General features: G+C 37.8%; 1 protein-coding gene and 1 non-coding gene across 4 annotated transcripts; one reads left to right on the forward strand and one right to left on the reverse strand.

Annotated features, from left to right (window-relative positions):
• The first annotated feature begins 6760 nt into the window (after positions 1–6760).
• Positions 6761–6867, forward strand: LOC115898838. The gene has a single exon (XR_004058503.1). It is a non-coding gene; the product is annotated as a U6 spliceosomal RNA (small nuclear RNA).
• A 26123-nt stretch (positions 6868–32990) lies between these two features.
• TBX22 (T-box transcription factor 22) lies at positions 32991–50131 on the reverse strand. 3 transcript variants are annotated; one of them, XM_010352662.2, is made up of 9 exons: positions 49997–50131; positions 42398–42574; positions 41595–41771; positions 40672–40773; positions 39058–39232; positions 37946–38110; positions 37495–37559; positions 36719–36804; positions 32991–34259 (listed from the first exon to the last, which is right to left on the reverse strand). In XM_010352662.2, the coding sequence occupies exons 4-9, from the start codon at positions 40767–40769 to the stop codon at positions 33649–33651; spliced, it is 1200 nt and encodes a 399-aa protein (XP_010350964.2). In that variant the 5' UTR covers positions 40770–40773; positions 41595–41771; positions 42398–42574; positions 49997–50131; the 3' UTR covers positions 32991–33648. The 3 variants fall into 3 exon arrangements, with proteins under 3 accessions (XP_010350964.2, XP_010350963.2, XP_010350965.2); XM_010352661.2 differs by having other exon boundaries at positions 41591–41771; XM_010352663.2 differs by lacking the exons at positions 42398–42574; positions 49997–50131 and having other exon boundaries at positions 41528–41771.
• Between the last annotated feature and the right edge of the window lie 21958 nt (positions 50132–72089).

The raw sequence follows: 72089 nt of genomic DNA on the forward strand, positions 1-72089 counted from the left end.
TGGGGAGCATGGTAAATTATCAGATTCTGAAGTTCCATGGATTTGTATTTTGAGTTCTCCAAGTTTCTTTGAACAAATTTCTGATCCAAACTGGGTTTGGAAGTCATGACATAAACTGGACTGAGTCCAGGATTCGATTGGATCTGGTAATTAACTGTCTTTGGTCCAGTTAGAAGCCTCTTACATCTGACTGGGTCAGAAAGAAATTAGTAGTACATGAAAATATTGCAGGGAGTGTACATTTTGGCTTTTAGACATTTGCAGGAATTTTTGTGTTCTACCCTTTTAGTTCATTTTTCTTGTGCATTTAGGTAGGAAAATGTCATTGGCTTAGTTGATCAAGGGAACCTGAGAGCAAAGCCAATACTCGAGGTAAAAATGAAATCCTTAATTTTTGGAGAACAGAGTTCCTTCTGGCTTCTACATGCATAAGTATTGGGCCGTGAAAGCAGTAGTCTTACAGAAATGATAAAATCTTGTCAATCTTACTAAAGATAACTTACAGTGGAATGTTCCAAATGAACAACACTGCACTAAAGTGTATTTGAAAATGAGAGCTCCCAAATTAGTCTCATCTAGGGATGCCTACTGATATGCAGAAAATGAATTTTCAATATTTTTATTTAAAGGCTTTATGAAAGGGGGAAAAAAAAGCTTAAGTGATTGATTAAAAAGTTAAATCTGCTAACTTTTTGACTTAGTTATGATTGTGACCCAAAGAAATAAACTGCCGACTTTGAGTTGTAGTGGTGTACATTTTACCTGGATAAAGGATGGGATTGGGTTAGAGGCCATCTCCACAGTAAAGTTCCTCTTAGTAAAAAATGGATTTGTCACTATGAGATATTGACCGCTATTCTCTTTAAATTAATTGGCTTTCATTCTTTGGGTGGCTGTGGGTGACAGAATTAGGCATGTACACTATAACTGGACATGGGGAGCTTCTTTTTCCCTAAGGGGAGAAACTTGAGAGCTGATGAGACTGCTGGAATTATAATGACTGACAAGTAGCCACTTGAACCTTTAATTTTGAGTTGCTGCAATGGGTGGGTCTTTCTCTGGCCTCCCTGAGCTCCTCACCTTTCCTACCCTGTTGCAAGCAATGCTTTTCTCCCTTCCATTTTCTCTCTCTTTCTGTGAAAACTGGTTGTAGGAATGATAAAAATTACTATCTCTTGCAAAGTTTAACTTAATGAGAAAAGTAATTTGTGAAGATAGTCTTAAGCTATAGCACAACTTTGTGCTATAAATTTGTTTTTATTGTATCATTCTGTCATAAAGAGAGGTATCTTAGGATAGAATGTGGGCCTAGGAGCTCCATAAGCTTCCTGTAAAGCCAGCACACCAAACTGATCAGCTACAAACTTTGCTGCAGGTGCCTGAAATGAAAAATCTGGATGAATTTTTTTCTTCATCTTTTTTTACGTCCTTGGGAGCTTGATCTTGTAACCACATAGCAGTACTTTTTCTTGGTTTCTGCCATCCAGGGAACAGAATCTTGGTAGTTCATGTCATAGTTAGCTCAAAAAATTATTTTGAGCAATTAAAAACTATTGCAAGCTCAAAATTGGCTGCTCTAGATTCCTTATTTTAAGAGCATTGGAAACCTCCCAATGCAATAGCTTTGTAGCTAAGGCTTTGTCATTTCACAATGGTGACCTGGGTTCAAGGTTCAGTTCCAGGCTTAAGAAATGAGCCCTTTAATGGCATAACATATATGTGACTTTTGCTATGTATTGATTCTCTTCCCCTCCATGAAAAACTTCTGAATTCACTTCTTGAATTTTACTTTCTCTGAGCACCTGAGAGGATACGTTTAGTGAAGTTCAAAAGCCAGACATATTTGCTGTTTGTTAAGGCTAGCATTTAGCAATAAATATTTGGTTAAAAGTCAGCTTAATTAAAAGCAGGCATTCAAGCTATAGGTATATTTAAAAAGTATTTATGGATTTTTCTCTTCTTGAATCTTGTGTTTTTTAAGTGTTTTTTTTCTTTTCAGTCAACTGAATTGTTTTTCTTTATTTTTTCTTCTTGTCGCTCTTGATGCACACATAAGAGAACCTTAAGTAACCTCTAACAGCTTGGGACTCCTTGGCAAAAACACAGGAGGTGCCACTGACCCTGTTTTGGGAAAAACCTCTATTTTAGTCATGAAACGCCAGGAACTGAAAACAGATAGATCGCTCTTAAAATCTAAGGCTAAATATACTTTTGGGGATGGCAAATGGCAGTTGTGGAGGATACATGACTCTTTGCACATTTAAATAAGAGAAGCATACTCTTGGCCACCTAAAAAGAATGGAAATGTCCTCACCCCTCATTGAGATTAGACTCCCTTGGGGGATGGGCTAATCACAGAATCAACTAATCAACTTTGGAATGCTTTGCAATGCAAAGCAATGTTTTTACCATGAAATGCACAAAATCATTGCACTGTCTTGTTCTATAACACTTCTCTTTTGGGGATGCAGGATACAGCATAAAAATGGGACCCTGAATTTTTAGGGATCTGTTTTGTCTTCCAGCTGTACCTGCGTATTAGGCCTTAAAAACTGCATGCTTTAAAAAGAAATGCAAAAACTGGCAAATGAAAAAATCATACAACTATTAGATCTTCTTCTGCCTTTCTGTGTATTTATATGTGTTCTGTATGTGATGTTTATATATGAACGAGCTCTGATTAATTGGCTTAAAAATAATAAGTGCTGGAATCACATATTTTGCTATGAAAATAGAAACTAATGCCTTTTATTTAACATAACTTTAGTAAGCTTCAGGAAATTGAAGAGTTGTTAAGATTGTTGGTAAAATAAAGACATTTGGTCTATATTAGGAAGGTCAAATATTAGGTTTGTCAAATGCTTTAAGGTAATAGACTGCCTCTTTGACTTTTAAAAGTTGTTCAACTTTTGTTTCAAAAACTACTGCAGGGACATACCAGGAAAACCTAAATAATTCACAGACTCTTTGAAAGAAGTGGTTTGCTGCTGCAAACTCCGTGAGACAACCAAAAAACTGTGAGTGCCCAAAGTGTGATAGGGGAAAAGTCTATTTCTGAACACACATCCTCTGTTGAGAACCTAAAAATCCAAATCAGAAGAGAAGGATTTAACCTTACCTAGAGCTGAAACAAATTTAGAGAGCTGAGTGAAACATAAAAGTAGAAGAAGCAGCAAAAGAAGCCCTGTAGGCACTCCTGGCCCCCAGGGAAGCCATTTTTTACTTCATGTCACAGAAGTCTTTGGGAAGGGCTGCCAGTGGAATTAGAGAAGGACCACAGGAAGAAGGAAAATTCCAGCTGAATTTTGTAATAATTTTGTGAGTGATTTTTCCTGGGCGGAATCTGGGAGGCGGGGAGGTGAATGGGATGTTCAGATATGAGCACAGGAGCTGTAACAGTCTTCTAGCCTGGGGTAAGATCTCAGTCTTGCTCTCTGGCTGAATACATATAAACTCGGGGCTGTTGGTGGGGCACAGTTGGAGTGAGACTGGCTTTGCTGTCTGCATGGGAGCTGGGTGAGGCCTGTCACTGCCAACATTCACCACTTTCCTGGTAACTTGTATGATAAAGCAGAGGCAGACAAAATCCCCTTGGGAACACAACACCATTAGCCTGAGAATCAAACCCCTATTCTCACAGTGGCTACAGCAATCCCTGACCAAAAAGAATCTGAGTTCAGACATAGAGAACCTTCCTCCTATGTGACAGTCTTTCTCTATTCACCCTGGTAGCTGAAGATAAAAGACATAATCTCTTGGAAGCTCTGTGGCACCTGAGAAACCCAAACACTTATCCAGGTAACATTAGGGCAAGATTGTATCCCCCCTAAACTACCATATCTGATGCTGTCTTGAAAGTGCCACCTCCTGGCTGGAGGCCAAACAGCTAAGACCACTACAGCAACTCAGGAATGAACAACTCTACTTCAACAAATGAGAAAACAAGAGCTAACTTTATTTCCTGTAACATTCTGGCTAACAAGAGGTCCTGAGTCTCTTCATGTGACAACTTAACTGCATTTGAGAAAACCAGTGCACTAAACAAAACTACAACCAAGGACCCTCACAGTGTCAACATCACTCCCCTGCTACCTGTATTGGAGCAGGTGTTGGTATCTATGGCTGGCAGACCTGAAGACAAATCACATCACAGGACTCTTTGTGGACACTCCCCAGGACCTGCCTGGAGTCCAGTAGCTCCACTGCATGCCTAGACCTAGAAGAGGAATAGCAAAAAGTGCAGTCCAGCTCTTGAAAGTCCCATCCCTAGGGGAAGAGGGAGAGTACCAAATCAAGGGATCGCCCTGTGAAACAAAATAATCTGAGCAACAGCCCTTGAGCCCTAGGTCTTTTCTCTGACATATTCTACCCAAATAAGAAGAAACCAGACAAACAATTCTGGTAATATGACAAACCAACGTTCTCTAACACCCCCATAAGATCACACTAGCTCACCAGAAATAAAATCAAATGAAGAAGAAATCTCTGAATCTACCCCCCCAAAAAAAAAAAAAAATTCAGAAGGCCAATTATTAAGCTACTCAAGGAGGCACAAGAAAAAGGTGAAAACCAACTTAAATAAATTTAAAATATAATAAAAGATGTGGACAAAAATATCTCCAGAGAAATAGACAGCATAATAAGAAATAATCACAAAACTTCTGTAAATGAAAGACAAACTCACATAAATGCAAAATATGCTGGAAAGTTTCAACAATAGAATTGAACTAGTAGAAAACAGAAAATAGAACTTCAGAACTCAAATACACGGCTATTGAATTAACCCAATCTTACAAAGACAAAGAAAAAAATGAATGAGAATAAAGTCTCCAGGAAGTTTAAGATTATGTTAAACTACCAAACCTAAGAATAATTGGTATTCTGAAAAAGAAGAAAAATCTAAACCTTTGGAAAACATACTTGAAGGGATAATTGAGACAACTTATTTGGCCTTCCTAGAGATCTAGATATCAAAATGCAAAAAGCTCAAAGAACACAGGTGAAATTCATCACAGAATGATCATCACCTAGGAAGACAGTCATCAGATTATCTAAAGGCAAGACAAAGGAAAGGATCTTAAGAGCTGTGAGGGAAGAGCATCAGGTAACCTATAAACGAAAACTCATCAGATTAACAGCATATTTCTAAGCAGGAACCCCTCAAGCTAGAAGAAACTGGGGTCCTATTTTTGCCTCCATAAACAAAACAGCTATAAGCCAAGAATTTTGTATCCAGCAAAAGTCAGCTTCATAAGTGAAAAAAAAAGATAGTCATTTTGTCACAAACAAATGCTAAGAAAATTCACCACAACCAAGTCATCACTACAAGAACTGTTGAAAGAAGTTCTAAATCTTTAAACCTCAAAATACACCAAGATAGAACCTCATTAAAGCATAAATCTCACAAGACCTATAAAATAAGAACACAATGAAAAAAAAAAAAAAAGCATTGTATTCAGGCAACAGCTAGCATGATGAATAAAATAGTACCTCACATCTGAATACTAATGTTGAATGAAATGGCCTAAATGCTCCACTTACAAGATACAGAATGACAGAATGGATGAAAAGTGACCAACCAACTATCTGCTGTCTTCCAGAGACTCACCTAACACATAAGGACTTACATAACTTAAGATAAAGGGGTGGAAAAAGATATTCTATGCAAATGGACATCAAAAGTGACCAAGAGTTGCTCTTCTTATATCAGACAAAACAGACTTCAACACAAAAACAGTAAAAAAGGCAAAGAGTGACATTATATAATGATGAAAAGACTAGTCCAACAGGAATATATGATAATCCTAAATATATATGCACCTAACGCTGGAGCTCCCAAAGTTATAAAACAATTACTACTAGACCTAAGAAGTGAGATAGACAGAAAAGCAATAATAGTGGGGACTTCAGTACTCTACTGACAGCATTAGACATATCATCAAGACAGACAGTCAACAAAGAAACAATGGACGTAAGTGATGTACTAGATCAAATGGACTTAACACATATTTACACAACATTCTACCCAACAACTGCAGAATATACATTCTATTCATCAGCACATGGAGCATTCTCCAAGATAGACCATATGATAGGCCACAAAACAAGTCTGAATAAATTTAAGAAACTCAAAATTGTATCAAGTACTCTCTCAGACCACTGCAGAATAAAATTGAAAATCAACTCCAAAAGGAACCCTCAAAACCATGCAAATACATAGAAATGAAATAATCTGCTTCTGAGTGATCTTTGGGTCAACAAAAAACTCAAGGTGGAAACTAAAAATTTTTTGAACTGACCAATAGTAGTGACACAACCTATGAAAACCTTTGGAATACAGGAAATCTGGTGCTAAAAGGAAAGTTTATGGCATTAAATGCCGATAGCAAAAGGTCACAAGGAGCAAAAATAGACTATCTAAGCTCACACCTCAAGGAACGAGAAGAACAAGAACTGACCAAATCCAAACCCAGCAGAAGAAAAGACAGAGCAAAGATCAGAGCAGAACTAAATGAGATTGGAACAAAAGAAAGCAGTACAAAAGCTAAATAAAGCAAAAAGCTGGTTCTCTGAAAAGGTAAACAAAATTGATAAACCATTAGTAATATTAACCCAGAAAAGAAGAGAGAAGATCCAAATAAGCTCAATCAGAAATAAAACAGAAGATATCACAACCAATATCAAAGAAATACAAAAGGTTATTCTAGGCTACTATAAACACCATTTCACACACAAGCTAGAACACCTAGAGGAGTGCTTAGTGCTTGCTTTAGAAGCACATATACTGAAATTGGAATGATACAGATAAGATTAGCATGGCCTCTGTGCTTGCGTGAGACACAAATTTGTGAAGCATTCTATAGTTTTGAGATTGGGGGCTAATATTTAACATTCTTAAAGAAATGAATTTCCAAACTAGAATTTCATATCCAAAAAAACTAAGCTTTATAAGCAAAGGAGAAACAAGATCCTTTTCAGACAAGCAAATGCTGAAGAAATTCATCACCAGCAGGCCTGCCTTAAAAGAGCTTCTGAAAGAAGCACTAAATAAAAAAGGAAAACCGATTACCAGACACTACAAAAACACAATGAAGTACACAAAACACTGACACTATGAAGCAATCACATAAACAAATATGCAAAATAACCAGCTAGCACCATGATTACAGGATCAAATTCACACATAAAAATACTATCCTTAAATGTAAATGGACTGAATGCCCCAATTAAAAGACACAGAATAGCAAGTTGGATAAAGAGCAAAGACCCATAGGTATGCTGTCCTCAGGAGACCCATCTCACATGCAAAGACAAAGATAGGCTCAAAATAAAGGGTTGAAAGAAAATTTACCAAGCAAGTGGAAAACAGAAATAAGGGCATACTACAATACTAGTATCTGACAGTACAGACTTTAAACCAGCAAAGATTAAAAAAAAAAAAAAAAAAAAAAAGACAAAGAAAAGCATTACATAATGGTAAAGAGTTTAATTAAACAAGAAGTGCTAAGTATCCTAAATATACATGCACCCAATAGAGGAGCATCCAGATGTATAAAGCAACTTCTTAGAGACCTACAAAATGACTTAGATATTCACACAATAATAATGGAACACTGTCAAAACCCACTGACAATATTGATACATCATCATGATAGAAAATTAACAAAGATATTCAGAACTTGAACTCAGCTTTGGATCAAGTGGACTTTACAGATATCTGCAGAACTGTCCACCTGAATTCAACAGAATATACATTTTTCTCATTTCCACATAGCACTTACTCTAAAATTCATGACATAATTGAAAGTAAAACACTCCTCAGAAAATGCAAAAGAACTGAAATCATAACGAATAGTTTCTCACCACAGTACAATAAAAAAAAAAAACTCAAGATGAAGACAGTTACTCAAAAACACACAGCTACATGATAATTGAAGAACCTGCTGCTCAATGACTGTTGAGTAAGCAATGAAATTAAGGCAGAAATCAAGACATTCTTTGAAACTAATGAGAACCAAAAGACAATGTACTAGAATCTCTGGGATGCAGCTAAAGCAATATTAAGAGGTAAATTTATATCACTAAATCCTCACATCAAAAAGCTAGAAAGAACTCGAGTTAACAGCCTAACATCTCAACTAAAAGAACTAAATAACCAAGAGAAAACAGACCCCAAAGCTATCAGAAGACAAGAAGTAAACAATATCAGAGCTGAAGTGAAAGAGAAAGAAACACAAAAACCCTTCAAAAAGTCAACAAATCCAGGAGCTGGCTTTTTGAAAACAATAATAAAATAGATAGACTGCTAACAAGACTAATAAAGAAGAAAAGAGGAAAGAATTAAATAAACACAATCAGAAATGATAAAGGGGACATCACCACTGACCCCACAGAGATACAAGCAACCATCAGATCATACTATAAACACCTCTATGGACATAAACTAAAAAATGGATAATTTCCAGGACACATACACCCTCCCAAGACTTAATGAGGAAGAAATTGAATCTCTGAATAGACCAATAACAAGTTCTGAAATTGAGGCAGTAATAAATAGCCAAACAAACAAACAAACAAACCAAAACCAGGAACAGACAGATGCTGCAAAGTTGAATTCTACCAGAGGTACAAAAAAGAGCTGGTACCATGTCTATGGAAACTATTGCAAAAATAATTTAAAATGACGGACTCCTCCCTAACGCATTCTAGGAGGCCAGCATCATCCTGATACCAAAACCTGGCAGAGATAAAAACAAAAACAAAAAAACCTTCAGGTCAATATCCTTCATAAACATTGATTCAAAAATTCTCAATAAAATACTTGTAAACCAAATCCAGCAGCACATCACAAAGCTTGTCCACCATGGTCAAGTTTGTTTCATTCCTGGGATGCAAGGTTAGTTCAGCATACACAAATGAATAAATGTGATTCATCACATAAACAGAATTAAGTACAAAAACCACATGATTATCTCAGTAGATGCAGAAAAGGCCGTTGATAAAATTCAACATCACTTCATGTTAATAATTCTCAATAAACCAGGTGTTAAAGGAACATATCTCAAGACAATAAGCCATATATGACAAACCCATAGCCAGTGCCATACTAAATGGCAAAAAACTGAAAGAATTCCCCTTGAAAACCAGCACAAGACAAGGATGCCCTCCCTCACCACTCCTGTTCAACATAGTATTGGAAATTCTGGCCATGGCAAGTAGGCAGGAGTAAGAAAGGTATTCAAATAGGAAGGGATGAAGTCAAATTATCTTTTTTGTGTAGATGACGTGATTCCATATCTAGAAAATCTCATCATCTCAGCCCAAAAGTTTCTGGCTATTCAATGCAATTCCCGTTAAACTACCATTGGCATTCTTCACAGAATTAAAAAAATATATATTTTAACATTCATATGGAACCAAAAAAGAGCCTGAATAGCGAAGTCATTCCTAAGCAAAAAGAACAAAGCTAGAGGCATCATGCTCCCTGACTTCAAACTATACTACAGGGCTACAGTAACCAAAACAGCAAGGTACTGGTACAAAAACAGATGCATAGACCCATGAAACAGAATAGAGACCCCCAAAATAAGACCACACACCTACAACCATCTGATTTTCAGCATACTTAACAAAAATTAGCAATGAGGAAATGATTATCCATATAATAAATGCTGCTGTGTGTGCTGGCTGGCCATATGCAGAAAATTAAAACTGGACCCATTTTTTACACCACATACAAAAATTAACTCAACTTGGATTAGAGACTTAAATGCAAACCCCCAAACCATTAAAACACTAGAAGAAAATCTAGGCAATATAATTTAGGATATAGGTATTGGCAAAGGTTTCATGATGAAAATGCCAAAAAAAAAACACAACAAAATAAAAATTGACAAGATTTAACTAAACTACAGAGATTCTGCACTGCAAAAGAAACTGTCATCACAGTGAACAGACAACTTCAGAATGAGAGAAAATGCTTGCAATTTACCTATCTGATAAAGCTCTAATATCCAGAGTATACTAGAAATTTAAACAAATTTGCAAGAAAAAAAGTAAACAATTCCATTAAACTTGGGAAAATGACATGAACAAACACTTTTCAAAAGAAGATATACATTCGTTCAAAAACATATGAAAAAAAGTTCAACATCATGGATTATTAGATAAATGCATATCAAAACCACAATGAGATACATTTCAAGCCAGTGAAAATGGAGATTATTAAAAATTAAAAAAAAAAAAGATGCTATTGAGGTTGCAGAGGAAAAGGAACATTTTTACACTGTTGATGAGAATGTAAATTAGTTCAACAATTGTAGAGGACAGTGTGGTGATTCTCCAAAGATGTAGAGACAGAAATACCATTTGACCCAGCAATCCTATTACTGGTTATATAACCAAATTAATATAAATTATTCTATGATAAAGATACATGAACATGTATGTTCACTGCAGCACTTTTCACAATAGCAAAGACATGGAATCCGTCTAAATGCCCATGAATGGTAAACTGGATAAAGAAAATGTGGCACAGATTATCTCTGGAATAGTATGCAGTCATAGAAAAGAACAAGATCATTTCTTTTGCAGGGGCATGGATGGAGTTGGAAGCCTTATTTCTCCGCAAAGTAACTCAGAAACAGAAAACCAAACACCACACGTTCTCACTTATAAGTGGGAGCTGAATGACAAGAAAAATGGACATATGGGGGGAAACAACACACACTGGGGCCTGTTGCAGGAGATTAGGGGAGGGAGGGTATCAGAAAAAATAGCTAATGGATGTTGGGCTTAATACCTAGGTGATGAAATGATCTGTACAGCAAACCACCATGGCACACATTTACCTATGCAACAAACCTGCACATCCTGCACACATACCCCTAAACTTAAAATAACAGTTAAAGAACAAAAAGAAAACCTAAAGTAGATGGATAAATTCCTGGAAATATACAACCCTCCTAGATTAAACCAGAAAAATATAGAAACTATGGACAGACCAATAGCAAGCAGCAAGATTGAAATGGTAATTTAAAAATTGCCAACAAAGGTCCAGGGATGGATAGATTAACAGCTGAATTCGATCAGACATTCAAAGAAGAATTGGTATCAATTCTATTGAAACTATTGTAAAAGATAGAGAAAGACAGAATCCTCCCTAAATCATTCTATGAAGCCAGTATTACCCTAATACCAAAACCAGGAAAGTACATAACGAAAAATACAACTATGGACCAATAGCTCTGATGAACATAGATGTAAATAGCCTCAATAAAATACTAGCTTACCAAATCTAACAGGATATGACAAAGACAATCCACCATGATCAAGGCCTTTTCATGGCAGTGATGCAGTGTTGGTTTAATATACGCAAGTCTAGAAATGTGATATACCACATAAACAGAATTAAAAACAAAAAGTCCCATGATCATCTCAATAGATGCAGAAAAAGCATTTGACAACATACAGCATCGCTTTATGATTAAAACCCTCACCAAAATCAGCATAGAAGAGGCATACCTCAAAGTAATAAATGCCATCTGTGACAAGCCCACAGCCAGTATTATACTGAATGTGGAAAAAATTGAAAACATTCCCCCCTAAGAACTGAAACAAGACAAGGATGCCCACGTTCAACACTTCTTTTCAACATAGTACCTGAAGTCCTAGCCAGAGCAATCAGACAAGTGAAAGAAATAATGGGCATCCAAATTGGTACAGAAAAAGTCAAACTATTGCTCTTCACCAATGGTATAATCATATATGTAGAAAAACCTGAAGACTAATCCGAAAACTCCTAGATCTGATAAAAGAATTCAGTAAAGTTTCAGAATACAAAATCAATGTACACAAGTTTAATAGAGCTGCTATCAACCAAACTGAGAATCAAATCAAGATCTCAACTACTTTTACAATAGGTGTGAAGAAAAAAATACTTAGAAATATACCAAACAAGGAGGTGAAAGACCTCTACAAGGAAAATTAGAAAATGCTACTGAAAGAAATCATAGATGACACAAACAAATGGAAAAACATCTCATGCTCAGGGATGGTTAGAATCAATATTGTGAAAAGGACTATACTTCCAAAAGCAATCTACAATTCAGTGAAATTCCCATCAACATACCATAATCATTTTTCACAAAACTGGAAAAAACAATCCTAAAATTCATATGGTGCCAAGACCAGCTCGTTCGTGGATACCCTAACCCAGCAGTGCTGGAGGAATTAAAGACACACACACAGAAATACAGAGTGTGGAGTGGGAAACCAGGCAACTCACAGCCTTCAGAGCTGAGAGCCCCAAACAGACTTTGATCCACATATTTATTGACAGCAAGCCAGTGATAAGCATTATTTCAATACATTATAGATTAACTAAAGCATTCCTTATGGTAAAAAAGGGGATGTGCCAAAACAAAGGGATGGGGGGTGGAGCAAGATGGCCGATTAGGAACAGCTCCAGTCTCCAACTCCCAGTGCAAGCAACACAGAAGACTGATGATTTCTGCATTTTCAACTGAGGTACTGGAGTCATCTCACTGGGGAGTGCCAGACAATCAGTGCTGGTCAGCTGCTGCAGCCCGACCAGCAAGAGCTGAAGCAGGGAAAGGCATTGCCTCATGGGAGAAGCGCAAGGGGGAAGGGAATCCCTTTTCCTAGCCAGGGGAACTGAGACACACAACACCTGGAAAATCGGGTAATTCCCACCCCAATACTGCGCTTTAAGCAAACGGGCACACACGGAGATTATACCCACACCTGGCTGGGAGGGTCCCACACACATGGAGCCTCCCTCATTGCCAGGACAGCAGTTGGGGATCTAATCGCAAGGCAGCAGCGAGGCTGTGGGAGGGGCGCCCGCAATTGCTGAGGCTTAAGTAGGTAAACAAAGCCGCTGAAAGCTCGAACTGGGTGGAGCTCACAATAGCTCGAGGAAACTTGCCTGTCTCTGTAGACTCCACCTCTGGGGACAGGGCACAGTTAACAACAAAAGGGGAAGCAGCAGAGGCCGGTGCAGACGTGAACAACTCTGTCGGACAGCTTTGAAGAGAGCAGTGGATCTCCCAACATGGAGGTTGAGATCTGAGAACGGACAGACTGCCTGCTCAAGTGGGTCCCTGACCCCTGAGTAGCCTAACTGGGAGACATCCCCCACTAGAGGCAGTCTGACATCCTACAACTCACAGGGTGGAGTATACCCCTGAGAAGAAGCTTCCAAAATAAGAATCAGACAGGTACACTCGCTGTTCAGCAATATTCTATCTTCTGCAAACTCTGCTGCTGATACCCAGGCAAACAGGGTCTGGAGTGGACCTCAAGCAATCTCCAACAGACCTGCAGCTGAGGGTTCTGACTGTTAGAAGGAAAACTATCAAACAGGAAGGACACCTATACCAAAACCCCATCAGTATGTCACCATCACCAAAGACCAGAGGCAGATAAAACCAAAAAGATGGGGAAGAAGCAGGGCAGAAAAGCTGGAAATTCAAAAAATAAGAGCGCATCTCCCCCTGCAAAGGAGTGCATCCCATCGCCAGCAATGGATCGAAGCTGGTGAGAGAATGACTTTGACGAAATGAGAGAAGGCTTCAGTCCATCAAACTTCTCAGAGCTAAAGGAGGAATTACGTACCCAGCGCAAAGAAACTAAAAATCTTGAAAAAAGAGTGGAAGAATTGATAGCTAGAATAATTAATGCAGAGAAGGTCATAAATGAAATGACAGAGATGAAAACCATGACACGAGAAATACGTGACAAATGCAGAAGCTTCAGTAACCGACTCGATCAACTGGAAGGAAGAGTATCAGCGATTGAGGATCAAATGAATGAAATGAAGCGAGAAGAGAAACCAAAAGAAAAAAGAAGAAAAAGAAATGAACAAAGCCTGCAAGAAGTATGGGATTATGTAAAAAGACCAAATCTACATCTGATTGGGGTGCCTGAAAGTGAGGGGGAAAATGGAACCAAGTTGGAAAACACTTTTCAGGATATCATCCAGAAGAACTTCCCCAACGTAGTAGGGCAGGCCAACATTCAAATTCAGGAAATATAGAGAATGCCACAAAGATACTCCTCGAGAAGAGCAACTCCAAGACACATAATTGCCAGATTCACCAAAGTTGAAATGAAGGAAAAAATCTTAAGGGCAGCCAGAGAGAAAGGTCGGGTTACCCACAAAGGGAAGCCCATCAGACTAACAGCAGATCTCTCGGCAGAAACTCTACAAGCCAGAAGAGAGTGGGGGCCAATATTCAACTTTCTTAAAGTAAAGAATTTTCAACCCAGAATTTCATATCCAGCCAAACTAAGTTTCATAAGTGAAGGAGAAATAAAATCCTTTACAGATAAGCAAATGCTTAGAGATTTTGTCACCACCAGGCCTGCCTTACAAGAGACCCTGAAGGAAGCCCTAAACATGGAAAGGAACAACCGGTACCAGCCATTGCAAAAACATGCCAAAATGTAAAGACCATCAAGGCTAGGAAGAAACTGCATCAACTAACAAGCAAAATAACCAGTTAATATCATAATGGCAGGATCAAGTTCACACATAACAATATTAACCTTAAATGTTGGTGGACTAAATGCTCCAATTAAAAGACACAGACTGGCCAACTGGATAAAGAGTCAAGACCCATCAGTCTGCTGTATTCAGGAGACCCATTTCACATGGAGAGACATACATAGGCTCAAAATAAAGGGATGGAGGAAGATCTACCAAGCAAATGGAGAACAAAAAAAAGCAGGGGTTGCAATCCTAGTCTCTGATACAATAGACTTTAAACCATCAAAGATCAAAAGAGGCAAAGAAGGCCATTACATAATGGTAAAGGGATCAATTCAACAGAAGAGCTAACTATCCTAAATATATATGCACCCAATACAGGAGCACCCAGATTCATAAAGCAAGTCCTTAGAGACTTACAAAGAGACTTAGACTCCCATACAATAATAATGGGAGACTTCAACACTCCACTGTCAACATTAGACAGATCAACGAGACAGGAAGTTAACAAGGATATCCAGGAATTGAACTCATCTCTGCACCAAGCGGACCTAATAGACATCTATAGAACTCTCCACCCCAAATCAACAGCATATACATTCATCTCAGCACCACATCGCACTTATTCCAAAATTGACCACATAATTGGAAGTAAAGCACTCCTTACCAAATGTAAAAGAACAGAAATTATAACAAACTGTCTCTCACACCACAGTGCAATCAAACTAGAACTCAGGACTAAGAAACTCAATCAAAACCGCTTACCTACATGGAAACTGGACAACCTGCTCCTGAATGACTACTGGGTACATAACGAAATGAAGGCAGAAATAAAGATGTTCTTTGAAACCAATGAGAACAAAGAGACAACATACCAGAATCTCTGGGACACATTTAAAGCAGTGTGTAGAGGGAAATTTATAGCACTAAATGCCCAGAAGAGAAAGCTGGAAAGATCTAAAATTGACACTCTAACATCACAATTAAAAGAACTGCAGAAGCAAGAGCAAACACATTCAAAAGCTAGCAGAAGGCAAGAAATAACTAACATCAGAGGAGAACTGAAGGAGATAGAGACACAAAATACCCTCCAAAAAAACAATGACTCCAGGAGTTGGTTTTTGAAAAGATCAAGAAAATTGAGAGACTGCTAGCAAGACTAATAAAGAAGGAAAGAGAGAAAAATCAAATAGACGCAATAAAAAATGATAAAGGGGATATCACCATGGACTCCAGAGAAATACAAACTACCATCAGAGAATACTGTAAACACCTCTATGCAAATTAACTGGAAAATCTAGAAGAAATGGATAATTTCCTGGACACTTACACTCTTCCAAGACTAAACCAGGAAGAAGTTGAATCCCTGAATACACCAATAGCAGGCTCTGAAATTGAGGCAATAATTAATAGCCTACCAACCAAAAAAAGTCCAGGACCAGATGGATTCACAGCTGAATTCTACCAGAGGTACAAGGAGGAGCTGGTACCATTCCTTCTGAAACTATTCCAATCAATAGAAAAAGAGGGAATCCTCCCTAACTCATTTTATGAGGCCAACATCATCCTGATACAAAACCTGGCAGAGACACAACAAATAAAGAGATTTTTAGACCAATATCCCTGATGAACATCGAGGCAAAAATCCTCCATAAAATACTGGCAAACCGGATTCAGCAGCACATCAAAAAGCTTATCCACCATGATCAAGTGGGCTTCATCCCTGGGATGCAAGGCTGGTTCAACATTCGCAAATCAATAAACGTAATCCAGCATATAAACAGAACCAAAGACAAGAACCACATGATTATCTCAATAGATGCAGAAAAGGCTTTTGACAAAATTCAACAGCCCTTCATGCTAAAAACGCTCAATAAATTCGGTATTGATGGAACGTACCTCAAAATAATAAGAGCTATTTATAACAAACCCACAGCCAATATCATACTGAATGGGCAAAAACTGGAAAAATTCCCTTTGAAAACTGGCACAAGACAGGGATGCCCTCTCTCACCACTCCTATTCAACATAGTGTTGGAAGTTCTGGCTAGGGCAATCAGGCAAGAGAAAGAAATCAAGGGTATCCACTTAGGAAAAGAAGAAGTCAAATTGTCCCTGTTTGCAGGTGACATGATTGTATATTTAGAAAACCCCATTGTTTCAGCCCAAAATCTCCTTAAGCTGATAAGCAACTTCAGCAAAGTCTCAGGATACAAAATTAATGTGCAAAAATCACAAGCATTCTTATACACCAGTAACAGACAAGCAGAGAGCCAAATCAGGAATGAACTTCCATTCACAATTGCTTCAAGAGAATAAAATACCTAGGAATCCAACTTACAAGGGATGTCAAGGACCTCTTCAAGGAGAACTACAAACCACTGCTCAGTGAAAGAAAAGAGGACACAAACAAATGGAAGAACATACCATGCTCATGGATAGGAAGAATCAATATCGTGAAAATGGCCATACTGCCCAAGGTTATTTATAGATTCAATGTCATCCAAATCAAGCTACCAATGAGTTTCTTCACAGAATTGGAAAAACTGCTTTAAAGTGCATATGGAACCAAAAAAGAGCCCGCATTGCCAAGGCAGTCCTAAGTCATAAGAACAAAGCTGGAGGCATCACGCTACCTGACTTCAAACTCTACTACAAGGCTACAGTAACCAAAACAGCATGGTACTGGTACCAAAACAGAGATATAGACCAATGGAACAGAACAGAGTCCTCAGAAATAATACCACACATCTACAACCATCTGATCTTTGACAAACCTGAGATAAACAAGAAATAGGGAAAGGATTCCCTATTTAATAAATGGTGCTGGGAAAGTTGGCTAGCCATAAGAGGAAAGCTGAAGCTGGATCCTTTCCTTACTCCTTATAGGAAAATTAATTCAAGATGGATTAGAGACTTAAATGTTAGCCCTAATACCATAAAAACCCTGGAAGAAAACCTAGGTAGTACCATTCAGGACATAGGCATGGGCAAGGACTTCATGTCTAAAACACCATAAGCAACGGCAGCAAAGGCCAAAATTGACAAATGGGATCTAATTAAACTAAAGAGCTTCTGCACAGCAAAAGAAACTACCATCAGAGTGAACAGGCAACCTACAGAATGGGAGAAAATTTTTGCAATCTACTCATCTGACAAAGGGCTAATATCCAGAATCTACAAAGTCCTCAAACAAATATACAAGAAAAAAACAAACAACCCCATCAAAAAGTGGGCAAAGGATATGAACAGACATTTCTCAAAAGAAGACATTCATACAGCCAACAGACACATGAAAAAATGCTCATCATCACTGGTCATCAGAGAAATGCAAATCAAAACCACAATGAGACACCATCTCACATCAGTTAGAATGGCAATCATTAAAAAGTCAGGAAACAACAGGTGCTGGAGAGAATGTGGAGAAATAGGAACACTTTTACCTTTTGGTGGGACTGTAAACTAGTTCAACCATTATGGGAAACAGTATGGCAATTCCTCAAGGATCTAGAACTAGATGTACCATATGACCCAGCCATCCCACTACTGGGTATATGCCTGAAGGATTATAAATCATGCTGCTATAAAGACACATGCACACGTATGTTTATTGCGTCACTATTCACAATAGCAAAGACTTGGAATCAACCCAAATGTCCATCTGTGACAGACTGGATTAAGAAAATGTGGCACATATACACCATGGAATATTATGCAGCCATAAAAAAGGATGAGTTTGCGTCCTTTGTAGGGACATGGATGCAACTGGAAACCATCATTCTTAGCAAACTATCACAAGAACAAAAAACCAAACACCGCATGTTCTCACTCATAGGTGGGAACTGAACAATGACATCACTTGGACTCGGGAAGGGGAACATCACACATCGGGGCCTATCATGGGGATGGGGGAGGGGGGAGGGATTGCATTGGGAGTTATACCTGATATAAATGACGAATTGATGGGTGCTGACGAGTTGATGGGTGCAGCACACCAACATGGCACAAGTATACATATGTAACAAACCTGCATGTTATGTACATGTACCCTAGAACTTAAAGTATAATAATAATGATAATAATGAAACAAAACAAACAAACAAACAAAACACAAAGTGATGGGCTCTGGCTAGTTATCTGCAGCAGGAAGATGTCTTTAAGGCACAGATTGCTCATGCTATTGTTTGTGGTTTAGGAATGCCTTTAAGCGGTTTTCCACCCTGGGTGGGCCAGGTGTTCCTTGCCCTGATTCCGGTAAACCCACAACCTTCAGCATGGGTGTTATGGCCATCTCAAACATATCACAGTGCTGCAGAGATTTTGTTTATGGCCAGTTTTGGGGCCACTTTATGGCCAGATTTGGGGGCAGTTCCCAAAATGTCCCCCTTGTTGGTGTGCAAAGTGATAAGAGCAAAGGCAGCTTTGTCACAGTAAGCTACTTCTCGCAGGAGTCGGGATCCGCATCCGCAGACTATACAAAGACAAACAACACAGATTAAAAGCACAATCATCATTGAAATCACAGAGCCTCCAAGTGTCTTTATCTATTTTAATGGGTTGATAGCTGCTATTCTGTCTGCAGCTCCTTCAAGCACTCCAGTTACTGACATTAAGGTCATGTGTGAGTGGGATGCATTAAATATTTGTTATTTTAATTTTGCAATATCCAAAGACAAGTTTGTGGAGTGTCCTTCTAGAAGCTTTTTTATTCTTTCCCAAATTTTGATCTTATTTAAGAGCTATTAATAGTTACCACAAATCCTTATGTTTAGCCCCTAGAGTGGGCCATATCATTTTAGGTTGAGGTGCCACTGTACTGCCATGTTTCCAGATCATAGGAACTCTCACTGTATTTCTTGCCATTTCTACCATTTGACTGTTCTATTCAGACCAGCTGAACATAGTGTGTTCATGGCATGCAGACTGAGAGGTGCAATTCAAGCTAAACATCCCCTTAGGGGATAAATCAATAATGACTCCATAGGAATCGTTGTGCAGCACCTCTGCCTGTTCTGCAATGCAATTTTCCCAAACAGGTACGTTCATTATTTCTGACCAGGTCCAATTCTGTTTACAAGTAGGTTTTTGAGGGCAGTATGCCTCAATTATAGGATCAGATTTATTATGGTAAATACTTAAATCAGAAAGCAAGTGTAACTGTGTCATAGAGTGATTACATCCAGGCATTATTGCCAGCCAAGATTGATAAATATGCCCAATAAGTCCAATTGTTCTCAGTGTCAGCCCATGTTGAGGGAATACTCATGGCAATGGTGATCACCGCTATTATAGCTATCATTAAATTACTCATTGTGCAAAAGCTCTTTAGTTTAATTAGATCCCATTTGTCAATTTTGGCTTTTGCTGCCGTTGCTTTTGGTGTTTTAGACATGAAGTCCTTGCCCATGCCTATGTCCTGAATGGTACTACCTAGATTTTCGTCTAGGGTTTTTATGGTATTAGGTCTAACATTTAAGTCTCTAATCCATCTTGAATTAATCTTCGTATAAGGAGTAAGGAAAGGATCCAGTTTCAGCTTTCTACTTATGGCTAGCCAATTTTCCCAGCACCATTTATTAAATAGGGAATCCTTTCCCCATTTCTTGTTTCTCTCAGGTTTGTCAAAGATCAGATGGTTGTAGATGTGTGGTATTATTTCTGAGGACTCTGTTCTGTTCCATTGATCTATATCTCTGTTTTGGTACCAGTACCATGCTGTTTTGGTTACTGTAGCCTTGTAGTATAGTTTGAAGTCACGTAGCGTGACGCCTCCAGCTTTGTTCTTTTGACTTAGGATTGTCTTGGAAATGCGGGCTCTTTTTTGGTTCCATATGAACTTTAAAGCAGTTTTTTCCAATTCTGTGAAGAAACTCATTGGTAGCTTGATGGGGATGGCATTGAATCTATAAATAACCTTGGGCAGTATGGCCATTTTCACGATATTGATTCTTCCTATCCATGAGCATGGTATGTTCTTCCATTTGTTTGTGTCCTCTTTTCTTTCACTGAGCAGTGGTTTGTAGTTCTCCTTGAAGAGGTCCTTTACATCCCTTGTAAGCTGGATTCCTAGGTATTTTATTCTCTTTGAAGCAATTGTGAATGGAAGTTCATTCCTGATTTGGCTCTCTGCTTGTCTGTTCCTGGTGTATAAGAATGCTTGTGATTTTTGCACATTAATTTTGTATCCTGAGACTTTGCTGAAGTTGCTTATCAGCTTAAGGAGATTTTGGGCTGAGACAATGGGGTTTTCTAAATATACAATCATGTCATCTGCAAACAGGGACAATTTGACTTCTTCTTTTCCTAACTGGATACCCTTGATTTCTTTCTCTTGCCTGATTGCCCTAGCCAGAACTTCCAACACTATGTTGAATAGGAGTGGTGAGAGAGGGCATCCCTGTCTTGTGCCAGTTTTCAAAGGGAATTTTTCCAGTTTTTGCCCATTCAGAATGATATTAGCTGTGGGTTTGTCATAAATAGCTCTTATTATTTTGAGGTACGTTCCATCAATACCGAATTTATTGAGCGTTTTTAGCATGAAGGGCTGTTGAATTTTGTCAAAAGCCTTTTCTGCATCTATTGAGATAATCATGTGGTTCTTGTCTTTGGTTCTGTTTATATGCTGGATTACGTTTATTGATTTGCGAATGTTGAACGAGCCTTGCATCCCAGGGATGAAGCCCACTTGATCATGATGAATAAGCTTTTTGATGTGCTGCTGAATCCGGTTTGCCAGTATTTTATGGAGAATTTTTGCATCGATGTTCATCAGGCATATTGGTCTAAAATTCTCTTTCTTTGTTGTGTCTCTGCCAGGTTTTGGTATCAGGATGATGTTGGCCTCATAAAATGAGTTAGGGAGGATTCCCTCTTTTTCTATTGATTGGAATAGTTTCAGAAGGAATGGTACCAGCTCCTCCTTGTACCTCTACCATCAGAGTGAACAGGCAACCTACAGAATGGGAGAAAATTTTTGCAACTTACTCATCTGACAAAGGGCTAATATCCAGAATCTACAAAGAACTCAAACAAATATACAAGAAAAAAACAAACAACCCCATCAAAAAGTGGGCAAAGGATATGAACAGACATTTCTCAAAAGAAGACATTCATACAGCCAACAGACACATGAAAAAATGCTCATCATCACTCGCCATCAGAGAAATGCAAATCAAAACCACAATGAGATACCATCTCACACCAGTTAGAACGGCAATCATTAAGAAGTCAGGATACAACAGTTGTTGGAGAGGATGTGGAGAAATAGGAACACTTTTACCTTTTGGTGGGATTGTAAACTAGTTCAACCATTATGGAAAACAGTATGGCAATTCCTCAAGGATCTAGAACTAGATGTACCATATGACCCAGCCATCCCACTACTGGGTATATACCCAAAGGATTATAAATTATTCTACTACAAAGACACATGCACACGTATGTTTATTGCGTCACTATTCACAATAGCAAAGCCTTGGAATCAACCCAAATGTCCATCTGTGACAGACTGGATTAAGAAAATGTGGCACATATACACCATGGAATACTATGCAGCCATAAAAAAGGATGAGTTTGCGTCCTTTGTAGGGACATGGATGCAGCTGGAAACCATCATTCTTAGCAAACTATCACAAGAAGAGAAAACCAAACACCGCATGTTCTCACTCATAGGTGGGAACTGAACAATGAGATCACTTGGACTCGGGAAGGGGAACATCACACACTGGGGCCTATCATGGGGAGGGGGGAGGAGGGAGAGATTGCACTGGGGAGTTATACATGATATAAATGATGAATTGATGGGTGCTGACGAGTTGATGGGTGCAGCACAGCAACATGGCATAAGTATACATATGTAACAAACCTGCACGTTATGCACATGTACCCTAGAACTTAAAGTATAATAATAAAAAAAAAAAATTACTCATTGTGACTGGTTGTCCCACTTTCCTCAGGTTTTCTTCCACCATCTGTGACAGCTTTTTGATCTGTCTCCAGGTAGGTGGCTGTGTTCAATGGGTGTTGCTTGTGACAGTTGGGGTCCTCTTCAGCCTCAGTCTTGACATGGCTGCAACTGGGGTTCCTCGGGTTCCTCCCAGAAACCTCTCTTCTTCAGCATCTGGCTTATGATAAGGCTTTAAATGTCTTGATGGCACCCAAATTGGCTGTTGATTCGGTCCTGGAGAAACACAAGCATAACCTCTACTCCAATATATTATTTTACCTATTTCCCACCTTTTTGTTATTGCATCTCTCCACCAAACTACCTGTTCTGTTTCTGTCTTTGTAGCTTGTTTTTGTAGATGCTGTTCAGTTGCTGATAGCATCTGGCGTTTAGGCAGGCTCAAAAAATTTAAAGTCAATAATGCTACAGGAGAGATTCATTCTTTCCACTATGGCTTGTCCCTGAGAATTATATGGGATACCAGTAATGTGTTTAATATTCCACATGGAGAAAAATGTAGCTAGATCCTGGGGCATTGTCTGTTTTAATGCAAGCTGGAATGCCCATCACCACAAAACACTGCAAAAGGTGACATTTAACACAGGCAGAAAACTCTCCAGATTGGCATGTAGCCCAGACAAACTGAGAAAAGGTGTCTACACATACATATACCTAAGCTAGTCTTCCAAACGAGGGAACATGTGTGACGTCCACTTGCCAAAGATAATTAATTTCTGATCCTCGAGGATTAACTCCACCTGTAAAAGATGAGGAATGCACCATTTGGCAAGTTGGACATCGCTGGATAATAGCTTTAGCTTATTTTCAGGTAATGCTGTATCTGCATTTGAGACCAGAAGCATTAACATAGGTTAAATTGTGAAAGTGTCTAGCATTAGATATTACAGTATCTAGTATCTAGTTGCTTAGTAGGAACTAAGCAATCAACCATTTGATTCCCTTCAGTTAAAGGTCCTGGAAGAGGTGTATGAGCCCTAATACGAGTGATGTAAAAAGGGTGCATTCTATTCCTGACTGCTGTTTGCAATTGGGTAAGTAAAGTCCTCAGTTGTTCATCTGTATGAAATCATAACTGAGCATTTTCAATTAATTGTGTGGAATGAATCACGTATGATGAATCAGAAATCACATTAATAGGCATATTAAAAGCAGTCAATACCTCAATTACAGTTATAAGCTCTGCTTTTTGAGCTGAAGTATAGGGCATCTGAAAAACTTTACATTTTGATTCAGAATAAGAAGCTTTACCATTACTAGACCCATCTGTGAAGACATTTTCAGCACCTTCAATTGGTTTAAATTTAGTTATTTTAAGAGGAATCCAATTAGTTAATTTCAAAAATTGAAACAGTTTCATTTTAGGAAAATGATTATCAAGAATACCCACAAAGTCAGCTAAATGGGTTTGCCAAGTAAGACTATTTATAAAAGCTTGCCATATTTGTGCCTTCGTGAGAGGGACAATAATTTTTCCAGAATAATATCCATGTAATTTAACAACCTGAGTTCTCCCATTTCCTATCGTAGTAGCGATTTGATCCAAATAAGGAATTAGAGTCCATGAATTAGTATGTGGAAGGAAAAGCCACTCTACAAGATCTTGCTCTTGAACAATAACACCGGTAGGTGAGTGCTGAGTTGAGAAAATTAGCAAATCTAGAGTCTTCTCTGGATCTATTCTATTTATTTGAGCTTTATGGACTTGCTTTTCAATCAGCTGTAACTCGGCCTCAGCCTCCTTTGTTAATTGCTGAGGGCTAGTGAGACTAGGATCTCCTCAAAGGATAGAAAATAGATTACTCATGGCATAGGTAGGAATGCCTAGAGCAGGTCATATCCAATTAATGTCCCCTAGTAATTTTTGAAAGTCATTTAATGTTTTCAGTTGATAAGTCTGGCAAATTATTGGACTGTTTAACATGCCTTGTGGCAACACTTTCCAGTGAAAACGCTAAGCAGGCTGCAGGTTGTTAACTGTGGGAATTGTAAATGCAAACCATTCACAATCTTGCTCAGCTAAGGGGATAGTAAAGAAACAATATTTTAAATCTGTGACTATTAAAGGCCAGTTTTTTTGGAATCATAGCAGGAGAAGGCAGTCCTGGCTATAATATACAACCCATAGGTTGTATAACTGAATTAATGGCTCTTGAGTCAGTTAACATTCTCCATGTACCTGATTTTTTCTTATTTATGAAAACTGGAGAATTCCAAGAGGAAAATGTTGGAGCTATGTGTCCTTTTCCTAATTGTTCAGTAGCTAAGTTCTCTAAAACCTCCAATTTCTCTTTACTCAGTGGTCATTGTTTTATACAAATTGGCTTATCTGTTAACCATTTTAAAGGTATAGGTTCTGGAGGCTTAACAATGGCTGCCATCAAAAATGATATCCTAAACCTTGGCAGAAACTTTGTCTTTCCACTTGAAGTGGTTCCTTCAAACCTTGCAAATTTTTTCTTAGTCCCATACCAGGGGCATACCCTATTTCATGCATCATATGTTGACTTTAAGGGCTACATAATTACTCTGGAATTAGAACTTTTGCTCCCCATTGTTGTAATAAATCTCTCCCCCATAAATTTATAGGTACAGAAGTTACAATTGGCTGAATAGTCCCAGGTTGTCCATCGGGCCCTTTCCAATGAAAAATATAACTACTTTGATATACTTCAGAGGCTTTACCAACTCTAACTATGTTAAATTGAGTGGATTGAATTGGCCACACAGATGGCCAGTGCTGTAGAGAAATGATTGAAATGTCCACTCCTGTTTCTACCAAACCTTTACATTTCTTTCCCTGAATAGTTATTTCACAGGTAGGACATTGATCAGTAATTTGATTCACCCAATAAGCTGCTTTGCTTTGTTTGTTTGTGCTTCCAAATCCTCCTGCTTTATTTAATTTCACTTTTCCCCATTTTCACATATGGCACAATCAGGAGCTGTGCTATACACTCTCCTGGCTCTGCTTTCCAGGAAACAGAAGTTGATATGACAATTTGAATTTTCCCATTATAATCTGAATCAATGACTCCTGTTTGTACTTGGACTTCTTTTAAATTTAAACTAGATCTACCTAGAAGTAATCCTACCATCACTGCTGGCAACATCTGGCTGGAGACAGCAACATTCTTTAACAGTCCTATTACAAAAGGAGAACCTGGTCCATAATGATAAATAGCTTGCTTAAATTTTTTGAGTAATTTAAAAGGAACAGGCTGAAATACAGGTATAGTATTTCCCTGTTGATCTGGGTGGTGTATTCCAACAGGTAACTGCCAAGTCTAGCTTGCTGAATTCCTGCCTGAATAGAACTGAGTGGTCACTCGAGGCACTGCTCGAACAGTCACTGGGGCCACTACTTTTCACCCAATGTCCTCTGGAAAATAAAGATCTGGAGGGTCAGGCCACTCCTTTTCTTCAAAATAATGAGGGGATGCAGAAGGATAGGGATGAACCTCTTCCTCCTTTGCCACTTTAGCTTTAGCTGGCAAAAAAACCTGCTCTGTCACTTCTTCTGTTACTTTATTATACTTTCCTTCCTCCTCATCTTTAGTGTGAAAAGGTTCCAAGGTGGAACAAACCAGAGTCCACACTTGTCCCATTATTACCCTGATGCTTCCGAGCTCCCCTTCTTACTCACCACAGGGATTGCTTAACCGTACTCAGGTGTCCTCCGGCTTAGTTCCACATTCCCCAATCGTTGCTCTGGTGACCCTTCAACCCAGGTTCGAGCCCCATGTATAGGCACTACTTGCCAAGACCAGCTTGTTCGTGGAGACCCTCATCTAGCAGTGCTAGAGGAATTAAAGACAAAGACACAGAAATATAGAGTGTGGAGTGAGAAATCAGGCGACTCACAGCCTTCAGAGCTGAGAACCCTGAACACAGTTTGACCCACATATTTATTGAGAGCAAGCCCATGATAAGCATTATTTCTATAGATTATAGATTAACTAAAAGTATTCTTTATGGGAAACAAAGGGCTGGGCTGAAACAGAGGGATGGACTTTGGCTAGTTATCCACAGCAGGAACATGTCCTTAAGGCACAGATTGCTCATGCTATTGTCTGTGGTTTAGGAATGCCTTTAAGAAGTTTTCTGCCCTGGGTGGGCCAGGTGTTCCTTGTCCTCATTCCGAAAAAACCACAGCCTTTAGTGTGGGCATCATGGCCATCACGAACATGTCACAGTGCTGAAGATATTTTGTTTATGACCAGTTTTAGGGCCAGTTTATGGCCAGATTTCAGGCCTGTTCCCAACAATATGGAACCCAAAAAAAGCTTGCATAGCTAAATCAAGACTAAGCAAAAAGAACAAATCTGGAGGCATCACATTACCCAACATCAAACTACACTACAAGGCTATATTTACCAAAAGAGCATGATATGATGCTGGAATAAAAATGGGCATGTAAACCTATAGAAGAGAATAGAGAATAGAAAATTAAAGTCAAATCCTTACAACCAACTCATCTTTGACAAAGCAAACAAAAACATAAAGAGGGAAAAGACACCCTATTCAACAAATGATGCTGGGATAATTGGCAAGCCACATGTAGAAGAACAAAACTGGATGCTCATCTCTCTCCTTATACATAAATCAACTCAAGATTGGTCAAAGACTTAAATCTAAGACCTTAAACCATAAAAATTATAGAAGGTAACACTGGAAAAACTCTTCTAGACATTGGCTTAGGCAAAGACTTCATGATCCAGAACTCAAAAGCAAATGCAACAAAAACAAAGATAAATAGATTGAACTTAACTAAACTAAAAGGCTTCTGCACAACAACAAAAATAGTCAGCAGAGTAGACAACCCACAGAGTGGAAGAAAATCTTTCTAAACTATGCATCCAACAAACGACTAATATCCAATATACAAAAGGAACTCAAAGAAATCAGCAATAAAAAAATTAGCATCAAAAAGTGGGCTAAGAACATGAATAGAGAATTATCAAAAGATGATATACAAATGGCCAACAAGCATATGAAAGCATGCTGAACATTATTAATTATCAGAGAAATGCAAATCAAAACCACAATACAATACCAGTTTACTCCTGCAAGAATGGCCACAATTTTAAAAAAATAGATGTTGGTGTGGATGTTGTAAAAGGGAACCCTTTAACACTGCTGGTGGGAGTGCAAACTATATGTATATATACATAACTATATATATAGTTTAGCCACTGTGGAAATCAGGTTGGAAATTTTTCATAGAACTTAAAACAGAATTACCATTTGACCCAGTAATACCATTATTGGGTATATATCCAAAAGAAAACAAGTCACTCTACCAAAAGTCACATGGACTTATATATTCATTGCAGTGCTTTTCACAACAGTAAAGACGTAGAAGTAACCCAGGTGCCCATCAACTCTGGATTGGACCAAAAAAATGTGGTACATATACACCATGAAATACTATGCAGCCATAAAAAGAATGAAGTCATGTCCTTTGCAGCAACATGCATGCAGCTGGAGGTAATCATCCTATGTAAATTACCACAGAAATGGAACACTCAATACCACATTTACTCACTTGTAAGTGGGGGCTAAACAACAGGTACTTTTGGACATAAAAATGGCAACAACAGACACTGGGGACTACTAGAGGAGGGAAAGCAAGAGTTGAAAAACTAGCTATTGGATAACATGCTCAGTACGTGGGTGATGGGATCAATCATATCCCAAACTTGAGCATCATGCAATATATCCAGATGACAAACCTACACCTGTACCTCCACTGAATCTAAAATAAAAGTTAAAATTATTTTTTAAAAATAAGTAAAAATAAAAAATACCATTCCTCCTTCACTCACAATCTAGTAGAAGAGACATGCATATGAATAACTAAACTAAAATGTAGCATAGTAGATGTGTGTGTGTGTGTGTGTGTGTGTGTGTGTGTGTGTGTGTGTGTGTGTGTGTGAAGCATCAGGCCTTTGTTAGCAACAGCCGGGATATTCAACCCCAACAATCCTGTATCCTGTATCCAGGATACAGGAAGACACTGTATCCTGCCTACCCAAGGGCTAGGGGCAACAGCCTTGATTAATCACACCCAGAGACCTGCTGAATTTGGCTACAACACTTGAGTGCAAACAGTGGATTAGTTTATCCTAATGCCATATATATGTGGTGCTAGAGCCTACAGAGCCTTTTGAAATGTGATGTCCCATCCTGACCATTGCCTCACTAATGTACAATTATAGCAAAATATCATAGTGACAGGTTACAAAATCATTATACTTTTGCTAAACAGTTCTTTCTCATGATTTGAAGAGGATTCAATCTGAATTTTGCAAAACATAGCTATTAATGTAACAAACAATGTTTGGCTTGTGTATGGGTTCCTTTAAAGAAAACCAAATACAATGTTAGCGTAGGTAGAGCAGTGAGTAACTTTTCTACTTCAACTTGGGTCTTACTGAGAAACCAATGACTCTTCCAAAAGGTAATCTATTTGTTGGTGTTTTTATTAAGTAAATTTTTTCTATAATTTGCAATTATCAATAAAGAAGAAAACCGGTATGATTACACAGTGTAATTGGTAGAAAGGTCACAAAATCTGTATGTCACAAAGGAAATGGTGAAAATGCGATTTCAGGCAAAATTGAAATAATTTTACAGTTCCAAAACATCAACATGTTCTAAAAGAAAGACCATAAAAATGAAAGATAGACTGAATTATGTATTCAGTAAAAAATCTTTAAATACATGAACTTTCAATCATTGTATACTCATGATTTTATTACTTTTCAGTTCTAGAAAAATTTGAACTATTTATACCATTCTCTACAACCAAGATATTACATTGTACTTTATCATGTGCATAAGTATGTGATGTTCAATCCAAAATCAAAATTCTGCCACCTTTAACAGCAATTAAAATATAATAACTTGATCCAAAAGTACTACAATTTCAAGGTTTTGTATTCTATTTAACTTTAATGTTTGTGACTCTCAGGCAGTTTAAAAGATAAAGCCAATAGACATGTAGATACACTTCAGCTAAGTAGAAAGATCCTGTAACTATTTTTGTACATCTGCTGACTATAATGTATGTATACATATCAATGTGCAGTACAAATTTGTAAACATGAACATTTGAAACTTTGAAAGGAAATTATACTAGTCTTTTTCCTCTCAGTGTTTTATTGAAACAGCATGTCAAAAGTTGGCCAGCACCACACATGTAAAATAGTTTTAATATTGAATATGTTTCCAGTGTTCTGTATATCTATTTGTTCTGTTTTATGTTGTCAACCAACCCATGTTTATTTGCACAGTTTTAATACAAATTATCATTTAATTGCAGGCCAAACTTAAGAAGATTAAATGTATACCAAGACATTTATATCAAAGCAACTGCCTAAGCTGTGTACTTGGTTTGTTTTAAACTGCTCCAATAAGCATGTTAGATTCTAGTGAAATCAATTGATAAACTATTGCTTTATAACACAATATTATGGTTATTTTGGCTAATTGAAAATTTTTCAGCACAAATGCAGCATATCTCTAAATCCGAGTAAAAATATTATACTTTTGCCCTGTCAATTCAATTCACAAAGTACAGTACATGCAGTTGGACATTTCTAAGTGTGCTTAAATCTGCCTTTCCCCAGAAGTATCTATAACTAATAGTATAAGTATGTAATGACTAGGTGTTCTTTGTAGCATCTCTTATTGGGGAGGGGAGGGATAAAAAGCAGCACACTGTAAATTATTTAATAACAAAACAAAAGTAAAACACCACTGATTCTGTGTGTGTGTGTGTATGTGTGTGTGTGTATACACATGCATGTTACAGTGTGACATATGGGATTTATCAAACTGCATATTCAGATAAGGAAAAGATTTGCTACTGAGATTTAGTAAAGAGATAATGACCACATACTACCCTACTGTATACACATAATTTGATTATCTTAAAGCATCTAAATTTCATCATTAGCATGTTTGTAGACCTTTGTAAAATGTATTTTTTTAATTTTATTTTTTGTAAAACATATTTTAAATACTTATACAAAACATCTGTTTCAGTCATGTTCTTGTTCAGCATTATACCAGCAATACTTAAAAGATACATATTACCTGGTTTAAGTGAGCCATGGCTTCCCCCCAGGGTGCATAATAAAAAATGATTAGGAGTATAAAAGGGAAGTCTTCCATAATGAAATGGTTCACTGAATTATCACTTGCTGATTTAACTGTTCATCTCTTTTCATCCTACAGACATGCTTCAACCTCACAAAAGAATGAAGTCATGTCCATTCCCATAGTATATGTAGAATCTATGTTTAATAGCAGTGAAATATCACGAATATCTACCTTCATAGATTGAGGAAAATAAAACTCCTCATTTTCGAGCACAATGAATAGGAGCAATGACATTATGTGAGTTTGGAGGCTCTAAAATTATGTAAAGTTATATATGATACTTCAAAATGTAATTTCCAGAGGCCTTAATCCCTCTGTATGGTGAAAAGAAATAATGGCATTAGAGTTTGATGTCTAAATTATATTACCTAAAGCTATATATTGGTCTTTAAAGTATAATGAATAGAGAATTTATCTACTTATATATGTGTTTTGTAACCAGGCTCATACTTTAAGTCCTTATTTCAGCTGACTGATTGTTCCATAAAATAATACCTTCCTGACCAGAGAATCTGACTACAGGTCTGAGCTTGACTGGGGACTGTGCAAGGGTAAAGTACCATTCATTTATTTTCTGACTCAACGTACAAATTTTACAGTTAATGAAATGCTTACTTTCCCTATATTTATTTGTGGTAAGTCATATAACCAGGTCAGGTTAGGAATCAGATTTTACAAATTTAGTGAGCTGAATTAAGGAGGAATATAAAAAGAAGTGGTGCCCATATATGTACGGTCAAATCAGATGGAAATAGAGGTTTTAATTGTTAGATATTGGGGTCTATTAAGTATCATTTGGTCACTTTTATAGGCTATTTCACACTTAGTCCAACAAAAGTGGCTTTGGATTTTTGTAGATTTCTAAAGCAAGTCTAACTTTAAGTTGATGCAGGTAAAAATGATAGAATTACATTTGTTTTTCATTTCATAACCATAGCATCAATTTACCCAGTTACTCGAGTTTTGCACCATCCATTGAGGAGTAAGAATTTATTAAACAGAAAATGGTTGAAGACACTAAATATTTACTGTGCATGAATTAGAGCTGTTAGAAGATTTCTGCAAATGAGTCACTTACTCAGAAGCAGGGGATTGCTTACTGAATCTCTTCAGGTTTCTTCCAAGTCTAATTATCTGTGGAGGTTTTTCCTTGTTTACTTCTTCAATTAAAAGTTCAAAATGACAATTTATGAATATTATTTAATGTAGCTTAACATAAATGTTTACCTTCTTGTATTTAACCATTTGCCCCTTTATGTTAATCACCATTACCAATGTAATCACATATTGCTAGTTTTATATAAGTAACATATAGTCATATTATCTGTCACATACAGCATAGGGTATATGTATTCTGGAGAAGCTCCAAAATTAATCCCTTCTTTTAAATAGTCACTAAAAAGTAACCCAGATATTTCTTTGATTTTTCAGTTAAATACTTTCTCTTGCCAATTACTGAGGTTCTGCCATGTAGACCTCCGAATGTTTCATTTATAATCTGATATAAGGGTTTCTGCTTAAAAAGTAACAATCCATTTTACTAATTAAAGTCAGCCTTTAGCTTTCCTGTTTTGGAGTAGACAAAAATAAAATGTCTTTTCTTATTTTAATTTCTGGTTTAATAAACCTGGGTGGTATACATTTTATTCCTTAAAGACTTTTGCAACAGTATCTAATTACATTAGATCGCAAATAATACTTCATCTTGACTAGAATACTTAATTTGAATGGAATCGTGTGGCATCCTATCCCTACTCCCAGGAGTGAATGGCACATAATTTTAATACATATATAGGAAGGCACATTTATAAGGCATATTTGGGATGAAATAATCATTTTAAGCAAAATAATTAATATGCTCTTCTTTATATGTGTTGGAAAAATCAGAAAAATCAGTTAGCAGTTTGCTTAGTTTGTCAAAAGTCAAGTAATTCCATTGTGATATTAAAGGGCTTGGCTTAATAAAATGTCTAGAGTTACTAGTATAAACTCAGTATCTGATTCATCTTAAAGACATGCTGGCTATATATAGGTTATACCTCATAATTATTTTCAGAAATTTAGGGCCTGGTGAAAGGAATCTTTTCAACTTCATAAACTCAAATATTATTCTACTTTTGTTTAGTTTAATTCACTATGATTGACATACAAGAGTGGAGTTAAATCATACCAGAATAATGATATTTTCATATTTATGGATTCAAATATATTTTCCCTCTTATAACCATAATGTCTTTATCTTCTTAGAAAACTATAATAATATGTTTTTCTAATATTGTGTAAAATACCAGATGTGTTAAAGGAATAAGTGAACACATTTTATCTAGGAATTATCCAAAAATAAAAGAAAATAAAAGCAAATTTATTTAGAGTGTTTTACTTTTCATTTGATCTTTGTGTTCCTTCAAGATCTAATGGTCTTTAGGCTACAAAGATAAATAAAATATAATACTTGAAAGTTTGTGTCCTTATTTTTATCTTAAATTGAGATTAGCAGTTTCTTCAACAGCAAAGTATAAAGGCATAAGGCAAACAAATAATTAAATTTTTTTCTACAACTACTAGATAATGACACTAAAGCCAATCTTCATTGTTAAAACTGAAATTGCTTCACTGCTTGCATGAGAGTTACATCCATCTTCTTTTTGTCATTGTCAATGTGTAAAATGCAGTTATCGTGGTGAACTAGCTTCACTATAATTGAAAATCCCATCACTTAGCATCAATTTGCACTGGTGGAGTATCATCAAATAATATTTATTGCATAGCTCATTTTGAAGCTCAAGGCCACTGTAATCAGAGATTCCTATACGTTGCACTTGACATTATAAACAGCTCTTCGTGAATATTATTTGATAAGGCACTTTAAATGTTTAAATGCATAACAAAGAAATACTGTATTGTAATGATGCTTTTCAAGACCAACAACTGTTGAAATTTCTTTGGCTACAAATAAAGAAAATATTCGTTTACATGTAATTGTTCTAGAAATGCTATTGTTTTACTAAAGGTAATGGTGAATTGCTGGATACCCATGAACATGATTACATTTGCCTTCTCTAAAAGAAACTTGACTGTCATCATTCACTTTAAGATGGTTGGAACCATTTATCAGTCTAGACGGCATAGAGAAATTGTATCTATAAAAGCCATAGGAAGGATGAAAGGAGCAACTAAGTGCTTCTTGGGTGATGGAGTTTGGCAGCAAAATATTTCCAGGTGCCTGTAATCCATACAACATTTTACTGGAAGAATCAGGTGCTTGTAGATACTGATCACCGGAGTCTTCAGATGAACCACTTTTTGAATTGGTGACTCCCAGGGAAGATAACATAGGCACTTCCATCGTGAGTGGGGCTAAAGACTGAGAACTGTTGCTGCTTGCTAGTCTTTCAGGAGCCGGTAAAACAAGAGGTTGATGTTGCCAAAAATTAGTTGGACAAATCTTGCAGCAAAGAGGCAGGTTGACATTGTGCAGGTATGCCTCTGGACAGGGCATTCCAAGGGAGCTCGTAGGTAAATGAAACATAGGTGAAAAGCAAGGTGGAGAAAGTAAGTTCAAAGGAGAGGGGGCCCCTCCACTAGAGGTCACTGGAGATGAGCCACTGCTTCCACCTGTGAATGACAATTCAGTCAATGAATAATGAACTTGACGTTTGATGTTCCTGCTATATTAGTAATCATACCCATCACTATCCCTGCTTCATCCTTAGATTAACTTTCCTTGTGAGTTCACAGTTCTTTTAGCTTCTTTGAGACAGGACCTGCTCATTCCTCTGACCAAAGTTCAATATAGTATCTATACCAGGTATCCCTAACACCTGGGCTACCCACTGGAATAGGTCTGTGGCCGGTTATGAATCTGGCTGGACAGCATGAGATGATCAGCAGGCCAGTGAGCATTACCTTACTGCCTGAGCTCTGCCTCCTGTCAGATCAGTGGCAGCATTAGATTCTCATAGGAGCACACACTCTATTGTGAACTGTGCATGTGAGGGATCTAGGTTGAGTGCTCTTTAATGATAATCTAATGCCTGATGATCTGAGGTGGAACAGTTTCATTCTGAAACCATCGCCTCCCAACCCCCACTGTTCATGGAAAAATTGTCTTGGCCCCTGGTACCAAAAAGGTTGGGGACCACTGATCTATACTATTACCACTATTACTTTTAGCACTACTACCATATATCATGTATTAAGCATTCATTTGCTCAAATATTGTGCTAGGCACTTGAATCACATTTGTCCAAAGAATTACAAAGAAATCCAATTATGACTCGGAGTCAATTATATCTTACAAACACAAACTAGTTTTATTATTTTAAAAATTAAAATATTTACATAATAAATAATTTTTAGTAATCTTAAACAATTACGAAAATAAGTACGTAAGATGAACAAATTGATTGGTTGTTTTGGATTATGTAGATTTAATTTATAGATAGAATGCATAGATTTCATGTACACTGATTTTTAAAATTCTTCTGACCCAAGGTATACTGATTTTAAAAATTCCTCTGACCAAAGTTATATTGATTTAAAATTCCTCTGACCACTGTTTAAAAATCAGTGTACATGAAAATAGTCTTGTATAAATGAAAGCAATGTGTTTAAAAGCCTTAGCTTTTTTTCTTATACAAAACAATGAATGGGGCAATTTCCATACTGCATTGTATCTTAAGAATTGCAAACAATTTTGCAAGTTAAGAAACATAAAGATGAATGTAAGTATTCATATCAATGATGTTTGGTGATCTTTTATGTTTGCCTAGCATCTACTAAAACTAGGGATAATTACAAGGTCCAGGAAACTCTAAACCTTATTTTTGTAAATGTCTGAATTCAAACAATTGGTTATTGGTTGGATTTGACCAAGTTGTTTCTTTTTTTAGTGTTGCTGTTTTCTTAACTATTTTGTGTATGTAGACATATCCTAAACCTTCATCAACAAGATTGCAAATATCTTTTATAATAAAGCATTTAAAAGTTATTTAAGAAACTAGTAACTCATTTGCAATTTGAGAGCATTTTCGATATCTTAAATAATTAAGAAAACTGTGTACTTTAACATTTCATGATCATCTTTAACTTTTTCTTTATTAATGCGCATTTGTTTTGACTTGGATATTTAAAAGTATGCTTCCTAGATGTTACTGGTTAAACCGACACTGTAAAATAAGTGTTTATATATTTTTCATGCAATTCCCTAAACCATATCGAGACAGTCATTCCAGTGAAATATTTCACCAAATGATTAGACTTCACTTCTTCCGTTTTCAGTTAGTCGTTATGGCATCATGTAAAACTCAACCTAACTATAATGTTGATTTTGCTTGGTAATTGTAACCTTGAATTAATGGTCAAAGTCAAGCAACTTCGATGGAGTAAAGACAAAGGGATAAAAAAAATCCATGTCATTTTCAAGTAAAAATTATTCTATTTATTATTAACTATCAGAGCAAATTAAGGTATTCTTCCACCAGAAAGTCTGCATTATTCAATTATTACTTTGTCATGTAATATACCATCTGAGAATAAATATCTTGCAAATATTTTTAAATGCTTGTGGCAATTAAATTGTGAAGACTTAGTATTATTTTTAACATCTACTTTCCCCATGGACAAAAAAGAGGAAAATTAGAGCTAAGTGATGAATTTAAGGAAAGTTATTTTAACGTGTACTGAAAGGTCCTCATAAAAGATAAACTATTCATTTCAATAGTAACATATCTGCAAATCAGGCTACAAATGCACCACAGGCATATCCTAAAGAATGTGAGACAGTGAGAGGCTGAAGAATCCAGATGAAATCTGAAAATCACAAGGTGTAAGATAACTTACTAACACATGTCAATAAGTCCACAATTACCACATTTCTATCCTCTTCCTTCATGCCAGCTTCTCTCCCTTTATGCTTCTTACCTCATCATTCAGGCAGAGGTACACCCACTTACCTGTAAGTACACATTTTCTTGCATGTACATATCCCTTTGTATAGTATTTGGTACAAGTGTTCTGGATGTTGTTATTTAATTAATATGTAGAAATAAAACAAACGTTCCAGGTTTTCTTACTTTGTGTGTCTGCGCCAAACGTTTTAAAATCCAGAGTGAAAGAAGGCCTCCATGGGTAGGTCTCTAAAAGCCCATCCAATACACCCCTAAAAAAGAGAGTCAACTTTCAGCATCCCCAGAATGCAATTTCTGAACATAATGATTTTGAGTTATTTTGCTATGTCTTTTAGATGTAACTATTTTAAATATTTCTCTTTTATACAGCTAGACTTCTGAATAAAATTCAGTTAAACCTAGAATTCTAAAATTAGCAAGATCTTAATACTGAGTAGCAAAGGAGTGGGAGGAAGTAATGTTTTGGACACAAAACATCTGGGTTCCTTTTCTACCACCTACTAATTACAAAATTTAGAGCGTTTGAGTCTCTGAGCCAGTTTTCTTATCCTTAAAACTTGTGGGGGGCCGGGCGTGGTGGCTCACGCCTGTAATCCCAGCACTTTGGGAGGCTGAGGCGGGCGGATCACGAGGTCAGGAGTTCAGGACCAGCCTGACCAACATGGTGAAACCCCCGTCTCTACTAAAATAGCTGGGCCTGTTGGCGCGCGTCTGTAATCCCAGCTACTTGGGAGGCTGAGGCAAGTGAATCACTTGAACCCCGGAGGTGGAGGTTGCAGTGAGCTGAGATCACGCCATTGCACTCCAGCCTGGACAGCAGAGTAAGACTCCATCTCAGAAAAAAAAAAAAAAAAAAAAAAAAAAAAAAAAAAAAAAAAAAAAAAAAACTTGTGAAAATAGCTAGCTACATAAATATTAGATGTCATTGCTATGCTGCTTACCTGTTTCTTCCAGTATCTCTAAATCCTTTAGCAAAAGGATTTCTTTCTATTTTTAGTTTCGTAATCTATGGATTCAATAGAGAGAGAAAGATAATATCATTGCTTTCAGTGAGAACACTGTCACCGTTGCTTATAGTGGTTACAACCACCAGAACAGATGTTGCAACATGTAATATGACAATTTAAATAAATGTAACCATATTGCAAGTCATATTTAGAATGGTTAGCTCCTATTTATAAATCATTACTTTTATAAATTACATTCTGGAGTTGCCTTCTCACATAAGATTTACACAATTCATTATCAAATTTGCATGGATGACAATTCAATAAAACTATGATTTTTATTTAGAATTGTGGAAAATGCAACTGATTGCAGTTAGCCTCTATGCCTCTATCCCAAGGTCCCTCTGGAGCCATTTCCATTTGCCTGAGACATGACCAGCTTTACCTGTTGGTTTTGGTAAGCCGTTACTGTGGTGAACTCAGTTTCTTTAAAGGAGAATGTTTTAACCCCTTCAGTGGGCAAGGACTGAAGCTGGGACAAGTCAACACTGCTGTCTTGCTCTATCACGTGCACTCGGGGTTTGTACTTATGCATGGATTGCAGAATAATCTGGAGGAGAAATGACCAATGCTGTTAGAAAAACTGGCTTCCAGTCCCCAACCCTAGTTCTCTCTCCTGACCACCTCCACCACGTGCACACAAAAAGGCAATGATGAGGCTTAGGTAACTACTTTGTTATGCCATTTGGCCTCCAACAGAGGCACTCCGAGGGAGGCGCTCCGAGCTAAAAACATTTCCAGAGAAAGGCACTTCAGCGGCACCCGTCAGCAGTGATTCCATTTCCAGATTGAGGCCTTCTCCTGCTTCAAACATTGGCGACCATCTGGTGTGGAAGTGGCACTGCGATCTGCTAGCCTGCTACAGGTTCTCATGGCAGTAACTGATGGGCTTGGACATGGTGGGTAACCTTTTGGCATACCCTACCTCCTAATCTTGGGAGCTTCCGTCTTTCCTTTTGTAGCTGGCACAGTGCCAGACTGGGGAGGGCAGAAGCAGGGGTGCACCTAGTTATAATGTGCAAGATCAATAGGACCTATGAGGGTAGGTTGTTGGGGAGGTTTCCAGGCTGCAGTCTGACATTCCCCCACTTGTATCCTTCCACCACACCATACAATACACTGGGTGCCCATTCCAACTGCGTGGACTATAGGAAGGCAATCAGAGATCACAGTGATTGCCCAGGAGGCTATGGTGCCTGAGAACTCCCTGAATGGTTCCCTCCTACTCTCCTAGACCAGGCATTCTGGCTTAAACAGGTCTCTTTCTGTCCTCAAACTCCCTATATTCACCATCCCCAGTTGCCAGCACTCTCAGATGCCAAACAAACGTTTCAGGAGCCCTAAATTGGCTACTTTACTTACAGGTGCAGGGCTTGGACAGTTCCTAAAAAACACAACATGTGCATCTGCAAAAAGCCTCCTTGGCCTCTCCAGGGTGATCAGTGGGCAGGAGCCTTGGCACCTCCCTACTCAGGGTAAAGGATTTTGCTCACGTACATGGCCTTTGTCATCCATCTCATTGTTGGTGAGTTTCATGCGATCAAAGCTGATGATCTGCCGCATCCAGGTCTCTCCTGAGCAGGGTGAGTCCGGGTGAACATAGAATCTAGGAATGATGCACAAATGATCCGTATTCCCGGCTACCATCCACTGTGAGCTGTGATACACATACCTGAAAAAACACATGCTGTGGCACTAGGTGCAGCAGGCCAAAGCTGGGAGCTGTTGTGTTCTGTTCCCAAGGATTTCGATCCAGATTAGCCCAGTGATCCCAAGGGCAAGTAAGCAGAAGATTCAACTTAATTTCTAACAAGCATTTAGGGGCAAAAAATAAACTGTAAATAAGCATAGGTCATCAAAATGCAATGAAGTGCAGGGCAGGTAAAATGTCATGAGATTTCTAAGTCTGGTTTGTATTTTCTCACAAAAACCACCACAGAAATTGATCTAACCCGTTTTATCTCACAGAGATAATGGAAAAATTCACTAGCTTTGGGTGTGAAGAGTCTGGGAAGAAGTGGAGGGCTGACAAGTATTTCTGTCTAGCCTACTGTCACCAGTCCTCATGGAAGCCCTTTTGCCAATAAGGATTCACATCAAGAAAACTCTTAGGAACACAGTCTTGCACAGCCTCTGGCCGATTTTCACACTGTTTCCAATCTCAACTTCCCAGTTTTGGTCCTATTCCCATGCCAGCTGCAACTTGAGAAGCAAATAGTTTTTTCTGCTGTTTTCATACTGCAGCCCCAGCAGTCCTCTGAGCTGAGCCTTCTCCTTGCTTTCAAAGCTAGCTCTGGTTTTGAGGTGGGCTGTCTCATTGGAGGACCAGGGACCCGCCTCTGTGTCAAATGCTCACAGCCCTAGTATAAACAGCTGTCACCTCCCCACCCCTACAACCATGAACTGGACCCCAAGCCCCTGAGTCAAAGTGTTGGCAAGCTGGTGTGTCTGGGATGTATCCCACAAGGGCTTTTTGGCTTTAGAACAATTGGGCCACTTTCAGCCTGCTGTAGGTTGAGGGCTTAAATAAAGGGAAAATGATACTTGTACTCTCTAAGACACAGACATTGCTTCAGGGGAAAGATTAAAGATGGACCAAAAGGCAGGCCTAGACACAGGAACTGCTTGACTGACCTTGAGTGGCAAATTGATCATCCTTCTGGGCTCCTGCTGCCAAAGCAGCACAGCTCAGAGCCCAGTGTGTCCCCAGAAACCCAGGCTCCCATAGAGCCTGTGGATTTCTCCCACAATTCCTTCAATCCGCTTCCCTTCTGGCCACCAGAGCCCACACCCTCTGCAGTTTACACAACCAAGGCCAGAGCAGTGGGTAGGGAGAAGCTTGGGGTACATTTGAAGCTCTAATTAGTGCCCTAAATTCACTGCATTCCAAGAAAGGATGGGGGCAGAAAAGAGGAAGAAACCTTCTCTTCTTTCACTGGGAAACCCAGTTTGAAAAAGAAAATTCAACTCCCAAAGCCCACAGGAGAGCAATCCCTCACCACCACTCCCCATGCTAGAGTTTTCAAAGTTGCGCTGTTAGGTTGCAGGTCTGAAGGTTCAAATCCCTGGCCCTAGCCTGGGCATGGAGTACCATCCTATGGGGCCCATTACCTATAGCGTTTGGAATCCACTGGCACTACATCAATGGCCACATAGTACTGCTTCCCTGGATCCAATCCTTTCACTTTGACCCGAACAGAGGGGAACATCCGCCTGTAAGAAAGAAAATAAGGACTGACACAAGAGCTTTTACAATGTTTGGAAGAGGGAGTGGTTCTGGACAAATGCTGACTCCAGTAAAAAGTGAAGGGATTCACAATACCCTTCCCATTTCAGATTAGCAAGGAATAGCATTTGCTACATGAGGAAAGATGGTTGGTTGTATACTTGACTGCACAAGTATGGAATTTCTAAGTGGAGCAGAATATTATTATCACAAAGCTTTGTTCATGTCCCTCCCCAACCATAATAAAAAGCTATAGAAGAGAAAGTGTGAGAGAAAAAGCTATGTCCCAACCTCCTTTTCAAGGGTACTTCCTGTGAAGCAGATTTGTGGAAGGCTGAAATTTGTAAGACTCACAAAATAGCTGCAGTGAAGTGGCTGTCCCATGCCAAAAGGTGGCTATGGGAATGGCTCACCTCAAAATAACCTGGGCCAGGTCTGGCGGGCGCGAGGAATTGTGACATGGAATATTGTCCATGGTTATCTTAGAGGCCTTAACTGAGAGGTCTGGCCACAGTCTAAGACCAAAGTCTGATTTTTGTCTTATACTACACAGGCAGGAGACGGGAAAGTGAGTTATTGGAGTCATAGTGTACAGGAAAGGAAGCGTGAGCCACTTACATGGGGCCAGGTAAGTCTGAGCCCTATCAGTTGAGGGGCTATGGCTCTCTACTGTATGTCAGGGAGTTGGGGAAAAGGAACAGAGGAGTACCAGAGCATGAAACTGGAGACTCCTCATCTTACCAGAGCAGTAAATTAAGTGCCTAATGTGTGCGACCCGTGTGAACAGCTTGGGCAGAACCGAACCTGCCCGCTTTAGTAATGATCATCTCAGTCCCGATGTCATGGAATCTCTTCCACAGTTCAGATCCTTGAAGCTCCATTTGAATATCTTTCTCTTCCAGGTTTTCAGAGCTGTTGCCATCGCCGCTGTCGCTGCCGCGGCCAGAGGAAGCAGTTGTTGAGGACTCTGTCTTAGGTTGTTTTTCTGCTGGACACAGAAACGCGCTCAGGGTTTAAGACAGCGTCACAGTTCACATGCCCACTTCTCGCTGGTGCCTGTCTTGGAGCAGACAGGCCTTGTACCTTCCCTAGGAACTTTGGCGACAGATTCCCCAAGCGCCGCATAACACCCTCTGTGTCCGCTTAATGGAGAAAGAGGGGCCGTGAAAGGTGCAGCCCCGCTACCACCCCCCACCCGCCCGCCTTTTCTTTTCTTTTTTTTTTTTTTTCCTTTTTCTTCAGATTTGCCAATCCTCACTCTCCTGGAGACGTTGGTAACCCAGACTGGATGCCCTCGGAATTTGGGAACTCGCCCTGCTTCCTATCCCGGGATACGACAGCCACCCGCTGACTCTGAGAGCTTCCCGCGAAGGTAGGAGGAGGATGTAGGAGAGACTCACTTCACAATCATGTAGGGACCCTCCCCTTTACCGCAAAGAAACTGCTGTATTCCGGGATGGATTCGGAGGCGCTGAAACTTCCCCTTCACCGGGTGGTCGAGGTGTCCCGCGGCTCCTAATGTGGCTCTGGCTGTGTCGGGACGCGAGCCAGGCGGAGAGATGCGGAACCAGTAAGCTCAGGCAACCGGCTCAGGGCAATGGGAATACTTACCAAGCGGCTCGCTCTTCCCTGCAGCGCTGCTCCTTCTCTCCTCCTCTTCCTCTCCGCCCTTTTTCTCCTGCAGCTCAGGCTGCCCCTCCTGTATTGGGTCCTGGAATTTTCTTTTGCTGGGTCTCCCCACCAAGGCTTCCACGGAGAAGGCACGCGCCCGAGAGCTCAGAGCCATCCCTGGAGGGGGTGAAGGGATTCTTTGCAGCAAAGTTTCAACCTGAACTGGGTTAGGGAGGGAGGGGGAGACACAGGCGGAGGGCACAGAGGGTAAAGGAAGGAGGGAAAGTAGGAAAAACAAAACAAAACCAAACCCAAAACCCAAAACCCAAATCTGAAAAACGATTTCTGGATCTGTATTCAAATAAATCAATTTTGTGTGTATGTGTATGTGTGTGTGTGTGTGTAATTTTTATATATACATATATAGTTTTTGTTTGAATAGACAAAAGGAAAGGAGAGGAAGATCAAACTAGTGTATATGTCCTTCAAAGTCTAGTCTCCCTTCCTCCCAGTGGACATGTGCAGACCATTAGTCCTCAAATCCCCGATTCCAGGACCTGGCAGAGCACAGAGATTGGCAAGTGCCCGCCTTTTAGGGAGCAGACCTGCCGCCAATGGCGGCTCAGGTTGCTGGGATTGGGAGTTACTGTTGCATCCAGTGAATACCCAGCCGGTCACTGCCTCCACTGTTTGTTTTGGAAACTATTGGAAGCATAAAAAACACAGTGAGTGACACTTCAGAGTCTAACAGGGAGGGGGGTTTAGGGGCTTGTTGGAAAAAAAGCTATAGATAGGGAGGTAGAGAGAGGAGAAAAGGGAGACACAGGTTACGATTTTACATTAAATTATAAAACTCAAAGACATGCGAAATAATTGCCCACGAGAGGCCACTTTAAGCAGATCCAGAGAGATGTATCAGGGTCTTTTGCTCTCCAGTGAAGGCACTGGGAAACAGAAAGGAGCACAAGCTTTTGGGGCCAGTTGGCTGTGCAGGTGGAGTCTCAAACTAGGTGAGCAGCTGTTGTGCCAGTTTATCCTCTCTCTTCTGGTAGTGAAGTGAGGATAGGCAGGAGTCTCCCAGTTGCCACTGTCAAACATCAGAGAAAACTTGGATCTTCAAGCCCTGCCTCTGCTGGAGCCCAATATTCCTATACATAGCCTTTGTTTTTTTCTCACAGGACTTAATCAGCAAACATAGTCTAAAAACTCCAGGGCCACCAGCAGGGCAACAAAAGGGCCTTTGCTCCCAAGAATGTGCACAACTCAAAATGTTCGGATTAAGTGATTGATTCCAGTGTCTCCTGGAGTATATTCTTGGGCTGGATTTTACTTTTCCTTAAAATGAATATACAAGTTTCTTTTTCTTTTCTTTTCTTTTTTTTTTTTTTTTTTTTTTTTTCGGGAAGAGACTTGTCTACGACATCCAAAGAGCACGTTTATGTGTGCAGATATGAGATGTCTGCCTGTGTGCACATGACTTGGTCACCTAGTTTTCATCAGAAATAAGAAATCAAGTGCCCCTGGATTCTTTTGCAGGTTGCATCTTAACTAATGACATTTTTATTTTTCCAGAAAAATTATATTATTCACCTCTGACACATTTGTAAAAAGGGCATGTAAAGCCAATCCAAGTTCATTTAAAATAAGATGCAACTTGAAATAACTTATAATATGTGCCAATACTGGAATCTGGGAGTAAAAGACCTGTGTGTCCTTTTAATTTCAGCTACTTAGGTACAAATGTGCCCTGCCACTGTGATGGCAGTGGTAGTGGTGGTGGCAGGGGGATATTCGGCCATAGGGAGGAGACCTTCAGGCAACTGGGTATGACTTTAAACACTCTAAAAATCTCAGTATGGCAAAGGGTTAGTTACAGCTTGGATGCTGCTGAAGGGTTTGGCTCAATCATTAGTTATCCACTGCTCACCATGCAGAATTGAGAAAGACACTGTTCCTATCCTAGACAGGCAAAGTGAACCTCACAGGGGAAGGCCACTTTTCTATAAGGAACTTGGGCTGGAAAACAGCCACATCTGCATGTGATCTTTGCCACATCTCTTAAGAGCATTTGTTTCTTTTTGCACCCATTAAAGTGGGAGGAGAGTGTTTGTTCATTTCCTTACTCAGAAGATATATCATCTACTATCTATCTATCTATCTATCTATCTATCTATCTATCTATCTATCTATCTATCTATATTTTATTTATTGCATGCTCTTAGCTAAAATACACAACTCAAAAACAGAAAAGTCGAGTTTATTTGTTAATTTTGGAGTGCAATTTACCATGTAATATTTGTGTTAGTATCTCCTAATACAGGCATTTTCTTGCCTTTAACCTTAGCTCACTTTATTGTTAAAAGGCAGGACATTACCTTGTATAGAAAGGGACAACTTTGCTTGGTATCTTATTTTTAAATAGATTTTTGTAAAAATAAGGCAAAAGATGTTTGTTGCAATGTCTGTGCTAGTATTTTAGACTACCTAACATATGATGTGATATTTTGAAATTGAGAAAATAGCATATCTTGGGTGTAAGTTTATTTCTCAGAAGAAACTTCTTTCTTAATATTTATTACATGCATGTAATTTAGTCATCCAGAATTTTTTATTTTTTAATCTGAACTTTTTCCATTCCCATTTCTGTATATATCTGTTGACATCACTGGGAGATATGTAGCTAAGCTCTCCCTTGTATGTAATAGACTAAAGTATAGTTAGTTCCTGTTAACTTGTATCTGAGGGGGAAAATATTGCATTATCTCATAACTAACTTTGCAATCTGGTCAGCTGCTGAAGCACTGGGTTGTCAGGTATTGGGGGTCTGAGGCGCATATACTAATGCCAGCAATTCATTCTCCACACCTGGAAGTCTCTTTGGGACATCTCTATATTTCATCCATGAACACCCATAAACCTTTATAAGAGACTCTTCAACAATGGAGGGGCAGCAAAACATGTGGAGATTTCTGAGACCCACAGGGGCCCACAATAGAAAGAAGAATATGTTTTTTAAGTTTGATAATAGGAAAATCCTTACAGTAAAATGTTGGTTTTGAATTGTCCACTCCCCGTGATTAAGACATTTTGGCATAGTTCCAAGCTTGTAGAACATGAATCTGAAATAAGTTACTCGTGGCCATTTTTTTTTTTTCCATTACTTGGGAAAGACCTCCTTAGAATGAACACTCTAATGAACACTCTAATGAAAGCAGAGTCAGGAAATGTAATCAGCTTCCCCACAACATCATTTGAGTACCTGAATTCAACTTTGCCTGCGCTAGCTAAGTTACATGAAGAAATAAATTATCTTTGTTTGCTTAAGTGAGCTTCAGCTGGGTTTCCTTTACTTGTAGACAAAAGAATCTTGACAAATACACTCATCTTGATAAAAATTTGGAAGATCACCTTCTTCTTCTTGTTTACTTTCTTCCTTTCCTCTTCTTTCTCCTTTGTCAATACTACTGGTTATGAGAATAGGAAAATTATATGCTATTGACTAAATTTTACTTTCTACACGAATTCTTCAGGCTATGATAATAAATAGGAATAAGGCTTACGCAGTACACCACGTAAGAAGACAGACTTTGGATTCAGACTGACCTGATTCAAATTCTGACTCTACTTTCTATCTGAATGACCTTACACAAGTCTTTTATTTTTTGCATCCAGTTCTTTAACCATTTAAAGCTATTATTTCTAACACTTTTATCATACAGTATGTTTCTGTAAGTGTGTGTATATATCTGAGGGTTTAGTAAAAAAAGAAAAAAACATGCAAACCGCTTAGGACAAAGCCTGGAACATAGTAAGCACTCACAGATGTTTTCAAAATTAAAGAGATGATGGGAGTTAATTTCAAGAATGTGCTAATCTTTCTATCAACTATACAGCTATGAATCCTTTGAGGCAAAACACTCGAAGGGGAAAACTTTGGGATCAACATTGGAACCACCAACTTTTGGTTAAATCCTAAAGCAGATTCAAAAGGTTGAAAGTCTTTAGGGAAGCCAACTTTCTTAAAGAAATTCAAATACTATTTTAATAAATAAAATTAGTGAATTAAACCAGAAGATTGCATTTGAATTTCAAAAATCCATAGGAAACATGTCTTCTAGAATACATGATCTGTTTTTATCAATTTTATCCTTGGAAATATATCTTTGGTATTTGCCAATGCAGTGTAGGTGTATGTTCTTATATGATTAGATAAAATATGTTAATGACAAGACCCTAACTCATAGGTGTGTTCTTACTTCAGGAAATTGAGGGACATGGCCTAATTAACATTGAAGTAATTCTCACACTGAATCCCTCAACTTCTGGTTGGCTTAATTCAATATAATCTCTCAAGAAGACTGTGCTTTTATTCATCTAGTCACTGAGTCATGCACGTCAAACTTTGTTACTCTTGCTCCTCGGTAGAGTAGGGGAAGAAAAAGTAGAGATACAAATTCTTATCTGTGTTCACTGTGTTCTTCTCATGAGGAGGACTGGAAGCGAAATGCTTATGCTTGCAAAAACTTTAGCTACAGGAAAATGTATTCTGTTGAATTTAATCGTGTGTTCATACTGCTATCAAATGGTGAAGGCCTTCCTATGATAATAATTACAACATTAGGCTTCAGTTCATTGTATTTCTCATTCTAACGGAAGTATATCAAAAGCATACAACTACATTTTCTTATTTCTTCACTGGATTAATAACTTAAGGTCGATAGAATTTTTAAAAATTTCCTAGGAAATTTGTCCCCAGAATTATGGGGACAATTTTGTACTTGGCTAATTTTGATCAGGATAAATGAATAAATGAAAAAGATAAAACCTTTTTGAAAGTCTGAATGTTAACTACCCTGTAGTGATTCTAGTAATTGGCAGAAGAGGCATTGTATGGTCACCTTTCAGCTGCCTTTGACTTCCTGGAGCAGTGAAAATAATAAATAATTGTAAATGCATCCTTTCTCTTTTAGTCCTCAAACGCTCTCCATTAAAACATTGAACTTAAGGCCAGGTATATGGGTTCACACTTGTAATCCCAGTGTTTCGGGAGGCTGAGGGAAAAGGATAGCTTGAGTCCAGGAGTTCGAGACCATCCTAAGCAACATACAAGATCCTGTCTCTACAAAGCATAACGAACAAAATTAAAGAAACACACACACACACACACACACACACACACACACACACACCAACACCAAACTAGAGTCAAACCCAGTCCTTTTCTATGTTACCTCTCTGGTGCTCCATTGGAACTTGCACAGTCATATATTAACTGAAGGCTCAATCAGGATTGCTGGACATAATATTTTTTCATGGGTTGAATTTGTGGTATGTGAATTTTAGGTTAGGTCATTTTAACTTGGGTATACTTGGGTATTATGTCTTATACATTTCTTTTACTTACTCCATCCCCATGTTTCCTCTTTCCTTTTCTCTCTCTCTCTCTCTTTTTTTTTTTTCATGCTACCTTTTGTTTGTTTGTTTGTTTTTTGAGACAGAGTCTCACTCTGTTGCCCAGGATGGAGTACAATGGCATGATCTCGGCTCACTGCTACCTCTGCCTCCCGGGTTCGGGTGATTCTGCTGCCTCAGCCTCCTAAGTAGCTGGGATTACAGGCACATGCCACCACGCCCAACTAATTTTCGTATTTTTAGTAGAGACGGGATTTCACCATGTTGGCCAGGCTGGTCTTGAACTCCTGACCTAGGGTGATCCTCCTGCCTTGACCTTCCAAAGTGCTGGGATTGCAGACTTGAACTGCTGCTGGCCTCATGCTGCCTTTTTAAAAACGAGGATGAGAGTCAGCGTTACCTCCAAATATGCGATATTCATCAGCCCCAAAGAAAGTGGGCTAGGATTTGAAAAATGACTGCAGGTTCCAGTTTGATATTTTAAAATAGATAATTCAGACATGTAGCAAAATATCACTGGCTCAGATCACTTGAACGAGGATATGCCAAGTTTATTGCATCAATGAAGTTTTGAAAAAAAAAATACCATTTATGAAGAATGATTTTATCTTCCTAAAACCAGAGAACTGCTTGCTTTACACCCTCTTCCCCTACACACGCTTTCTCACCAAATGACTCCGTGCAGTCCTCAGATCAGTGAGTCATTATCTGGCTTTGCCTAATTTGGGCAGCCATGAGCCCAACAGAAGCAGATCCTTCTGTTAAGAAAGAAATCATCCTGAACTCCATTGGGCCCACCAAATCTCATGCTAATCTTTTCACTATTTGCTTACTCCTGGTTATTTACAATACATTTTCCTCTTCTTACCTTGGCACCCTACCCCATCATTCCTAGGGCATGTGAATAAGGTACTAAAGGCTTCTTTCCATAGTCTCATAATCATCTGTATTTAATCAGGGCTTTTCAATGCCTAACAACCACAGATGTACTGACAGTCAGAAGTATTTGGCTGAGGGATTTTCCCTAAGTCTATCAAAACACCAAATATAGGCAAACACTTATACTGCCTGTGCTTGAAGCCAATCTATGCCTTCTTTCATACACTGTCTTCCTTCCCAGGGTCCCCACATTAACATTACTGGACAAAAAACTGCTCCTTCATGAAATAAATGTTTGTAGAGTTAGTAAATCCTGATCGATGCTCCAAGGGGCAAAAGCGAAGGCTTTAATAATTAAGAAATAAAGACAAATTTTAAAAAAATACAAAAGAGAAATCACAGAAAACAATAAGGTATCCATGGGGATAAGTCTGCTGAACTGAAGCAAAGCAACCATACCACCCTACAGCAAACTCCCTGACATGCCTTTCATAGCCAGTTGCTTTCTGTAGTCTCCTTCTCTAGTTTGAAGCGGCGTGTGTGTGTGTGGTTTGCGCGCTTGTGTGTTTGTGTTACAATGCAGTATATGAACTCAAGCTCTGGTGAGAAAAATCAGGAATAAGTAAAATAAAACCATTTCTTTTGGCACACTTTGATGTTCCCTCTCTCACCCCAATGCCCATGCTTTGGGACTTCAGACCTCCTCCTGAAATCAAGTGAGTGCAAAGAGGATCCAATAATCCTGCTGCCTCTGTGATCTAGAGCTCCTTGGGGAAGAGCCTCTTTAGAAAGTACCACTGCTTAGAGCACTTGGCTAGGGCCACTTTTCAGTGTTAGACACCTGCCACTCAGCTCAGTGGCTACCACGTTGGCTTCAGTCCTCACCTTCCAGGAGGCACTCCCGTCCCTTCACCTTGCTCCCTAGCTCTCTAAACAAGATCTGTGAGCCCTAATGCATAGTATCCTGGGCCTGGGAGCCTTCTGGCAGCATTGCTACCTAGGAGAGGGACTATTGCTGGATTCTTTGGGTATTACAGCATACTCTCAACCTGCTGAACAAGTCTAGCCTTCATTAATTTTAAGGAGCACTAACATTCTACTTTCAGTCCCCCGAGAGGTAGTGATTGCAAGATCTCTGTCACAAAACCCCAGCTGATGAAAGATGAAACTGACAATTATCACTTGGACTTTCCTAATGTTAGGGACTTGGTTAGTGATAGTTAACAGGAGAGGCAGAGGCTGAGGAGAATCCCTGTGCCAATGTTCCCCTAAAACCTATAACAGGGTCAGTAAGGCAGAGGTATTTACCTGGAAGGCAAGAAGCAGTGTGTTGCTGTGTCAAGAGGCCAGGCCAGCCCAGTGATTCTGAAGTCAAGTCTCAGTCAGAGCTCATTCACTCTGCATATGCCTGCAGCAGCTCTTCTCAAGAGCCCAGAGAAGAGTGGACTAGAGCCAGAGCACAAGAGAACGTGGTGTTCTGGCCCTCAGCTGTGGGAGAGGCACTTGCTACTTCCGGGGTTGGACTCCAGCAACTTCTCCCACAGAAGACCTGCTTTTACTCAAGGTTGGCCATGAAGTCACAATGACAGTCTGTGATTTTAGCTTTCAGAGCCTCAAGGCTGCAGGCACCATGCATCCTACCTCAGCCTCCCTGTTGTAACCATACCTGGTTGCATCCTGCTCTGAGCTACAGGATAATGCACTTGGAGAAAAATGCCTTTGAACCAGAAGTGGATTGACTTTACAAGTCTAGTCATCTCATTTCCATGCCCAGCAGGAGCACTTGCAGTTGGAAAACACTTTTCAATCCTCAATCAACAACAGCAGCTCAGAAGCTCCACCCAAGGGGCTCAGCTCTGGAGTCATCCACTAAGGGACCCATTCAGCCTCAGGGAGTGTTTCCCAGGCAGTGTAGAGGCTCTCAGTGGCCAGAATCCCTCTCTCAGTTCACAAGTGCCACATAAACAAAACTTTACGCCTCCCAAAGGAAAGATCCAACACACACACACACACACACACACACACACACACACACACAATTTAATGCACAGCGAATTCCAGAAATGCCTGGGCTGACACATTTTTCTGCTGCAAAATAGAACACGTTTGATTTTTAGTTGTTGGTTTATTTCTCCAGAGCAACTCAGAGAGAATCGAAAGGGGCTTAAGGCCCTAAGCCAGAAGACTTTACTAGCAATAAATAAGTGATCCATAGGTCCTTGAAAAATCAATGCTTATTTTATCCTCTAGTGAAGAGGCTCTCAGAGAAGAGAAGACAGGTTCCAGATTAGTGTGGTTTAACTGGATGAATTCTATAGCTTTTAAATTTATTTTCTCCATTGCAGAGGGTGCCACACCTTTCAAGTAATGCAGGAAATCCCAGCTAACCCCCCTCATTGGGCTACCACACGACAGGGTCATGGATAACTAGGAAGGACCCAGGGGATTCCCCAAATAAAACCCCTGAAGCAGATAATGCCTGTTATAACCCTACCTGAAAAACCAGAGGCCAAGGAGGACCACACATTTCTTATCAATATTGAATGTCAAATAGTGAAGGTGATATTTCTGATGGGTTTATAAATGCATTCCGGTGTTCCCGAGATTTCCAACTGACAGTCAACCACACCTAAACCCAAGGGTTTATTTTTTATTTTATTTTATTTTATTTTACTATTTCATGTGAAAGTTTTAAATGTCTGAAGAGGACTGCAGTCTCTCTAAAGTATTTTTCCTGGCAAATATTTTCCCTTCTCTCAAGAAAAGTGAAATAGTGATTACATTTTATTTTATTATTTTATTTTATTTTTTACTTTCCCCTTTACTTTATCTTGATTTTTAAGCTAAAAAATGTCAAGGTAATGAGTTTCAGCCATTTTTTTTTTTTTTTTTTATTATACTTTAAGTTCTAGGGTACATGTGCATAACGTGCAGGTTTGTTACATATGTATACTTATGCCATGTTGGTGTGCTGCACCCATCAACTCGTCAGCACCCATCAATTCATCATTTATATCATGTATAACTCCCCAATGCAATCCCTCCCTCCTCCCCCCTCCCCCCTCCCCATGATAGACCCCAGTGTGTGATGTTCCCCTTCCCGAGTCCAAGTGATCTCATTGTTCAGTTCCCACCTATGAGTGAGAACATGCGGTGTTTGGTTTTCTCTTCTTGTGATAGTTTGCTAAGAATGATGGTTTCCAGCTGCATCCATGTCCCTACAAAGGACGCAAACTCATCCTTTTTTATGGCTGCATAGTATTCCATGGTGTATATGTGCCACATTTTCTTAATCCAGTCTGTCACAGATGGACATTTGGGTTGATTCCAAGTCTTTGCTATTGTGAATAGTGCCGCAATAAACATACGTGTACATGTGTCTTTGTAGTAGACTAATTTATAATCCTTTGGGTATATACCCAGTAGTGGGATGGCTGGGTCATATGGTACATCTAGTTCTAGATCCTTGAGGAATTGCCATACTGTTTTCCATAATGGTTGAACTAGTTTACAATCCCACCAACAGTGGAAAAGTGTTCCTATTTCTCCACATCCTCTCCAACACCTGTTGTTTCCTGACTTCCTGATGATTGCCATTCTAACTGGTGTGAGATGGTATCTCATTGTGGTTTTGATTTGCATTTCTCTGATGGCCAGTGATGATGAGCATTTTTTCATGTGTCTGTTGGCTGTATGAATATCTTCTTTTGAGAAATGTCTGTTCATATCCTTTCCCCACTTTTTGATGGGGTTGTTTGTTTTTTTCTCGTATATTTGTTTGAGTTCTTTGTAGATTCTGGATATTAGCCCTTTGTCAGATGAGTAGGTTGCAAAAATTTTCTCCCATTCTGTAGGTTGCCTGTTCACTCTGATGGTAGTTTCTTTTGCTGTGCAAAAGCTCTTTAGTTTAATTAGATCCCATTTGTCAATTATGGCTTTTGCTGCCGTTGCTTTTGGTGTTTTAGACATGAAGTCCTTGCCCATGCCTATGTCCTGAATGGTACTACCTAGATTTTCTTCTAGGGTTTTTATGGTATGAGGTCTAACATTTAAGTCTCTAATCCATCTTGAATTAATCTTCGTATAAGGGGTAAGGAAAGGATCCAGTTTCAGCTTTCTACTTATGGCTAGCCAATTCTCCCAGCACCATTTATTAAATAGGGAATCCTTTCCCCATTTCTTGTTTCTCTCAGGTTTGTCAAAGATCAGATGGCTGTAGATGTGCGGTATTATTTCTGAGGACTCTGTTCTGTTCCATTGGTCTATATCTCTGTTTTGGTACCAGTACCATGCTGTTTTGGTTACTGTAGCCTTGTAGTATAGTTTGAAGTCAGGTAGCGTGACGCCTCCAGCTCAGCCATTTTTGAAGATAACTCAGAAACAGGATTTTCTTTCTTTCTTTCTTTCTTTCTTTCTTTCTTTCTTTCTTTCTTTCTTTCTTTCTTTCTTTCTTTATATTATACTTCAAGTTCTAGGGTACATGTGCATAACGTGCAGGTTTGTTACATATGTATACTTGTGCCATGTTGGTGTGCTGCACCCATCAACTCGCCAGCAATTCATCATTTATATCATGTATAACTCCCCAATGCAATCCCTCCCCCCTCCCCCCTCCCCATAATAGGCCCCCGTGTGTGATGTTCCCGTTCCCGAGTCCAAGTGATCTCATTGTTCAGTTCCCACCTATGAGTGAGAACATGCGGTGTTTGGTTTTCTCTTCTTGTGATAGTTTGCTAAGAATGATGGTTTCCAGCTGCATCCATGTCCCTACAAAGGACACAAACTCCTCCTTTTTATGGCTGCATAGTATTCCATGGTGTATATGTGCCACATTTTCTTAATCCAGTCTGTCACAGATGGACATTTGGGTTCATTCCAAGTCTTTGCTATTGTGAATAGTGCCACAATAAACATATGTGTGCATGTGTCTTTGTAGTAGAATAATTTATAATCCTTTGGGTATATACCCAGTAGTGGGATGGCTGGGTCATATGGTACATCTAGTTCTAGATCCTTGAGGAATTGCCATACTGTTTTCCATAATGGTTGAACTAGTTGACAATCTCACCAACAGTGTAAAAGTGTTCCTATTTCTCCACATCCTCTCCAACACCTGTTGTTTCCTGATTTTTTAATGATTGCCGTTCTAACTGGTGTGAGATGGTATCTCATTGTGGTTTTGATTTGCATTTCTCTGATGGCGAGTGATGATGAGCATTTTTTCATGTGTCTGTTGGCTGTATGAATGTCTTCTTTTGAGAAATGTCTGTTCATATCCTTTCCCCACTTTTTGATGGGGTTGTTTGTTTTTTTCTTGTATATTTGTTTGAGTTCTTTGTAGATTCTGGATATTAGCCCTTTGTCGGATGAGTAGATTGCAAAAATTTTCTCCCATTCTGTAGGCTGCCTGTTCACTCTGATGGTAGTTTCTTTTGCTGTGCAGAAGCTCTTTAGTTTAATGAGATCCCATTTGTCAATTTTGGCTTTTGCTGCTGTTGCTTTTGGTGTTTTAGACATGAAGTCCTTGCCCATGCCTATGTCCTGAATGGTACTACCTAGATTTTCTTCTAGGGTTTTTATGGTATTAGGTCTAACATTTAAGTCTCTAATCCATCTTGAATTAATCTTCGTATAAGGAGTAAGGAAAGGATCCAGTTTCAGCTTTCTACTTATGGCTAGCCAATTTTCCCAGCACCATTTATTAAATAGGGAATCCTTTCCCCATTTCTTGTTTCTCTCAGGTTTGTCAAAGATCAGATGGCTGTAGATGTGTGGTATTATTTCTGAGGACTCTGTTCAGAAACAGGATTTTCAAAGAATCTTTCTACACCCCCTGAAAGAAGAATGTGCTTGTGTCTTCGCGCTCCTGTGTGTGTGTTTAGGGAGAGAAGGTTGCGAATAAGAACAGCATGTGAGCCCATCCATAGAACTACGTGCATTTTTTTTTTATTATTATACTTTAAGTTCTAGGGTACATGTGCATAACGTGCAGGTTTGTTACATATGTATACTTGTGCCATGTTGGTGTGCTGCACCCATCAACTCGTCTGCACCCATCAATTCATCATTTATATCAGGTATAACTCCCAATGCAATCCTAAGAATGGTCGTTTCCAGCTGCATCCATGTCCCTACAAAGGACGCAAACTCATCCTTTTTTATGGCTGCATAATATTCCATGGTGTATATGTGCCACATTTTCTTAATCCAGTCTGTCACAGATGTACATTTGGGTTGATTCCAAGTCTTTGCTATTGTGAATAGTGCCGCAATAAACATACGTGTGCATGTGTCTTTATAGCAGCATGATTTATAAGCATTTTGAAACATGACAAATCTGTTTCTGTTCCTCGTTTAATGTCGGGAAATGTGTTTCCTGTCATAATTGGGGCTATTCACTTTTGGTGATATTTAAAACGGGCCAGAGTCAAGTTGATGTTTGGTTAACCACGAAGGAAATGGCTTTTGATCAGGCAGGCAATTACTAACCAAATTTGGTAACTTTCCAAGCAAAACAAAGGAATTTGTTAACTATTTTTCTTCTACAGTAATGTGCAAGGCAATTATTTATGAATGAAAGAGAGTTTTCCGTGCTGGTGAGCAATAGGCGGTGGGGAGTGAGCCACCAGGACTAGACTCTCATCACAAAACATAATTTCCAAACTCAGGGCGGGAGGGAGTGTCCTTTTTGTGTCGCTCTGTGTGTATATGCCGGAAGGAGGCTAAGTGCAAGTGCCAGCATAATCCTGAGGTGGTGAGTTCTCAGCCTCCTGTAACAGAAGAGGCTTGTGGCTACGTCATAAACAATCCTATCCAGGCAATTCAGGAAACACTGTCTTTCTTCCCTTCTCCACTCTCCTCTGTGAGCTCTGTAGTGCTCTGTTTCAGGGCCGTGGCAGTCGGGGAATACTTCACTTCTGGCTTTTGGGGTGAGGGCTTTTGAGAAACCAGGCTCTAACGCTCCGCAGAACCAGGTAGCTAGCCAGGGACAAGTGTTGCCAAAAACTAAATTCAACATGATTACATGTGAAGTGCTAGATGTATACTGCCTGGGTAGACGCAGCAGTGGCGGTCTTCTGGGGTCAAAGTTTGGTATTCCAAAGAGGCTCATCTTTTCTCATGACCTTAGCAGGTGTACTCAATTCCCGGCGGCTCCTACAAAGTCATACCCAAGGAAGCAGTCCAATAGAGGAGAAAAAAGGCTTGGCTTCTCAAGATTCTGGAGATTTTGACAGAGTTCTGGGGCGACACCACTCACAGGTGCGGGGCCTTCAACAATAACCACTACCTTTTCTTCCTTCCTTCCTTCCTTTTCTTTTCTTTTTAAATCTTGCTCCCTTGCTACATATTAACTCTTAATCCTCATGTTGCTACATGTTAACTCTTAAACCTCACAGCAGCCACAACAAATGAGGTAGGTAACTTCATTCTCCCATTATCAGCGTCAAGTAATCGAGATTTAAGAGAGTACATTAATGGTGGAGGCAGCTGCCAATCTCCAGCTCTGTGGTGACTCTAGAAGACCACTGCTCAGGGATCACCAAGTAAGGAATTTTAAACCGTCTGCCATCATTCCAATATACTGCTCCTGCCCCAAGTCCCCGCGGTGATTATCAGAGGGCCCAGGGGCAAAATCCCGGCTGCAGCTTCTTGCAGCCAGCATAAACTATCCTATTTTGCATGATCCTTTGTCTCCTTGGTGCTGCTCCTGGAGGAAACCTGAACTTCCCAGCAGTTCGCGGGGCGGGCGCCTTCTGCGCACAGCCAGTAACCTAGCTTTCTTCCAGCCAAGCATACCTCACAGGACCTTTGCTACTGTAGAGCTTGAATCTTGACTTAGTAATTTAGGTCGCAAATGACTGCTCTGGGCGCCAAGATGTGCTCAGAAGTTTGGGGTGAGGTTGCTGCACTCACCAGGGACTCCAAAAACCCTTTCCTGTGATAGTAAAGCTCTGTCTGGGTCAAACAGGCCGTTTTACAAAACTTTAGAAAGTCAAAGCACAAGTGCCATTTTCTGGTGCTCCTCTGAATCCCTGTTACCCAGTTATATCATCCGACCTGTGACTCAGCTTCCCACTATCTTCCTGGACCACCATGACCTTTGAAAGACCATGATCCATGGCGCCATCAATTTATTAAAAACACTATTTTGTGAGAAGCCAAGAAGTTTCAGATGTCATTCCCCTTGCCGGAATGTAACAAAATGCCACTCATATTTTTAAATTGGGAGAATTTAGGCGGTTCATTTTTTACCATTCATAGAAAAAATAATATTGGACATGATTAATGGATAATTATTGGCTAAAATTTCAGACAGCATTCTCTCTCTTACTTAGCATAATTGCTTAACTGTGTCCAGATTTACCACTTACCTCTATTTAAAAAAACACAAGTGGCCAATTCCAGGAGCAATTAGCACATCGTCACCTAGGGAGCCCAATGAGATAACTTTGAATATTAACTTGTAAACAATTATTATTTTAATGAATTTATCAGTTACAATTATTATGTTTTGATGAAATTTAGACTTTATTCTCTAGAAAATCTTAAATATAACCCTGTATTCAAATGTTCAATTAAAACTTTTAACACAATGATGCAAGTGTATATTTCACGTTGTTGGACTTATTTTTAATATTCTAAAGCCATGTTTATTTAATGAAAAATATGCATTGAAAAATGACTGATTTATTGCTTAGGGTCATCCCAGCAACTGAAGTAGATTGAACAGCACATCTAATTGACTGAGCAAAATTTGGTCACAAGGATTATTGCCACAAAATGAACTTATCAAAAGAAAAAAAAATAGACCTTGTTACTCAAGTGAAGGAACCTTTATTGGGACAAATCGGGGAAACGTGGGGATAGAAAATTCAGAAAACTTTAAAATGGAGAATAGGTTTAAGTATAAGAAAGTTAGCCATACTTCACAAGAGAAAGAAATAAAAGGCATCCTAATAGGGAGAGAGGAAGTCAAACTATATGCAGACAATATGACTCTAGAAAAACCTCATGGGCTTGGCCCAAAAGCTCCTTGATCTGATAAACGAATTCAGCAGTTTCAGGACACAAAATAAATGTAAAAAAATCAGTAGCACTTTAATACACTGACAACATCCAAGCTGACAGCTGAATCAAGAATGCAATCACATTTCCAGTATCCACAAAAAGAATAAAATACCTAGGAATACAGCTAACCAGGGATGTGAAATATCTCTACAACAAGAGTTACAAAACACCTTTCAAAGAAATCTGAGTTGACACAAAATAGGAAGGATCAATATTGTTAAAATGGCCATACTTCCCCAAGCAATCTACAGATTCAATCCTATTCCTGTCAAACTACCAATGACATTCTTCGCATAATTAGAAAAAAAAAAAAAACTATTTTAAAATCATATGGAACCAAAATAGAGCTTGAATGACCAAGGCAATTGAACAAAGACCATGAACAAAGATCAAAAGAACAAAGCTGGAGGCATCATGTTACCCAAATTCAAGCTATAATACAAGGCTATAGTAACCAAATAGCATGGTATTGCTACAAAAACAGATACATAGACCAATGTAACAGAATAGAGAGCCCAGAAATAATGCCACACACTTACAACCATCTGATCTTTTACAATGCCCACAAAAACAAGCAATGAGAAAAGAACTCCCTATTTAATAAATGGTGGCATATGGCTAGCCATAGACAGAAGATTGAAACTGGACACTTTCCTTACACCATATGCAAAAATCAACTCAAGGTGAATTAAAGATTTAAATGTAGAAACTAAAACTATAAAAACCTGGGGAGATAACCTAAGAAATATCATTCTGGATATAAGACCTGGCAAATATTTCATTATGAAGATGCCAAAAGCAATTGCAACAAAAACAAAACTTGACAAGTGGGACCTAATTAAACTGACGAGCTTCTGCACAACAAAAGTAAATATCAACAGAGTAAACAGATAACCTACAGAACGGGAAAATATATTCACAAACTATGCATCTGACAAAGGTCTAATATCCAGAATCTACAAGGAACTTAAATGAATCAACAAAGAAAAGACAAACCACACCATTAAAAAGTGGGCAAAGGACATGAAAGACCACTTTTCAAAAGAAGACATAAATGCAGTTAACAAACATAAACAAACATGCTCAACATCATTAATCATTAGAGGAATACAAATCAAAACCACAATGAGATACCATCTCACAACAGTAGGAATGCTTATTATTAAAAAGTCAAAAAATAACAGATGCTGGCAAGGCAAGGTTGTGGAAGGAAAGGAATGCTTATACACTACTCATGGGAATGTAAATTAGTTCTGCCACTGTGGATAGTAGTGTGGCGATTTCTCAAAGAACTCAAAACAGAATTACCATTCAACCCAGCAATCTCATTATTGGGTGTATATCCAAAGGAATATAAATTGTTCTACTGTAAAGGCACATGCATGCATATGTTCATCACAGCACTATTTACAATAGCAAAGACATGGAGTCAACCTAAATGCCCATCAACAGTAGACTAGATAAAGAAAATGTGATACGTATACATGACAGAATACTATGCAGCCATAAAAAGGAATGAGATCATGTCTTTTGCAGCAACATGAATGGAGCTGGAGGTCATTATCCTAAGTGAACTGATGCAGGGACAGAAAAACCAAACACAACATGTTCCCAATTATAAGTGGAAGCTACACAATGAGTTCACGTGAACACAAAGAAAGGAATAACAGATACCAGGGCCTACCAGAGAATGGAGGATGAGCAGAAGGAGATTATTGAAAAACTACCTATCGAATATTTTGACTATTACCTGCGTGATGATATAATCTATACACCAACCCCTGTAACATACAATTTACTTATATAACAAATCTGCACATGTACCCCTGAACCTAAGAAAAGATTTAAAAAGTCATACTTCAAAAGGTTTATTAAAGTGCATGTAGTGATCTCTGATTAAAGTATAAAGATTTTCTTACATAACAGGAGGTATTTGATGATAATGTTAATTATACTATTACTAAATAATCTTGCTGTACACTTTTTTAGTGCCTGATTTGATAATAGTTATTCATAATTGCTAGAAACAGAAAACAAACCGCTGTCCTTCAACAGGTAAGTGGTTAAACAAATTGGGTACATATGTACCACAATAAAAAGGAATAAACTATTGATACACACTACAACCAGATGAATCTCCAATTCATCTTCTTCTAATTCTTTTTTTTTTCTTTTTTTTTTTTATTATTATACTTTAAGTTCTAGGGTACATGTGCATAACGTGCAGGTTTGTTACATATGTATACTTATGCCATGTTGGTGTGCTGCACCCATCAACTCGTCAGCACCCATCAATTCATCATTTATATCATGTATAACTCCCCAATGCAATCCCTCCCTCCTCCCCCCTCCCCCCTCCCCATGATAGGCCCCAGTGCGTGATATTCCCCTTCCCGAGTCCAAGTGATCTCATTGTTCAGTTCCCACCTATGAGTGAGAACATGCGGTGTTTGGTTTTCTGTTCTTGTGATAGTTTGCTAAGAATGATGGTTTCCAGCTGCATCCATGTCCCTACAAAGGACGCAAACTCATCCTTTTTTATGGCTGCATAGTATTCCATGGTGTATATGTGCCACATTTTCATAGTCCAGTCTGTCACAGATGGACATTTGGGTTGATTCCAAGTCTTTGCTATTGTGAATAGTGCCACAATAAACATACGTGTACATGTGTCTTTGTAGTAGAATAATTTATAATCCTTTGGGTATATACCCAGTAGTGGGATGGCTGGGTCATATGGTACATCTAGTTCTAGATCCTTGAGGAATTGCCATACTGTTTTCCATAATGGTTGAACTAGTTGACAATCCCACCAACAGTGTAAAAGTGTTCCTATTTCTCCACGTCCTCTCCAACACCTGTTGTTTCCTGACTTCTTAATGATTGCCATTCTAACTGGTGTGAGATGGTATCTCATTGTGGTTTTGATTTGCATTTCTCTGATGGCGAGTGATGATGAGCATTTTTTCATGTGTCTGTTGGCTGTATGAATATCTTCTTTTGAGAAATGTCTGTTCATATCCTTTCCCCACTTTTTGATGGGGTTGTTTGTTTTTTTCTCGGTGAGTTGCTGTAGCTTCACTGTAATTATTTACATGGCTTTAATTTTGTAATTATGTTCAGCATGAAAATAAAACAAGTGAGGAAGTTTTTAATTATATAATTTCAATGTCCATCTTTATTTACGGTTTCTAAATTAATGAGATTCCCCCTCCCCAATGATAAAATTAAATCACATGTAGTAAATGTGGCTGTCATTATAGTAGTGGCATTAAATTAGAAATTTAATAGTAGGAAAATCTATGAAATTTTCTATATTTTATTTATAAATTGATTTTTCTCTTTTTATTGGTACTGATAGAACCCAGCTGAGATAACTTTATCTCTAATTAGATGACATATTATTTTAAAGCATACCAAATAGTGTTTTATTTCTTTATTGTAACATGTTTCAAAAACTCAGAAAAAGGTAAACCAAATCATTTTAATTTTCTATGATGAAAAATGAAATGAACAGAAAAAGACAATTGGAATAATATAATTAGAAACATTTTTGAAGTGGATGTAGCTTTATATGGTATGTTAAATGACATTTTCTGTTGAATTGAGGGAACGTTTGTTTGTTATAGATTGGCTCAGATCATTATCACATTTTGTGATCTTACTGAATTCCAATAAATTACTTTTAGGTTATGTGGTACTCTCTGGTCAGTAAACAAAAGAAATAAAGCCCAATATTAGATAAGTTTATTATAAACTAATTTATATGCCTTTAAAGGAAACATCTTATTTTTATGCTTGTGAATGTAAGCAATATTCTCATTATGTATTAATTTTTCAAAAGCTCAAAGATTAATTCCAAACTAGGGACTACAGCGTAACTAAACTCAGCTGAGAGGCAATTGAATTATTTTTGTGGTTCTACTAACTGTTTCATTCTTGCAATAACAAAAAACTGGTGTCTTGCTTTCAGGTAATAGTTCATTTTGAAACATCACCTGTATTTAATTTGGTAACTGATATTATTATCTTTTATATTTTCATCTGATTATCTTAAAAGCTTTTGGCTTTCTTCAGAGTTATAGTTATAAATTTGACGCTAACAGATTTTCTATTATAAAATGTATTGTCATTAACCCAATCCATATTTGAATATTTATAAGATAGAACACAAAATTGGCGAACATCTGAAAAAATTATCTTTTTCCCTTACTGTGTCATTATATTTTTATACTTTACATACTTAATTATAAAAAAGAACAACGGTTTTCCTTAGAAAGTCTTCCAGTGAGTAAAGCATAGAAGTGACGTTAAAGTATAGTAGTTAAGAGAACCAGATGCAGAGTCAGAGAGACCTAGGTCACAGTTTTGAATCTGCCACTTATTACCTGATAACTTTGAATGAATTACTCAGCTTTTCAGAGCCTCAATTTTTTCATCTATAAAATTTGGATAAGAGCAACACTTATCTCATAGATTTTCTCTAAGAATGAGATAATTCATGGCCAGCATCTTGCTAACTTCCATTGAACACTCATTAACAATAACAACAGTGCTCATTGACTTACATCCAATATTTTCAAGAAAATTTCTGATGTGAAACCACTTCAAATAATTAAAATTTTTCAAATTCAAGTTTAGATTTTTTACAGCTATTATCTAATAGTGTAATCTCACCTTGGTTAAAAATTAAAGTGCAGTACTTTAATTTCTGATACTTTTATACTTTGATTAGAAATGAGAGATAAAATCAGACAGATCAGACAGTATAATTAAAAAACACTGAATCACGCACTTTGCTTTCCTTTCCTACACATTTAAAAAACTTATTTTGGAATAATTTTAGATTTACAAGCAGTTGGAAGAAATAATAAAAGATCCTGTGTACTCCTTACACAGTTTCCCCCATGGTAATATCTTGCAAAAGCATGTACAATAGCACAATCAAGATATTGACGTTAATATGAACCAAAAATTTTGTTCAGCTTTCACCAGTTTTGCATATATCCATTTGTATGTGCAAGCCCATGTATATATTTAGTTCTATGCAATTTTATCACACGTGTAGATTTTTGTGTTCACCACCATAGTCAAGATACAGAACAGTTCAATCACCACAAAGATTCCTTATGCTTCCTTTTTATAACTATACTCACCTCCCTCCCATCCCACCTCCATAAATGAAATTTATAAAATATAACCTTTGGGATTGGATTTTTTATTCAGCATATTTCCCTGGAGATTTATCCAGTTATGATGTGTATCAACAGTTTATTCCTTTTTGTACACATTTTGTTTAATCACTTACCTGTTGAAGAACACTGGGTTGTTTTCAGGTTCTGGCAATCACAAAAAACTATTATGAGCATTCATGTACAGGTTTTTAAAAACTGCTCCTTCTCTCCATCACCATGCCATATTGTTTTTATTTGCTCCCCTTGACCATCCTCTTGGATTGTCAATGATTCAACTACAGTTTTTTTCACTGCTCAACTGGTCATTTCTCACTTTCAAGATAATAAGAGGCATAGCAGAATGATGAAATTATTTTGATAAGTTTTGATTAATCTGATCAATGTAGTGACTAGGGATTACTCTTATTACTAGTTGCCAATGAATAAAAAAGTGCTGTATTTCTGTGGTAGGTAATATTCAGCCCTCAGCCATTATTTTGAAATTGCTGACAGGGAGAAAACTAAAACATACATTTAAGAATTAGGAAGATCATATCTCAAGTGGATATATGGTAAAAGAGTATTTTATACAAGTGTATTGCATTCATATGTCACTAGTAAAAGTTAAAAAGGATTAAATTGTATTACTTTGGGCTCTGAAGACACCTTAATTACTTGACACTAGATACTGGAATTTTATTTTCATTTGGCGTGCTGTAAAGAATTTCAGAATACACGAGGGCATTTTTGAAGGTTTATCAATTTTACAACAGAATACAGATATGCGGTTATTTTTAATAATTTGTGTAACATAGAAAGATGACACATTTTTGCCTAAATAGCTTTTCTTCTAATCAGAGTCAGCTACTTCCACTGCTTTTCACTTTTCTTTGAAAGAAAATCATACAAACATTTGTTTTCTTCTGTGCTTTGGATTTGGACTGAAGTCTGGGTTCTTTAACCTCTGGTTTCTCTTTGCACGTTTTCCATTTCACATAATTAGGTATAGGATAGTTTTGTTTTGTTTTACATATTAGTGAGTAACTATCATATAGATATGGATTGGCAATATTCACTTCACACTTTAGTATTTCCAAAGCAAATCTTTATATAACCAGATCAATAAATTACTGGAACATCATTTAAAGCTTAGAATATTTTTTTCTAGCAGTGGATCTTTTAAAATATATTATAAGAAGCATTTATTATAATAATATTTTGTCATTTTTTACTCCATAGTTTTATAACTCATCATAGCTGATTTAGCCTTTGAAGTGTGTAGATAAATTGAATTCCCTGAAGCTTGACTGCTTGAGTGTTTTTCATTTACCGTAATAAACACTGAGATCCTGCATTTTTCCAGTTTTATATAAACATAGGGGAATTAGTCCAGTTTCAATGATCAAAATTCTCCTTCCTCCCACAGTAATGTACCCCGATGTGGTCCAACTGTCCACCTGGATAGTTAATTCCACTTTGTAAAGGATGCACTTTTTTAGATACAAAGTACACTATAGTGCACCCTGGATAAAGATCTTGTTCATAAGAGAGTTATTGTCATTAGAAAACTAAACAGTTTTGAAATTCATCAAAAATCAACGTTAGCAGTAAAGCTAAAGTTTCAGAATACTATGATTTCAACAATATATTCAAATGCCAATAAATATATTCCATGTAAATAGGTTGCCATGTAAATGTACTGAAATAACTGATTATGAAGATATTTGAAAATACATATTGCTTTGAAATAGAAAAGTCGTAGAAGTATGAAGTAATAGTCCAGGTCTCATATTTTGTGATATTATCTTATATATCTTGAACTAAAAAGCAAGTTTAATTTACAAAAATACAGTTTTACTTTAATATTGTGTCCATTAATTACTTGAGACAAAATCCATTACAAATATCCTTCTGTTAATTGAAGTTTGAAGCATATTTTAATATGCACCATTATCAATTAAGGAGAAAAAATTTAGTGTAATTTATGATATTAGGCATAGTAGAAATAATCTAGAAGCAATATTATACTTTTATTGACAAAGTGACATAATAGCAATAAGATTTCTATATTGAAGGATCTGATCATAATTCACTAAAATACAAAGGGTTTATAATTCTGTCCTTTATAGTCACACACTTAAGTTGCTTCATCAAAGACAGGTTTGACTATTTAGATTCAATTATTACCTGTTATTAAATCAAACCATTAAAACACTTTAAGGACAAATATTTAATTTCAAAATATCTCAAAGATAAAGTAAACATTGGCAAAAATACCTAGTAGCTTATTCTGATTCTTATGAAACAATTTACCTCTGTGTTCTCAAATGTTGTGTCCCTAAGCAAAGCTTAATTTCATCTTCAAGTTTGTTTTTCTTCTAATGAACTTTTATGAACTTCTAGTCTCTTATTTTTATATAATGTATGTTTATGTACAGAACTGTGACTCCTAAAAAGAAAAATTAAATCTGAAGTGAACTCTACGCTGAAAATCTTGGAAAAGTTATGTGTTAACGTGCATAAAATGAAAATGGAATTTTGAATATTTCTAGTCTTTTCTTTATGTTTTGGTTTATTCTCTTCTCACTGTGCCATATTGTGGGAGAAATCTTTTCAGTAAATTCTGATTCCTTCTAGTTTTCCATCCTATTCCGAGGGTGTCTACTGAACTTTGAGAATTTTACTTTATATCCTTGCTGTTATTTCCAAGTACTGGTTTGTATCCCTTTGAATGCATGAATAATGATTGAGTAAGAAATTGTCCTTATTTGCTACAGTTTGCTCCCTAAAAATGAATACTGAGTTAATGATGAAAGATTTTAAGAGACTACCCCTCTCATTTCTGGTCATTTTATGTAATGCTAGGGATTGTGGGTCTTCTCTGTCCATATTCCTTATTGTTATGATCCATTGATGATGTAAAGTATACTGTATCTATTCTTTGAACTGTGGCAAATGTGTTTGTAGTATAACAAAATGGACTTTGATGACAGTGTCCAGTTTTATCCCAGAGAAAAACTTAAAGGTTTGGCTTCATTTTTCAGGTATCAGATGAACAGTTTAATTTAGGGTGCATATGAAACTTAATTTATTAAGGATAATTGTTACGTCTCTGTGCAGGTGTAACCTGAAAGACCCCTAAGTGAACAACATTTATTTTGATGCTTCATATGTTCCAGATGTTTGTGTGTGTTTATTCACACACATATGGTGAGTTTGTCTATGGGTGTGTGTATCTGTGTGTGTATAAATGTTTATAATTATATTTTTTCAATGTACATGTAGGTATGCGTGATATCAACTAAGTTAATGCCCAGTATTTTCTGTTTTTAATAGGATCATGAAAACAGTTGTTATCCTCTCTAATTGCTAGAAACAAAATTCCTTGTAGATATATTAGACCTACGAGTTATCTGATTGCATATGCAAATAATTTTTATTTCGTAGGTTCAGCAGAAGTATAAAAATCTTCAATTCTTAAGGCAATATATATTTTTATTTCAGGAATATTTTTGGTGTGGATTTCACAGCTTATTTTCTAAATATAACTAACTTTATGATAGTATTTTGTAGTCCTAATAGAAATTTAAAATGTCACTGAATATTTAATGAAAGTTGTAGTAATGATATCTGCATGTTTTCCCCTTTAGCAAATCAAATTATTTTTGTATTACCTCTCACTGTTGGCTAATCCTGGGTGCCCAATTTCTACTGGTGTTTACTTCCATAATTTGTAATTTATTTTATTTATTTATTTATTTATTTTTTGAGACGGAGTCTCATTCTGTCACTCAGGCTGAAGTGCAGTGGTACGATCTTGGCTCACTGAAACCCCTGCCTCCCAGGTTCACGGGATTCTCCTGCCTCAGCCTCCTGAGTAGCTAGGATTACAGGTGCACACCACCATACCCGGTTAATTTTTTGTGTATTTTTAGTAGAGACCGGGTTTCACTATGTTGGCCAGACTGGTCTCGAACTCATGACCTCGTGAACCGCCCGCCTCGGCCTCCCAAAGTGCTGGGATTACAGGCATGAGCCACCGCGCCCGGCCTGTAATTTATATTTCTAAGAGGTTTTAAGTCATTTAAAAAGTACTCAGTGAACGTCTTTTATGTACCAGGCTTGGTGATAAGCAGCATATGGGTTTTGGAATTTGAATTCTGATCCCACCACTTTCTAGAAGAGTGTCTGTAGAAGAATTTCTTATTCACTCTGAGTTTCAATTTCCTCACCTTAGAATTTGGATAATAAAGTAGTACCCATTCTTCAGGTAGTAAGGGACTTAACACATGCAAACCACTTTCACTTCTCCACTTTTTTTCTGGAATATGGTTTAGAATGCCATCCTAAAACTGTTGAGTTTTTGTTCAAGTGTAGTCTAGTCCAACTTTCTGTGCTTGAGTTAAATCTTAGCATTTACCAAAGTTCAAGTATCCGATTTCACATGTCTCATCTTCTCTTTGGCTCACATATCACAGCAATCATCCTTCCCCCCACCCCCCACCACTAAATCCCATTTTCTTTTTCCATCCTTCAAGCTGATGATCTCAAATATTTCTTTATTCTGTACAGAGAAAAAATTTGTTTCAATTTACCTCATCTTGACCTAATAATGTCATTTGTACGTATCCATTTTCACGTTCTTCCTGCTTGTACTTCTCTTTAATCTGTATGCTTTTCCTCACCTTCTCTTGAGCCCTAAGAGACCATCCTCCTACATTTATCTCCTGACCCTTCATTCAGATTCTTTATATTTTTTCTCATTCCTTTCTTTCTAACATACTTTCGTACAAGCAAGTACTTACCTATGTTTCAAAGATTGTGTGTTTCATTTTATCATCCTTATTAATTACCTTTTCACTATTTCTCATGTTAATTGCCAAGCACTGTTGAATGAAGTATCTGTACATGACACTTTTATTATTTTGCTATTGACTACACCTTAATCAATCTAGTTTCCTTCTCCTATTTTTCATAGATATGGAATTTTTCTAGCCAAAGCTAATGTTTGGGTCTTTAATCCTTTTTTTTTTTCTTTTTCCTCAATTAAATGGTTGAATAGGTAATGGAGACACATAGTCCAAAAATCAACACTTTACACAAATGAATATGTAGAGTTCTTGCTTTCCATTTCTGTTCTCATCCATCATGTTTTAGCACCTTCACACCCAACATGGGACATTACTTTTCGTAGTTTTTTTGTGTATGTCATTTCAATATTTTTTTTAATGCCAATACAAGTAAACTTACTCCCATTTTACAGAAAATATAACATAATATATAAATTGCTCTATAGTTTGTATTTTTCACTTATGATGCCCTCAAGGTCATTGCAGTCCATAGGGATCTTCCTTATCATTTCTTAATATCAGGACTATATTCTATTGTGTGGGTGAACTATGGCTAATTTTACCCATCTACCATGGATGGATACTGACTGGTTTTCAGTCTTCGACTATTACAAGCAACCCTGAAGAAAATAACTTTGCACATATGTTTTCTGATGTGTGTCTTATGTGCATGATCAGTGGGATAAATTCGCAGAAACAGACATACACATTTGAAATTTTGATTTATATACCAAAGTCTCCCCCATAGGTGTATCATTTTACATGTTCCACCGGATTTATATGAAAGTAACTATTTTCCCAATTTTTGTGGAATAAATGTGTTATAATTTTATGGCAGATAATATCTCAGTGCAGTTTTACTTCATAATTCTGTTCTTATATGATTGAACATATTTCCTTATTTTAAGAGTTGGCCATTGATAGGACAAAAGGTATGTAAATGAAACTGATAAATTGTTTTCCAAAGTGTTTGTAGCATTTTTCACTCTCATGAGCAGTTTTATATGGGTTCCGGGTGCTCCATATCCTTACCAACATTTTGTGTTGTCAATGTTTTTAATTTCAGCCATTCTTGAATATGTGAAGTAGTATCCAGTTGTGACCATATTTGCTTTCTCCTGATGGCTCTTGATGTTGAGGATCTTCTCACCTGCTAATTATCCATTCACATATTTTTTGGGGGGGTTGGGTTTGTGTTTGAGTAAGGAATCAAGGGATTAATGGATTCAGGAAGAAATAAATGATCAAGGGATTGGTAGCATTCAGGAGGGCTAAGAGCAGGTTCAGCAAGAATAAGTGAGAGATGTAGAATATAAAAACTTGCACTCATATATTTTCTTTTGTGAAATATCTATTCAAGAGTCTAGCTCATTTTAATCAGTTTGTTTTTCTTTTTATGGTCTAATTATAGAAGGTTTTTTTTTTTTTAACATATTCTGGTTGAGTTCTTTGTTCAATATGTGCATTGCAAGTATTATCTCCAAGTCTGTAGTTTGTGTTACCAGTTAGGTAATGTATGTTTTGATGAGCAGATATTTTTAATTTTGATGAAGTATCATTTATCCTTTTTGTTTACGTTTAGTGCTGTTTTGTAATTTGCTTAAAAATCTTTGCTTAAGTTGTAAAAATATTCTTCTATGTTTTTCTTTAGAAACATGTTAGTCTTAGTTTTTATGTTTAAGTTGATTGTTCATCTTGAATCAACTATTCTTTGTGACATAAGGTAGGAATTGAGGTTAATACTTCTGTGTATGGATATCTGGTTGTTCCAGCACCTTGAAAAGTTACTGCTTTCCACACTGAATTACCTTGTCAATTCTATGGAAAATTGATTGATTATATGTGAGTCTAGAAATAGTCTCTATTGTATTCCATTGCTCTATTTATCTGTCTTGATGTTAATACCATGCTGTCTTAATGACCATAGTTTTCTAGTAAGTTTTGAAACCAGATACCATTCTCCAAATCTGGTCTTATTTTAAGAATTACATTGGCTGTTTCAGGTCCTTTTCCATTTCATAAATTTGAGAATCAACTTGTTGATTATTTTCTTATTTGTATAGTTTATTCCTTGTCTTGTTCTATTTGTGTTGCTATAACAAAATACCATGAACTGAGTAATTTATAAAGAACAGCAATTTATTTCTCTTACTTCTGGAGGCTGAGAGTCCAAAATCAGGGCACTGACAGGCTTGGTGTTGAGCAAGGGCCCGGTCACCACCTCCAAGATGACACCTTATTGCCACATCCTTCAGAGAGAAAGAATGTTGTGTTCTCACATGATGAAAGTGTTGGGCAAAAAAGACATACATTTTGTGAAACCAGCTCTATAAAGACCTTAATCTCATTCACGAGAAAGGAGTCCTTGTGACCTAATCACCTCCTAAAAGGGATCATTTCTTACTTCTTTTTAAAAAATTCATTTTTAGTTTATATGTGATGTTTGTACATATTTATGGAAGAAATGATATTTTGATGCATATATAATATATAATGATCAAATCAGAGTGATTAACATATCCATCACCTCAAATGTTTATCATTTTCTTGTATTGCAAACATTCAAAATCCTCTTTTTCAGCTTTTTGAAAACATACAATAAATTATAGTTAATGATGTTTACCCCATAGTGCTGTGGAACACCGCAACTCATTTTGCCTATGTAGCATTAATTTTGTATGTTAACTTGCCTCTCTCCATCTTCCCTCCTCCCTATACTTCTCAGCTTCTAACATCTACAATTTTACTTTCTACTTTAATTAGCTCAAAAAAATTTTAGCTCCTATATTTGTGTAAGAACATGTGGTATTTCTTTTTCTCTGCCCGACTTATTTTACATAAGATAATGTCCTCCAAGCTCATCCATGGTGACCTAAATGATATTCTTTTTATGGCTGAATAGTATTCCATTGTGCATATAAGGCACATTTTCTAAATACATTCAACTGTTGATAGACATTTAGGTTGATTCCATATCTTACCTATTATGAACAGAGCTTCATTAAACATGTGATATGGGTATACCTTTGATATACTGATTTTCTTGCCTTTGGATAAATACCAGTAGTGGAATTGTGGGTTATATGGTAGGTATATTTTTAGTTTTTGGATGAAACTCCATACTGTTTACCATAATGGCTGTATTCATTTTTATTTCCATCAACAGTGTATGCCTGTTCCCTTTTCTCTTCATCCTAGACAGCACTCATTATTTTTTGTCTTTTTATTATTATTATTATTATACTTTAAGTTCTAGGGTACATGTGCATAATGTGCAGGTTTGTTACATATGTATACTTGTGCCATGTTGGTGTGCTGCACCCATCAACTCGTCAGCACCCATCAATTCGTCATTTACATCAGGTATAACTCCCAATGCAATCCTTCCCCCCTCCCCCCTCCCCATGATAGGCCCCGGTATGTGATGTTCCCCTTCCCGAGTCCAAGTGATCTCATTGCTCAGTTCCCACCTATGAGTGAGAACATGCGGTGTTTGGTTTTCTGTTCTTGTGATAGTTTGCTGAGAATGATGATTTCCAGCTGTATCCATGTCTCTACAAAGGACACAAACTCATCCTTTTTTATGGCTGCATAGTATTCCATGGTGTATATGTGCCACATTTTCTTACTCCAGTCTGTCACAGATGGACATTTGGGTTGATTCCAAGTCTTTGCTATTGTGAATAGTGCCGCAATAAACATACGTGTGCATGTGTCTTTATAGCAGCATGATTTATAATCCTTTGGGTATATACCCAATACCTAGGAATCCAACTTACAAGGGATGTATTTTTTGTCTTTTTAATGATAGCTACTTTAACTGGGGTGACATGATATCTCATTGTGGTTTTGATTTGCATTTCCCTGGTGATTAGTGGTGTTGAACAGTTTTATATATATCAGTTGGCCATTTGCATGTCTTCTTTAGAGAAATGTCTATTTAGATATTTTACCTATTTTTTATTAAATTATATAATTTTCCCAACTGAGTTGTTTGAATTTCTTATAGATTTTGCTTATTAATACCTTGTCAGATGGAAAGTTTGCAAAATTTTTTTCTGATTTAGTACGTTGTCTTTTCACTTTAATTGTTTCATTTGCTACACAAAATGCTTTTACCTTTATGTAGTCCCATATGTCTATTTTTTAAATCTAGTTGACTGTGCTTTTGACAAAAACTCTATGCCAAGACCAATGTCCTGAAGCATTTGTCCAGTCTATTTTTCTACTAGTTTCATAGATTCAGGACTTACATTTAAACTTTTATTTTGTAATTGATGTTTTATATAGGGGGAGATACGGATGAAG

Source organism: Rhinopithecus roxellana, chromosome 7 (genome assembly GCF_007565055.1).
Source record: "Rhinopithecus roxellana isolate Shanxi Qingling chromosome 7, ASM756505v1, whole genome shotgun sequence".
NCBI classification, from domain to species: domain Eukaryota; kingdom Metazoa; phylum Chordata; class Mammalia; order Primates; family Cercopithecidae; genus Rhinopithecus; species Rhinopithecus roxellana.

Bases quoted from the DNA above. Each gene is read 5' to 3' on its own strand.
- TBX22 (XM_010352661.2), bottom strand. From the start codon at position 42,572: ATGGCTCTGAGCTCTCGGGCGCGTGCCTTCTCCGTGGAAGCCTTGGTG. The intron at 41,772-42,397 runs GTAAGTATTCCC...TGTGTCCAGCAG, and splicing joins AGGGAAGAGCGAGCCGCTTG to AAAAACAACCTAAGACAGAG. The intron at 36,805-37,494 runs GTAAGCAGCATA...TCTCTTTTTTAG, and splicing joins AGAGATACTGGAAGAAACAG to GGGTGTATTGGATGGGCTTT.